The sequence below is a fragment of the Symphalangus syndactylus genome, chromosome 23 (genome assembly GCF_028878055.3).
Source record: "Symphalangus syndactylus isolate Jambi chromosome 23, NHGRI_mSymSyn1-v2.1_pri, whole genome shotgun sequence".
Lineage (NCBI taxonomy): Eukaryota > Metazoa > Chordata > Mammalia > Primates > Hylobatidae > Symphalangus > Symphalangus syndactylus.
In genome coordinates, this window is record NC_072445.2 from 42137551 (window position 1) to 42195409 (window position 57859).

At 43.6% G+C, this 57859-nt stretch overlaps 1 protein-coding gene, 1 long non-coding RNA gene, 3 other non-coding genes and 1 pseudogene across 29 annotated transcripts; 3 read left to right on the top strand and 3 right to left on the bottom strand.

Moving 5' to 3' along the window:
* The first annotated feature begins 13403 nt into the window (after positions 1-13403).
* On the top strand, positions 13404-29832 carry ZNF311 (zinc finger protein 311). 25 transcript variants are annotated; one of them, XM_063633245.1, is made up of 8 exons: positions 13404-13423; positions 19450-19700; positions 20394-20738; positions 21015-21096; positions 24564-24655; positions 24974-25124; positions 25774-25878; positions 28031-29832. In XM_063633245.1, exons 3-8 carry the CDS (start codon positions 20655-20657, stop codon positions 29614-29616), a joined length of 2100 nt encoding a protein of 699 aa, XP_063489315.1. In that variant the 5' UTR covers positions 13404-13423; positions 19450-19700; positions 20394-20654; the 3' UTR covers positions 29617-29832. The 25 variants fall into 25 exon arrangements, with proteins under 25 accessions (XP_063489315.1, XP_055118802.1, XP_063489318.1 ...); XM_055262827.2 differs by lacking the exon at positions 13404-13423 and adding an exon at positions 19029-19121 and having other exon boundaries at positions 20544-20663; positions 24998-25124; XM_063633248.1 differs by lacking the exon at positions 13404-13423 and adding an exon at positions 19030-19121 and having other exon boundaries at positions 20544-20738; positions 24998-25124.
* LOC129472878 (uncharacterized) lies at positions 22335-37254 on the bottom strand. The gene is made up of 3 exons (XR_010119278.1): positions 37123-37254; positions 35143-36563; positions 22335-22370 (listed from the first exon to the last, which is right to left on the bottom strand). It is a non-coding gene; the product is annotated as an uncharacterized lncRNA (long non-coding RNA).
* On the bottom strand, positions 35796-35877 carry TRNAL-AAG (transfer RNA leucine (anticodon AAG)). The gene has a single exon. It is a non-coding gene; the product is annotated as a tRNA-Leu (tRNA).
* Positions 37255-41819: 4565 nt separating the features above from the next.
* On the bottom strand, positions 41820-41891 carry TRNAE-CUC (transfer RNA glutamic acid (anticodon CUC)). The gene has a single exon. It is a non-coding gene; the product is annotated as a tRNA-Glu (tRNA).
* Positions 41892-42358: 467 nt separating this feature from the next.
* Positions 42359-42431, top strand: TRNAF-GAA (transfer RNA phenylalanine (anticodon GAA)). The gene has a single exon. It is a non-coding gene; the product is annotated as a tRNA-Phe (tRNA).
* Positions 42432-47891: 5460 nt separating this feature from the next.
* On the top strand, positions 47892-57148 carry LOC129473158 (keratin, type I cytoskeletal 18-like; annotated as a pseudogene).
* The last annotated feature ends 711 nt before the right edge of the window (positions 57149-57859 follow it).

Consider the following 57859-nt stretch of genomic DNA (forward strand, 5'->3'; position numbering starts at 1 on the left):
TTATTCATGTAACTAAACACCACCTGTCCCTCCAAAACCCTATTGAAATAAAAAATTAAAATTAAAATAAAATGGTCAGAAAACTAAAAGCTTTCCTTTTTTTCTTTGAGACAGGGTCTCACTATGTTGCCCAAGCTGGTCTCAAACTCCTGGCCTCAAGCAGTTCTCTCAAGTAGCTGGTATTACTGGCCAGAGCTACCATGCCCAGGTAGAAAACTAAAAGTTTTCATAACTCTGTTGGCAACAAAACCTGACCTGAACTGAGGTAGGACTATTTCTATCTATTCTTTACTTTCAGTTTTATTAAACAAGAGAAATTGTATATTAAAAGAGTTCCTTTTAAGAAAAAATAATATGAGCTATTTGTCACTTGTCAGAAATGACACATATTTTTTAAAGAGGACACTCACTGTTATCACTAATTTATAAAACCATAGTTTCTTTAGACTTGAAGATTCAAGAGCAATTAGAACATGTCTGTTTTAAAATATGGTAGTCACTAGTTGTAGCATCAAAAGAAAAACTACCAAAGAATAATACAACTTTAAACTATTCTTTTTAAGTGGATGTGTATTTTAAACTATTTTTATCTAAGATATTCAGTTAACATTTAAAGTTGGCCACATGAAAAGACAGGTCACATTTTATGTTGTGAGTCAACTGAAATACTGAAGAAAAAAAAGTTTGTTTCCTTGCTAGTCATTGTACCTTGCTGGTTAGAAATGTTCCATGGAATGTGTGAGTTTGGTTCCAAAATGGCTGCATAGAAGGAGGCTGGCTTTACTTTTCCTCCACAGAAAACCTAAAACAAATACACTATGCTGAGATTATCACCAGAAATATCCAGAACTCAAATATGAGGATGGAACAGTGCCTGTGGCAACAGAGAAGTAAAAAACTTCAAGCAGACGCTGTAAGAATTAGACTTCCAAATCCGTGACATCCTTCTCCCAAATCTGCCTAGCACCAAGCATGTGGAAAACTTACCCCACCTCACCCCCAGTTTCTACACTGGAAAAAGTGAGATTGAAGTGGATAACCAGTTTCCCCACCATCTTGGGTTCTCTGGCAAGAGATCTGTCCCTAAGTACCTAAAGGGAGAAATATTCCCAAAGACAACCAGAGAAAAAGTGGGGAGGTGGGACATCCTTCCCCAAACCTAGAAACACTCTTCTTCAACTCAGCCAAAGGAGACGCCAAATTAGCGAAGCTGGTCAGCAGCACCACACCATAAGAGTTATTTTCCACAGGTTCCCTGAGCACAAAATTCTAGCCAGACTTCCCACCCTATTGGGATATCCCCTGTAAGACCTTCTACATTTGGGTCGGGCAGTGCTCCAATCATTTACTAGGGCCAAGGAAAACCTGTACTTCAGACTCCATGTGATGTCAAAAAGAAGGCAAGACCAAGACGGAAAAAAAAAGCAGATGCTGTCATGCTTTCTGTACAGCCTGTAGAACCATGAGCTAAGTAAACCTCTTTACGAATTACCCAGTCTCATGTGTTTCTGTATAGCAGTGTGAGAACAGACTAATATACATGACTTCCACAAACAGACAATGCAAGGAACCAGTTACTTACCCTAGCAAGACAGTGGTATGTGAGCTCTCTCACCAAGAATTCAAAACAGCAGTTTTAAAGAAACTCATTGAACTCAAGGTAACACACAAAAGCAATTCAAAAATTTATCATAGAAATTTAACAGATTCAAACAATTTTTTAAAATCAAACAAAAATCTTGGAACTGAGAAATATACTTGTCAAACTGAAAAATTTATTAGACTCTCAACAGCAGAATGGATCAGACGGAAGGAATTAGTAAACTCAAAGACAGGCTATTTGAAAATACAGTTAGAGGAGAAAAAAGGGAAAAGAATACAAAGGAATGAAGATCACCTAAATAATACAGAAAAGTACCTCAAAAGGACAAATCTAAGAATGACTGGTGCTCAAGAGGGAATTCGGCAAGAGCAAAAGTCAGAAAGCTTATCCAAAGAAATAACTCAAAACTTTCCAAACTTAACAAATATAGAAGTATCTAGGTACAAGATCAGAGAACATGAAACAGATTCAACCCAAATAAGACCACCCGAAGACATACAGTAATCGAATTCTCAAAGGTCAAGGACAGAAAGGATTACAAAAGTTGGCTGGGCACCATGGCTCATGCCTGTAATCCCAGCACTTTGGGAGGCCAAGGCAGGTGGATCACCTGAGGTCAGGAGTTTGAGATCAGCCTGGCCAATATGGTGAAACCCTGTCTCCACTAAAAATAGAATAATTAGTGGGTCATGGTAGTGGGTGCCTGTAATCCCAGCTACTCAGGAGGCTGAGGCAGGAGAATCGCTTGAACCCAGGAGGTGGAGGTTGCAGTGAGCCGAGATAGCACCATTGCATGCCAGACACTTTTACAAGAGTAAAACTGTCTCAAAAAAATAAAATAAAACAAAAAATAAAAGCAGCAAGAGAAAAGAAGTAAATAACATACAAAGAGCTCCAATTATTCTGGCAACAGACTCCTCAATGGAAACTATACAGGCCAGGTAGATGTGGGATGACATTTTCAAAGTGCTAAAAGAAATAAAACTGCCATCCAAGATTAATGTACCAGAAAAGTTATTCTTCAAATATGAAGGAGAGATAAAGTCTTTCCCTGACAAACAAAAGCTGAGAATTCACTACCACCAGGCCCATCTTAAAATAAATGGCAAATGAAGTCCTTCAATCTAAGTGAAAAAGACGCTAACATGCATAAAGAAAATATATGAAGGAAAAAAACCACTGGTAAAATTAAGTACAAGACATACCCAGGATACTCTAATTGTGGTGTGCAATCCATTTATAACTGTAATATGAAATCTAAGACAAGCCTATCAAAAACAATAATTGCTACAGTGACCTGTTGAGATAGTGTAAAAATATGTAAACTGAGACAACAAAAAGTCAACATGTAGGGGTATAGAGTTAAAGGGCAGGGTTTTGTGGGGGTTTTTAAAGTTTTTTGTTTGTTTCTAGTCTTTTCTTTGTGATCAAAGTTGTCATCTTTGTAAAATATGAGCTGGGCGCCATGGCTCACGCCTGTAATCCCAGCACTTTGGGAGGTCAAGGCTAGCTAATCACTTGAGCTCAGGAGTTCAAAACCAGTCTTGGCAACACGGCAAAACCTCATCTCTACAAAAAATACAAAACTTAGCTGCTATGATGGCATGTGTTATTGTATCAGCTACTCAGGAGGCTGAGGTAGAAGGATTGAGTTCAGTAAGGTAGAGGCTGCAGTAAGCCGAGATCTCGCCACTGCACTCCAGCCTGGGTGACAGAGAGACCCTATCTCAGAATAATAAGTAATAATAAAACAAAATAGCTATAAGATGTGTTTTTTAAGCCTCATGCTAACCCCAATGCAAAAATCTATAATACATTAAAAATAAAAGGCAATGAAAGCATTCTACCAAAGAAAATAACCACAAAGGAATACACAGTAGGAAAAGAAGAGACGTTACAAAACCAGAAAACAAGCAACAAAATGGCAGTTATAAGTCCTTACTTATCAATAATAACACTGAATATAAATGGACTAAATTCTCCAATTAAAACATGTATAGTAATTAAATGGGTAGAGACGAGACCCAACTACGTGGTGCTATGAGAAACCCACCTTGCCTATAGGGACATACATAAGCTGAAAGTGAATTTATGGAAAAAGATATTCCATGCAAGTGGAAATCAAAGACAACAGGATTAGGTATACTTTTATCAGATAAAAGACTACAAGTCAAAGAATGTAAAAAGTGACAAAAGGTCACTATAATGATGAAGGGGCAATTCATCAAAAGGATATTAAAAATTATAAATATCTGTGCACCCAACACCAGAGCATCCAAATATGTAAGACAAACATTAATAAATCTCAAGGAAGAGATAGGCTCCAATATAATAGTAGGGACTTCAACACCTCACTTTCAGTAACAGACAAGATTATCGAGGGAGAAAATCAATAAAGAAACATTGGAATTAAGCTACACACTAGACATTTATAGAACATTTCACCCAGCTGCTACAGAGTACATTCTTTACACTTGCACATGGCATTCTCCAGAATAGACCATGTCTTAAGTCACAAGTCTCAGCAAATTCAAAAAAGTAAAAATTATATCAAGTATCTTTTCTGATCACAATGGAATAAAACCAGAAATCAACAAGAGGAACCTTGGAAACTATAGAAACACATGGAAATTAATCAACATGCTCCTAAACAACCAATGGGTCAATGAATAAGCTAAGAAAATTTTAAAAATTTCATGAAAGTGAAAATAGAAATACAACATACCAAAGCCTACAGAATACAGCATAACAATACCTTTATAGCAATAAACACCTACATCAAAAAAAGGAAAACACTTCAAATAATCAGCCTAAGAATGCATCTCAAGGAACTCAAAAAAGCAAGGATAAACCAAACCCAAAATTAGTAGAAGGAAAGAAATAATATCAAAGCAGAAATAAATGAAATTGAAACTAAAAAATAAATACATCTAGTCAATGAAATGTAAAGTGGATTTTTTGAAGACAAAATTAACAAACCTTTTCCTACACTAAAAAAGAAACAACCCAAATAAATCAATCAGAAAGAAAGAGATAAATAACTGAGACCACAAAAATACAAAGGATCATTAGACTATGAACTATACACCAACAAATTGGAAAACAGAAAAAATGGATAAATTATTAAACATATACAACGTACTAAGATTGAACTATGAATAGAAACCAACAAACCAATAATGAGTAATGAAATTGAAGCCTTAATAAAGTCTCTCATCAAAGAAAAGCCCAGGACATTATGGCCTCACTTAATTCTAGCAAATATTTAGAGAACTAATACCAATTCTATTCAAACTCTTTAAAAAAAAATTTGAAGAGAAGGGTATTCCTCTAAACTCATTCTACAAGGCCAGCATTGCCCTGATGCGAAAACCAGACAAGGATACAGCAAAATCTGTGTCCGAAATCAAATCAAAAAGAAAACTACGGGCCAAAATCCCTGACGAACATAGATGCAAAAATTCTCAACAAAATAACTAGCAACCCCAATTAAACAACCCACTAAAAAGATCGCTCATCATTAGTGGGATTCATGAATACTGCATGTTCTCACTCCTACGTGGGAGATAAAACATAAGATCTCATGAAGCTAGGTAGTACAATGGTGGTTATCAGAGCCTGGAAAGGAGAGGGAAGAGGTGGGGTAAAGAGAGGTTGGTTAAACGGTCTAAGTATACAATTAGGTAGAAGGAAGACAACCAGAGTTCAATAGATCACTAGAGTGACTATAATCTATTAGACATTTCTGGCTGGGCACGATGGCTCACGCCTGTAATCCCAGCCCTTCGGGAGGCAGAGGCGGCCGATCACGAGGTCAGGCGTTCAAGACCAGCCTGACCAACATGGTGAAACCCCGCCTCTGCTAAAAATATAAACACTGGCCCGGTGTGGTGGCGTGTGCCTGTAATCCCAGCTACTTGGGAGGCTGAGGAAGGAGAATCGCTTGAACCTAGGAGGCAGCGGTTGCAGTGAGTCGAGATCACGCCATTGCACTCCAGCCTGGGTGACAGCGCTAGACTCTGTCTCAAAATAATTTTAGACATTTCAAAATACCTAAAAGATTGCTTGATATAGACATATTCAGATATAGCTAGAAAAGAATTTGAACGTTCCAAGCAAAAAGGACATTTAAGTTTATATATTCACACATATATACAAATTATCCTTATCTTTGATCTTTATACATTATATGAATGTATCAATATTACATGTACCCTCAAAATACATACATTAAAAAAATGAGAAATAGAAAAATAAAAAAAAAAAGTTCCATGAATTCTGAACACAAATGTGGCCCATTGCTTGTCTATTTATCATCCACCACTTGCAGTATTAAAATGTCAATGTTTCCATTTAGGGATCCCCTTCTACCTGAATAATCCCCAAATCTGATTCAAAAAATGAGTTACCAGTCAGCACACTCAAGAAAACACCTGAGCCTAAGTCCACTAAGGCCATTTTGTCACTGCCACAAGGTGACGCTACTGAGAAATGGTCCACATTATTTAGCACTCACCGTCTCCATTGTAATGAAAACAAACTTCGGATCTCCGCACAGGCCACAGTGGTCCTTCTAACGAGGTAGACATACCTCTCACCCTGCACCCACTTCTCCATGGCAGTTGCATCTCAGTGAGCCTTGAGTTCGTTCGGGAGTGGCTGATCTTTGTTTTCACGTAAGTCTGAAAGCACCCATCCCCATCAGAGGGCCTGCCGCTCAGTAACCCCGGCCGAATTTGTTCGGGTGAGGTTTAAGGCCCTAATCGCTGTTCTCTTACTTCTCGGGCATCTCCATCTCCGAAGCGTCAGTTTTTCTTTCATGGATCCGCAACATAAAAAAATGTAACTGACACTCCTTGCCCAGAAGACGGCGCTCCCAGCCTGCACACGCTCGGTGCCTCCGGCGAGCCTGGACTCCAGGGCCACTTAGAGCCTCAGCGTTCGTTTTAGCTCTTAACAGCGAACAAGACGACTTCCTCCTCTGCGACAGCGTGGGCAAGGGAGAACAAGGATAACCCAAGTTTGGCCAGGAAAACCTCCCCCTCCATGTAGCTTGTGAGGAGCCTCCGAGCAAGCAAGTGCAGTGTGCCCGAGTCTCCGTTCCCTGACACGCGGGATCCCAGGCGGGAGGGCCCATGGCTCCCACTTGCCTCCACTCCTCTTGGCATACCCTGGAGTCTTCCTTTCTGGTGTCTCTAACCTTAGTAACTTAAAGGTGTCTCTCATAGATGAGGATGCAGCCCTGGATGTGGTTCTGATCACCTCAAGCACCATCCCGACCCTTCCTTGTATGTCTGTCTGGCAACCTCCTGTGGAAAAGCAATGTGTCAGAAATCTGTGGGTTCTTGGTATGACTTCAAGAATGAAGCTGCAAACCCTCAGGGTGGGTGTTAGTTCTTAAAAATGCTGTGTCCAGAGTTTGCTCCTTATGATAGTCGGAGGTGTTTGGAGTTTCTTCCTTCTGGTGGGTTGCTGGTCTATCCTGGTTTCAGGAGTGAAACTGCAAGCCTTTACAGTGAGTGTTACAGCTCTTAAAACAGCGTGTCCAGAGTCCTTCATTCTTCCAGGTGGGATCGTGGCCTCGCTGGCTTCAGGAGTGGAAAACTACAGACCCTCACTGTGTTACATCTCATAGAAAAAACTGCAGACCCAAGCGGTAAACAATAAAGAATAAAGCCACTACACTGTTAAATAAGATGGAACAAATTACAGCCGCTGGCCAGGCAGCGTACTTTTATTCCCTTATCTGGCCCCACCCACATCCTGCTGATTGGTCCATTTTGCAAAGAGCTGATTGGTCCGTTTGGATAGGGTGCTGATTCGTGCGTTTACAATCCCTGAGCTAGACGCAAAAGTTCTCCAAGTCCCCACTAGATGAGCTAGACACAGTGCACTGATTGGTGCATTTACAAACCTTGAGCTAGACACAGAGTGCTGATTGGTGTATTTACAATCCCTTAGCTAGACACAAAGGTTCTCCAAGTCGCCACCAAATTAGCTAGATACAGAGTGCTGATTGGTTTGTTTACAAACCTTGAGCTAGACACAGAGTGCTGATTGCTGTATTTACAATCCCTTAGCTAGACATAAAGGTTCTCCAAGTCCCCACCAGATTAGCTAAATACAGACTGTTGACTGGTGTATTTATAATCCCTTAGGGAAACATAAAGGTTCTCCAAATCCCCACCAGATTAGCCAGATACAGAGTGCTGATTGGTGTATTTACGATCCTTTAGCTAGACACAAAGTTTCTCCAAGTCGCCACTAGACTCAGGAGCCCAGCTAGCTTCACCTGGTGGATCCTGCACCGGGGCTGCAGGCGGAGCTGCCTGCCAGTCCCGCCCCGTGCGCCTGCACTTCTCAGCCCTTGGGCGGTGTATGGGACTGCGCGCCGCGAAGCAGGGGGCGGCACTCGTCGGGGAGGCTCGGGCGGCGCAGGAGTCCCTCGCGGGTTTTTCGGCATGGCGGGCTGCAGGTCCCAAGCCTTGCACCGCAGGGAGGCGGCTGAGGACCGCGAGAATTTGAGCGTGGCGCGGGTGTGCCGGCAGTAGTGGGGGACCCAGCGCCCCCTCCGCAGCTGCTGGCCCGGGTGCTAAGCCCCTCACGGCCCGGGGCCGGTGGCGCCCGCCGGCCGCCCCGAGTGTGGGGGCCCCCGAACCCGCGCCCACCCGGAACTCGCGCTGACCCGCGAGAGAGGGGCTCCCACAGCGCAGCGGGGTGCTGAAGGGCTGCTCGAGCGCGGCCAGAGTGGGCGCCGAGGCCGAGGAGGCGCGGAGAGCGAGCGAGGGCTCCCACCACGCTACCTCTCAGCAAGGCGAGATTCCGCGCGGAGTAAAGAAGAGGCGTGCAGTCCGGGAACGGGAGGCTGGCGGCAACCGCTACAAGGTCGTAACAAAGCAGGTCCCCAGGGGGACTGAGTGGAATTGAGTCCTTTAGTTCTCCAGAGCTCTCTAAGCTCCTTGAAGGGCCAGAGGCTGAGCCCACTCTGGGACATAATTAGAAAGCCTGACTCAGTGAGATGGCCCTGCCAAAAGAAAATGTTCTCTGAAGGAACAACCTTCTCGCGCATTCTGATGCCTAAGGAGGTGCAGCCTGAATGTGAGAGACTGAATTAGGACAGAACTGAAGGCCCCTTGAACCACACTGGTATTGGGAGGGTATAAGGGACTGCAGGAAAAAGGGATGTAAAGAATCCCATCTACAAAAGCATTACCATATAGGCAGGGTTTAGCTTTGGGTAATGAATGACTCAGTTCTGTGGCTGGAAAAATACACAAAGAGGATTATTAGAAAAGTTTCTGATTATTTGGTTCATCAAAAGGACATTTCTGCCTACTTCCTGGTTATAGCTTATGAAATTTAGGATCATAAAAGAAACTAAAAGTCCTATTAGGGAACAGACACAAGGGCTGACAGTTCTTTGTGACACCTCAGAAACTGTGATTCCAAAATCCTATTTGCAATCAGTTGGATTACAGCCTCCTGAGATTCACCCTCCTGATTCTGGCCCTGAACTAGGTTTGTCCAGAGATTAATAAGTTTCTGATCCATCTGTCCTTCAGCTTTGGTTTAACTGGAATAATAAGTGAGATGAGGAAATGACTAATAGAGCTCATTTTGAGTGTATGTTTTTTTAAAAAAGCCATTCTTCCAGTGGGCTGGAAGGGGTAGTGCGAAACATTCAACAACATCTGGCCACACCAGGCCTGCCTCAACTTAATCCTTTCTCAGCCCATCATTAATCTGATTGGTCATGTTCTAGGACATCAACAAGATCTTGATATCTGGTGGAAAATTTAAGACTTTGTCTTGCTTTTCATTTCCTCTGGGCCCAAAGAGCATGAGACAGCTAAGCTTGGATCTTCTCTGTAGACCCAGCCATGTTGCTTCCTGCCTTTTCTCAACTTATTTCCTCCATGTAGCTGGCCAGCAGTTGACACAAGCCTAAGACTTAGGAGAAAGTTAAAGGCACCACTGGAGGTTAAATCTAGGCTACATGCTCCAACAGAGATCTGGACTTCTGCAAGAGATTTGAACTTCTCCATGGGTGATTTTTTGATTATCTGAGCACTCACTTAGCTCTTTATAAATTAGTAGTTCCATTTAGTTTAACAAAGTTTTTGAGATCATAGGCTCAGGAACCAGATGACTTGATTTCAAATCCTACCACCTACCTGCTATGTGACTTTTTCTGTGTCTCATATTCCTCATCTTAAAGATAGAAATAGTAATTTCTAAGTCGTAAATTTTCTGCAAGGATGTGGTACAATGGGCCTTGCAATAAATTCTACAACATCACATAGTATGAACTAAGGAAAGGGAATAAGATTTACTGGGGAAACTTAGAACGCAAGAGTCAGGCACAAGAGGCATAGAGTTCTCAATCCTCTCATAATCCCATGGAGAGGTGAACCAGGGGCAAGAACAAGCCATTTGACATGCAGTAGGTTGGGGCTCTGGTCCTGACCCAATTATTCTACCTTGTCAAGGATAAACTTGAACACCACTTTTCAGTAAGACAACAAGCAGACTACTTGATTGCCAGGCAGTCTGGGTTTAGATGCTAGCAGAGCTGAGGAAGCATCTGAGGAAGACCAGATGCCCAACACCTGGAAATCATGCATCCTGTGAACAGTTGCAGCCCCTTCCTGTTAGGGAGTGTAAGCAGCTGGTCTCATGCAAAGCTATACGTAGGTGCAACCCCTCTTTCCAAGAGGAATGGGAAACTCCAGTTCTAGCTAGCTCATTTCCTGGGCAATCTAGAGTGAGATCCCAGGATCATTTCTGAATAGTTATGCTTATTGCTCCATAGAAGATTAAGTAAAATGTAGCACACAGTATGTTTAGTACAGTATTAGTAAGTGCTCAATAAATATTAGCTATTATAGTTAGTCCAATTTGGCTATTGCTCCTTGTGTTCAACTTCCTTAGGAACATGATATGGGTAGTGTCAGAAGGGATTGACAGGGATACATTTAGTCATTTCTGGATTCTTTAGCAAAAATAATAGTCTAAAACCACCTCAAATCTCACCCTAAACTCTTAACAGAGACTTATAATCACATCAACATCTACATTAGCCCACAGCTTTAAAACTCATGTGTATCTTTGTTTCCAAACAGCTTTCTAACTGGTCTCCCCACTTCCAGTTTCTCTACCATCTAGTTTGAATTTCACGGTTGTCAGTGTTTTCTTCCTGAAATATATTATCATATAATTAAAAAGTTTTGCTAATTATTATGTTGGCAACGCTGGGGAAAAACAGGCTGCCATTTCTGTGTAATATAGAATAAGGTAGGACCAGTAGATCCCATGATCATGTGCCCTTTGTAACACATCCTTCACAGTAAAGTGAGTCCCTTGGTCTGAGATGTAAGACAAGGTTCCATGTCAGTACATCAGACATTGTGAGTCCTTGGGTAGTACTGAGGTGACAGCGTGCTGGCAGTCCTCACGGCCCTTGCTCGCTTTCGGCACCTCCTCTGCCTGGGCTCCCACTTTGGCGGCACTTGAGGAGCCCTTCAGCCCTCCGCCGCACTGTAGTAGCCCCTTTCTGGGCTGGCCAAGGCCCGAGCTGGCTCCCTCAGCTTGCAGGGAGGTGTGGAGGGAGAGGTGCGAGCGGGAACCGGGGCTGCGCGCGGCGCTTGCGGGCCAGCGAGAATTCTGGGTGGGCGTGGGCTTAGCGGGCCCGGCACTCGGAGCAGCCGGCCGGCCCTGCCGGCCTTGGGCAATAAGGGGCTTAGCACACGGGCCAGCGGCTGCACAGAGTGTACTGGGTCCCCCAGCAGTGCCAGCCCACCGGCGCTGCGCTCAATTTCTCACCGGGCCTTAGCTGCCTTCCCGCCGGCAGGGCTCGGGACCTGCAGCCCGCCATGCCTGAGCCTCCCATCCCCTCCATGGGCTCCTGTGCGGCCCGAGCCTCCCCAACTAGCGCCACCCCTGCTCCACGGCGCCCAGTCCCATCGACCACCCAAGGGCTGAGGAGTGCGGATGCACAGCGCGGGACTGGCAGGCAGCTCCACCTGCAGCCCCGGTGCGGGATCCACTGGGTGAAGCCAGCTGGGCTCCTGAGGCCGGTGGAGACGTGGAGAACCTTTATGTCTAGCTCAGGGATGGTAAATACACCAATCAGCACCCTGTGTCTAGCTCAGGGTTTGTGAGTACACCAGTCGACACTGTATCTAGCTGCTCTGGTGGGGCCTTGGAGAACCTTTATGTCTAGCTCAGGGATTGTAAATACACCAATCAGCACTCTTTATCTAGCTCAAGGTTTGTAAACACACCAATCAGCACCCTGTGTCTAGCTCAGGGTTTGTGAATGCACCAGTTGACGCTCTGTATCTGGCTACTCTGGTGGGGCCTTGGAGAACCTTTGTGTCGACACTCTGTATCTAGTTAATCTAGTGGGGAGGTGGAGAACCTCTGTGTCTAGCTCAGGGATTGTAGAGGCACCAATCAGCGCCCTGTCAAAACAGACCACTCGGCTCTACCAATCAGCAGAATGTGGGTGGGGCCAGATAAGAGAATAAAAGCAGGCTTCTGGCGCTAGCAGTAGCAACCTGCTGGGGTCTTCTTCCACAGTGTATGAAGCTTTGCTACTACTCAGTCTTTGGATCTATGCTGCTTTTATGAGCTGTAGCATACATTGCTAAGGTCTGTTGCTTCAGTCTTGAAGCTCGTGTAGATGACGAGTCTACTGGGAGGAACAAGCAACTCCACACGCGTTGCTTTAAGAGCTGTAACACCGTGAGGGTCTGCAGCTTTATTCTTTAAGTCAGTGAGACCAAGAACCCACCAATTCTGGACCCAGTATTAGGGGCATTGGAGAGAAGGAAGGCAAAGTTATACCTGGAATACATGTAAATCTCTGTAATGATAAGTTGGCCCACTGCAAGGTATTAACAGAAAAGGTTCATAAGTGTTCAATCTGCCATCAAATGGCTGCTTAATCTTCTCAGGAGATCATACCGTGTTGAGGGTTCGACGTCAGTGTTAACTGCTTTTCTGTCTAATACAGTGATAAAGGATCCCAATCCTTAGAGAACATAAGAAAATGTGTCAGGCCGGGGTTTCCCACCCTCAACTGTGACACTGTTGGCAAGTTTATTTTCTTCAGGCCTATCTAAAAATTGGAATAATGATAATACCTACCCCATTGGATTCTTTGAGAATTAAATGAGTTAGTACATAAAGCATTTAAAACGACACCTGACCCAGAATAATTGCGCTCTATTCAAATGTTTGCCAAATACATTTTTTAATGTTTAATATTAAAGGATGGCTTAAAGGAGGAGGAGCAAATGGACGAGAGAAAAGCAGCCGAGAAGAGGTTAAAAATAAAATGCCTCTGCTGGCGGGACTCTCTCTACCCACCTCCCCGCCCCACCCCGCCTCAGAGTTCCCGCAAAGGGGCTTTCCCGCCCGGACTCCGACGCCGCCACGCGGACCTGCCCTGCGGTCTCAGCTTCCCGGCTGTGTGGCCGAAGTATAGCCCGAAGCCCTCCGGCCCCTTTCTCCCCAGGCGAGGTCGAAGGAACCACGACCCCATTCACGGCTAGGAAACAAGAAACCGAACGCTTTTCCATTCCGCAGTCTCCCTGGTAACGCGTGCTTCGCTCTTCTAGCACCCGCGGAAGACTCTTCTCTTTGGTCCAGCCCTGCAGATCCCGGGAAGCTGTGCTGTCTGAATCAGCTTGGCCAGTGTTGGACTGTTACCATTTGGGGGGAACAGATTAGCTTGAATATGAAATTTATCCTCTTCAGTATAGAAAGAGAAAACCAAAGAAAATGAAAGCACGAGTCAATTAGAATTACTTGAATGTAAGCTCCACGGGGCAGAGATCTTTAGCCGTTTTGTACATTCATGTTATTCCAAGCTCTTAGTACAGTTGCTTTTAGAAATATTTGTTGAAGAATGACTTGAAATGAGTCTGAAAAGAATGGACGCAAAGCAGCTTTGACTGATATATCACCATTTGGCTGGTCTCAGTAGCTTTATTTTAAAAAGAACCATGAGTCACATACATTTAAATGTGCTATAACTTTTAGGATCATGAGGGCCAACAAGCATACGTTATAAGTAATGTATCCCGTATTTTCAAAAATATATTTACAATATATGGTATTTTTCTATAATATATTTTTATCATGTTATGTTTCAGTATAATGATTATGAGCAGAACCTTGAACAGAAAATTATTCCATATATGTAAGTAATAAGGTTAAATAAAAAAGATATATTTAAAAGTTTGGGGAAGTAATAAACACTTTTTTTTACTAGATTTTATCTTTTAGAGCAGTTTTAGGTTCACAGCAAAATTGAGCTGAAAGTACAGAGATGTCCCATACTCCTTGCCCCCACACATGTGTAGCTCTCTCACTCTCAGCATCCCCAACCAGAGGAGTGAACCTACATTGACAACCACCTGGAGTCCGGACAAATGTATAGTGACATGTATCCACCATTACATAATCATATGTAGTATTTTCACTGCCCTAAAAATCTCCTTTATGCTCAGCCTGGTCATCCTTCTCCCCTTCCAACCCCTGACAACCACTGATGTTTTTTTCCTTGTTTAAGATGCTACATATATGATCTTTTTACTGTCTCCATAATTTTGCCTTTTCCAGAATGTCATATAGTTGAAATCATACAGAATGTAGGCTTTTCAAATTGGCTTCTTTCACTTAATAATATGCATTTAAGTTTTATTTGTGTACTGTAGTAAATACTTTTTAGATTCTTCTTTCCCACATTAGAATATAAACTTTCTACCAAAAATTACGGGAAATTATGCTTTTAGAAGGGAAAATTCCAAGAAAACAATTATTTCAAAAAGATTGCCAATATTTCTTAAATGAAATATCAAAGACAAAAAAATACTTGCTAGCAAGTTCTGAGTTGAACTGAAAAACAATCAAGTTAATTAAAAAGATTATTGGAAGGAAAATGGAAAGACCTGTCTATGGCAGTTACAATGGATGAGCAAGAGCCACACTTTTCATGAAGGATAAATCTCAAAACTGTAAAGTTGAGTACAAATTACATAGTAACCCCTATAATGTATTCTTGCCAAAAATACTGAACCAAAATGAAATCAAGTATTTAGAGCTCAAAGGATATGTACAAAGTGAAACTATTCGTATAAAATTTGTAAAACATATAAATTACACTATACAATATTTGTGGCTGCCCACATATGTACTAAAAATATGTGAACATGCATGGGAGTAATGACATCAAAATCAAAATACTAGTTAACCTGGGAAGGAAGGGGGAAGGAATTGCTGAGGAGTAGACACGGTGATTTAATTGTGTATATAATCTTTTATGTCTTAAGCTAGATGTTGAGTGTTCTTTATATTACTCTTTAGTATGCCTGAAATATTTGCTATTTTTTTCAAAAGCCCCAGGAAATGAATTTTGTAATTTCGACAGATGGCAGAAGGGCCATAGAATTACTTAACATTATCAGGCTTTCATATCTCCATCAAGTGTCATGACTTTCAAGTTGAGAATGATAGGACAAACATTTACGTAAGGAAGGTAGTAAATGAGTAACTACAAGTTTTCATGCCCAGCTTAAAGCATCCTAAAGTTCAGGAGGATTGGCCACAGGACCCCTGAAGTCCATTTTTGAGTAGTGCAACAAATGCCCAAGTCTGACTAATATCCAAATTTTCAAAAAGTAAGGAGGTGAACTGTGGAATTAACAGGGTGAAAAATTTGACATGGATCCCTGGTAAAATTCCAGTATTAATTATTTTAGGAGATGTTTTATGAGCGATTGTGGTTAGCCTAGAACAAATAATGTAAATAAATGTCTCTCAATCCAACTAGATTATTAAAGTATAAGCTAACAGTCTACTGTGGAAGTATCTTTATAACAGCAAATGGTATAGCAGTCTTTCATGAATGTATCGCACAAAAATATGTGAACTGGACATTATTACTGTTAAGTAGATTAATATTGGGAAGAAAGACTGTACCCAGTCAGCCTGGAAGGTAGATGACCATGCATAGCATCTCTTCTGTAGCTCCTTGCACAGTGCCTTTGCACAGTATTCACTGAAGTCCTTTACAAAATTATAGACTTAGTATCCTTAGGGATCATTCTACTTAAAATGCCAATTTCCATTAGATGAGAATAAAATTTTATAAAATTGGGGGATTGAAGAAATTATTTTTCTATAATGATTTTTATTCAGCAAGTAATATGGCCAGGCATTTTCATATACAATATGTGCATATTAACCCTCTCACAATGAACTTGTGCATAAGGGATTTGTTTTCACTATTTTACAGATGCAGCAATTAAGACACAGAGAAATTAAGTAACTTGCTCACAGTATCATAGCTAACAAGTTGCAGAATTAGGAACAAGATCTTCTCAATATAAAGTTTCTGCACTTCCCATAATACCACTTTATTGCTACTGTGCCAAGTATTTTCTTACCTCCTTTGTCTTTGAATAAATAGAAGACCCAACTGGGCTGGAAAAGCTGCATTTATATCGAAAGTAGTCTAGGTATGAGATCCAAGAGTCTGAAATCATTAGATTCTCTTCTAATTTTATCTTCCTTTGTATGTTCAAACAAGTTTTTAATCTCTTGGGCCTCAATTTTCTCAAGTGTAAAATGAAGATAGTATACCTCGTTACCATTATAGTATCTTCCAGGTTTGCAATTATTCTGATCATGAAATTTGATGCCAGGCAATGTGTTAAGTGATTTCCACGTATTAACTAATTTATCCTTATAACAGCTCTGAAATTTAGGTATTTACATTGGACCCATTTTGCAGATAGACAAACTAGGGTGTGTCTAAGGTATGATACACACACATTGTGAGTGGGGTAGCCTGGATTTAATCTCATAATTAAGCAAATTTTCATTTTGATACATTTTTAAAGCAGCTAACCATGACTATTCACAAAGGTATGCAACCCTTGCCCCCACTGAAAGCACCAGATCACCTTGGAAAAATGGCTGATTCCAGGTCTGAGGCAGGAAATGCATGACATGTGTCTGAAACATTTATCTTGCCATAAAGGAAAAAAGCAAAGACGCTTAGAGTTGGATGAAAAGGACACAGGAGATAAAATAAAGGGACTCCCACTGACCAAAGATGAAATAATTTGAACATTAAAAAGAATAACAACTGCAATTGATTGAGACTCATTGAATGTATTTTTTAAATCCATGTGTTTATACTGATATGCAAAAAGAGAAAACAAAACTTTGCATTAGTTACCAACTGATGCAGAACACTTGATGTTGTGCACAAAAAGAGAAAACAAAATTTTGCATTAGTTGCACAAAAAGATTTTACATTAGTGCACATTAGATGCGCAAAAAGAGAAAACAAAATTTTGCGTTAGTTATAAAACTTAGAACCAAACATCTGTTGCAGTTTCCGCCCTCAAAGCCATTCCCCAGCTTCTGAAGACCAGAAATCTGGGAGCAGCTGGGCTGGTGCTCCTGCATATATCATAAGGTTGCACCCAAGACATCAACCAGGGCTGCAGTCATCTGAAAGCTTGACTAACGTAGAAAGATCCACTTCCAAACTCACTCATGTGTCTGCTGGCAGGAGGCTTCAGTTCCTCACCACATGGGCCTCTTCTTACAACATGGCATTTGGCTTTCCCAAGGGTGTGTGATCTAAGAAAGAAAAAGAGACCAAAACAGAAGCCGTAGATTATTTTATAACCTAATATTAGAGATAATGTAGCATCGGCCAGGTGCATTGGCTCATGGCTGTAATCCCAGCACTTTGGGAGGCCAAGGCGGGCAGATCACTTGAGGCCAGGAGTTTAAGACCAGTCTGGCCAACATGGTGAAACTCTATCTCTACTAATATATAAAAATTAGCTGGGCATGCTGGTGCATGCCTGTAGTCCCAGCTACTTGGGAAACCGAGGCAGGAGACTCACTTGAACCCAGGAGGTGGAGATTTCAGTGAGCCAAGATCGTGCCACTACACTCCAGCCTGGGCAACAGAGCAAGACTCAGTCTCAAAAAACAAAACAAACAAACAAACAAACAAAACATAGCATCACTTTTACCAGATCACTCAGTCACACAAACCAACCCTGGTACAATGTGGAAGGGGGCTACACAAGGATGTGAATGCTGGACAGTAGGGCCTAGCCAGCCATTTTATAGGATGGCTATCACATTTTGTAAGATGGTTACCATTGGTGGCACCTAAGGCACAACTGCTTTTTCTGAAAATTGGCAATTATGTTGAAAATTAAACAGTCTGTCTTTCCTGTACAAACTACATTTCAGGATAACCAAATAGCCCTAAATTGCTAAATTGATGAAGGAAACTTTTTCTTTATAGAGGAATTCTAATAAATGTGAAAAAATTATTGAATTAGAAAAATTACAATTTTACAATCTCTAATGAAATGGGGTGGCTGAATCTATCATTAAAGGCCAGTGGGAAAGTTTACATGGAAGGATTCAGCTATCAAGTATTAAACCCACTGGTCAATCTTAGCATCAAAAACAATATATGCTTCCTGATGTGTGGCAAAAAATACATAGCACCACCTAAGGATTCTTACTAACAAGGTTAAACCTAACTCTAATCAAACCTTTAGAGGTAACATCAAGTTTTACAGGAAATATAAGGCTAGAGAAACTAATAAAATGGGGACACAAATAGACAAAGCCAGCATGTAGAACATTCAGGACAAATGTCCCAATTTGTTCAATTAGTTGACTATATGAGGGGCAGAGGAAGACGAGGATGGAAGGAGGAACTAGTTCAGATGTGAATTTTAAAAGAATTAAGACGCATGCCCAAATTAAATACAGGGACTTTAGATCTTGAATGAAATAGAAAACAAATGTAAGAAGCATATGTATATATTTAGGGAAATATAATATGGACTTGGTATTAGATGATAACCAGGAACTATTTTGTTAAATGGGATAAGGGTATTGTGGTTCTGTAGGAAAATATCCTTTTTAAAATAAATGCATAATGAAGTTGCAAGTAAGATATTTGGGGTTTGCTTTAAAACGTTGCAGCAAGAAAAAATGGAGATGGGTGAAACAAGTGTGGCAGAATTTTATGTATTTTTAAATGTAAATGATGGGTATATGTGGGTTAACTATACTCCTTTCGACTTCTGCATAGGCTTAGAATAGTCTTTACTTTTGAAAAGACATTCAATTATTTGTCTTCTTAGTTAATATTTAAAAGTAACTTTTTCACATATTTGTCACAAAACTTCTGCCCATTCCTATCTAGAGGTTCCTCTACGTGGGAAAAAAAGGAGCAAAAGGGTAACATTTCTGCAACCCCTTTGCACCGGCCATAAACGCACGCAAACTCCTGGAAGGCTGAGCCGCGAGGAGGAGGGCGGAGAGTTTGAGGGAACGCCTAGACCAGAGAGTTGACGCCTTTCCTAGAAAATCACCGGAAATGATAATTGGCGGACTAGGAAGTGGAGCTTCTGTATATTTCTGTTTCTCATTTCTTGGGGAGAGTAACGGCGGGAAGGTCTGTGCCTCGGGCCGGCGTGAGTCGGGATTTGCAGCTGAGAGGAGAGGAGTCCGGTGCCGCCGCCGCCGCCCCACTCACCTAAATACCCGGGCCCCTGGGGTTGCAGGCGGGGGCGGGGCTTTGGGGCCAGATTTGAGGAGGAGGTCTGCTGCGGTTTCCTCCTTCGAAGCCATTCCCCAAAATGAGCTTTTCCCGCCCATTTGCCCTACTTCCTCTCCTCCTCTTGTTCCCAGGGGCCCGTGACCCATTTTTTTTTTTTTTTTTTTTGAGACCGGAGTCTTGATCTTGTCGCCCCCTGACCCATTCTTTTTATTCTTCTCTACAGCATCCTTTCATATATTCATTCAGTCAGCTAATTTTTAATCCAGCACATACTATTGCAAGCGCTATTTTAGGCGTTGAGAATACAACAGTGAACAAGACGACAAAAATTCCTGCCCTCACGGAGCCTAAGAGCCTACATTTTAGCGAGGGTAGAACGACCGTAAACAATGTATATGTTAATAAGTAACTTATGCACCATACTGGAAAGTGATAAAGTGCTATAGAGGAAAAGAAGAAATCATGTAAAGCAAGGTAAGGCACATCAGGATTGGAAGGAGGGGATAGGTTGCAATTTTAAATAAGGCACTTAGAGTAGACCTCCTTGGGAAGATAACATAAGAAAACACTTGAAGGAGGCAAGATTATTAGCCATGGAGATCGCTTGAGGTGAAGGGAGCAGCCAATGGAAAGGCCCTAAGATGGAAGAGAAGGAAGGTCGGTGTGGCTGAAGATTGAGGGAGTGGGAGAGGAGTAGAAGGTGTTGAGAATGACACATCCTGTAGACTTGTATGCCACTCTTAAGACTTCAGCTCTTATTTTGAGTGAGCAGGAGAGGAAGTTAGAAGTCATGGGCACATTCAATAGGGCCTTGTATACCTCGGTAAGGACTTCAGGTTTTATTTTAAGTAAGGTTGAGCCACTGGAGAGTTTTCAGCAGAGAGATGAAATGATCCAACTCAAGTTGTAAACTGACTACTCAGACTGCCCTATTAAGAAAGACAGGAGGAAGGCAAGGATTGAAGAAAGGAGAACAGTTAGAAGGCTACCGCAGTAATGGAAAGGAGGGGAGATAGCAGCTGATGGTGGCTCAGACAAGGGTGGTAGCAGTAGAGATTGTATTCTGGATATGCTCACATTTTCAGTTTGTCTTCCTGCCTCAGGTTCTCAGTGACTCCCTATTTTTTCTGTGGTCACATTCCTCTTTTCCCTTCACCAAATATGCAGGGAAACAAGATGTGAGATCACAGCTGGTTTAGTGTTGCTAATGAACCCCAAATCCAGGGCAATGTTTGACACATTAAGCCAAACAGCAGTTGCACTGTGGGTCAAGAAGGGCCCTTTGGCTGGCACCACCAAAACATGTGTTCTCCAAAGGAGGCTAGCATCAACTGGAGCCACTTCACAGCTTGTTTGAGAACTGGATCTGACCAGTAGGAAGAAACCAGGACAGCAGTGGAAGACTGTTAAAGAAACCTGAGTAAAAAGATGCAGGAGGTAAGAAGAGGAGGGTCTGTGATACATCACAAGGAGGAAGAAGGAGAAGTGAGTCCAAGAAAGAAGGAAAGCAGTGTGAGTGGTGGTGTGTCTGGCTCTAGATACTGTTGGAGGTGTCTCCTCCTAGATACTGTTTTTCCTGCTTGACCTGGTGATCATTAAAGCTTTGTAGTTGTAGATGCCATTTCTAGTTTTCATAAGGTATTAGGAACGGAGTCCATTATTTTCTCCCCTCTTTTGGTATTTCTGGGAGACAGTTTCCATGGATAGACCTGTATGGTTGCTTGCATCTTCCTATGTATTTTTCTCACCTTCATAACTTCCCTGAATTCATTCTGTGCCTTGCAATAGGTTGTGCTGTTGGATGAGAGTTCAGGACCACCAAGCCAGCTGCTTCGGACCCCCCAGGATACCCAGCTCCCTCAGGAAAGAGGTGAGGTACACAGGAGATTGTGGCAGGAGTCATGGCAGCTGAGAATGTAGTAAGGACACAGAGTGGGTGGAAAATGCCACACTGGGGCCCAAAAATCTGTTTATTAATAAGCATTTATAGAATGTCTTATTTTGTTTCTACACTAGGCTTGGATCAATATCTAGAGGAACTAAATATTCAGTTTTTGTCAGTATCTTAAATTTTGAAAAAAAATCAATTTATGAAAGATTCTACAAAGCATTTTATCAGAAAGAATCAATGCAGTCAGACATTTACTATTTGTATAACTTGAGATTCATGGTAAATAGCATACATAGTTGCACATATTTTACACTTACAAAACTTGTGGTATAATTCAGTAATTCCTACCCAAACATAATTTTGCCAACATGTAAAATTTGAATATATACAATTTTACTTCTGCAGACCTTTTTGGAGCCCTGATACTTTTAAATGATGTATAGATATCTCCAAAATATAAAATAAAGCAGTGACAAAAGAAGAAGCAAAAGTTTTCCCATTGAAGCCTTGTGCTCTTTGGTGGCGTATGTGAGGAGGAAAAGTGGTTAAGATTTGTGTAAAAGCTGATGGTGGGCCGGGTGCAGTGACTCATGCCTGTAATCCTAGCACTTTGGGAGGCCTAGGTGGGTGGATCACTTGAGGTCAGGAGTTCATGACCAGCCTGGCCAATATGGTGAAACCCCATCTCTACTAAAAATACAAAAATTAGCCAGGCGTGGTGTAATGCACCTGTAACCCCAGTTACTCAGGAGGCTGAGGCAGAAGAATCGCTTGAACCCAGGAGGTGGAGGTTGCAGTGAGCTGAGATCATGCCACTGCACTCCAGCCTGGGCAACAGAGTGAGACTCTGTCTAAAAAAAAAAAAAAAATGCTGTTGGAGGTGCAACCTAGGAGATGGTATATAGCAATTCAGGAGTCATAAAATCAGACCCAGAAAGGCAAAGACTTTTGGACAGAGGAGTAGGCACATTCAAAAGTAAGCTTTTTAGTATATGCTACCTGCAAAAAATAAAAATAAAATGTGTTTCTAGATATAGTGTTGAAACATCCAGAGGAGGAATCCTGAGATGTCGGCTGTACAGGGGATCATAAATGAGAATTAATAATATAGAACATAAATTTTTTATAGATTTAGAAATAAAAAATAATAGCTGTTGCTAAATTCAGATGCACGAGTCTCCCAGTCTTCTTTTTCTCAAATGGTCTTGAAATCTGCCGTGGTGGATTTTCAGGGTCAGAAATTCTATAGCCACCTATCATATAATACAATAGAAATGTATTAATCTTATCCCACAAGATATCTGTATACTGCTTTAACAAAAAGTTTTATGTTGTTTTTTCATGTAGCCTGTTTCCTAAATTCATTTTTAACTTAAGAGGAATAACCTTTCAATTACTAAAGCTAAAGCTAAAAAATAAAGCTTATGAATCACTATGAGTGACAGACTTTCCCAGTTGTGAAGAAGATATGGTAAAAACCAGTAGGGAATGAGTTACATAGGGGTATGCTTTTGTCAAAGTTTCTCTAAGGGTACATTTAAGACATATGCATTTCATTATATGTAAATTTTACCTCAAAAAAGAAGGTAAACAAATGTTGAACTTCCAGTTAATGATATACATGTTAAAGTGTTTAGGGGTGAGGTGTACTGATGCTTTCAACTTAGTTTGAAATGATTCAAAAAATAAAATACATTAATGAACAGATGGAGGAATAGATAAATGGATAAGTATGTGACAAAGCAAATATTGCAGAACGTAAATTGTGGAATGTAAGTGATTTATATATGGATATTTACTATATAATTTTTTCAACTTTTCTATATACTTGAAAATATTCATAATAAAATAATGGTTGAAAACATCCAATTGAGAGCTTTAAGTATGTTAATGTTATAAGGAAAAGAACTGTTATGTAACATTAACAAGGCACAAACGTGAGTTGTGTGCCATCCAGGTGAGTTTAGACTTTTTGAGACAGTTATAAAGGAACTCGGAGCTTTTAGAGTGAGACAGTGGAAAAACTGTATGGAACACCATGATTGAGATGCAGCCTTGGTCTTGGTCAAAAGCTATAAGTAGCTGAAACTAAAGAAGAGTCTTCTTGGGCAATTTCAGTGAAAAGAAATCAGCTTGGTTCTAAATCGGGTTTTGGTAAAAATGGAATGATAGTCTTGGAGGTCTAAAGCCAAAGGGTGATTCTAAAATCTTACCGATAGATTACTTTGACCCTGCTGGTGTCTTAATAGCAGAAAGCAATTATTCAGATTTGGACTTGGGGATGTGTTGATAAACTATCAAGAAAAATAAGGCACCTTAAACATTGAACCTACAGAAAGATTGAGCTGGCCTGCAAGGAATAAAGTCAGGCCCTATTAATTAGTAATATGAACTACTTCTCAGCCGGGCATGGTGGCTAACACCTGTAATCCCAGCACTTTTGGAGGCTGAGGCGGGCGGATCACGAGGTCAGGAGATCGAGACCATCCTGGCTAACATGGTGAAACCCCATCTCTACCAAAAATACAAAAAATTAGCCAGGCGTGGTGGTGAGTGCCTGTAGTCCCAGCTACTTGGGAGGCTGAGGCAGGAGAACAGCGTGAACCCAGGAGGTAGAGCTTGCAGTGAGGCGAGATCACGCCACTGCACTCCAGCCTGGGAGACAGAGCGAGACTCTTAAGTCTCAAAAAAAAAAAAGAAACTACTTCTCACCCAATCATATGGATTATACCTGAACACTTGGACACTCTTAATAAAGTTTATTTTGCATTTTAAAATGCTGTGTGTGCTATACTATATTGATGTAGGGAGGATAACTCAGTACTAGGGAATTAGTAGGAAAAAGGTGCAAAATCGGGAAGAATGATTCTTCTCTAAGAGGAGTAAGGAAAAAAATCTGTAACTAACTGGAGGTAGAACAGCCATTAAGTTACCTGAAACAATAAGCTTTGGTCCTATCTCTGGATGCTTCTGTTCAACACATATGCGCACACACACACACACACACACACACACACATGCATGCACACACACTCTTTTTCACCCTCCTTCTACCCCAAGTATTTTGGAAGAAATGACTTCAGTATTCAAATACAGGAAGAAGGTCTATTCAAAACCAGGGAGTAAGTGATTTGGGCCTTTTTACCAGATCTGTTTGGGGAGGGGGAAAGTTTATTCCAGGACAAAGACCACAGGAAAACATAGTCGGTGAGAGAGGAGAAGAGTGCATTTCCAAGAACTGTCTTGGCTGCTGTGCCAGGGCCTGATGCCCAACACTGGAAGTTGAGACTAGAAAAATAATGAAGAGGAAGGATACTGTAAGGTAGTAGCCTAAAGCCCTAGGTTAGAGCTGCAGAAGCTTCTACATTTGACGAAGAGAAGACAAATGCAGGAGATTTCATTAATACTGTGCTATATTGACTCTTGGCTTACTTATCTTCCCTCAGCTCTATTACCTGCTCCATATCCTGCCTTCACTAAAGATGGAAGCCAAGGAAACCTGCCGCAAGCAGATATCACACTAATGAGCCAGGCCCAAGTGAGCTGAGGCCCCTTTCCTCCTCCTTGAAAATACATCACTACCTCTAAAATATGGCCTTGTTTTCACTGCGTTCTCTGGCTGTGCAACTCCTAAATCAATGTTCTCACTCTCATAAGGAACATTTTGTTGCATGATAAACCACTTGTGGGTTGTTTTCTCTTTCATTATTTTTTGCTACCAAAACCCCATGCTCCCTTTCATCTCATTTGTAAATATCCACCAAAAGGGAAGAGCCTTTCACTTCTATAAACCTCCTCCTTGCAAATTCCTTTCTTCTGCCTCTGTTTCCTGAGGAAACTGTGGCGTTTTCTCCAGGATAGCAGGAGCATATTATTTCAGGAGTCAGTGACATTTGAGGATGTAGCTGTGAACTTCACTAACAGGGAGTGGCAGTGTCTGACCTACGCTCAAAGGCATCTCTATAAGGATGTGATGTTGGAAAATTATAGGAACATGGTATCACTTGGTAAGGACCTTCCCTACACTTGACTTAATGCTTTCTACCTTCTTTTTTTATTATTTAATTTATTTATTTATTGATGTATATGAGGTCTGATATTGAAAGAGTCCTTATTCTTTATCATCAGGATCTTGCCCAAGTATTAAGAGTTTTGAGTTGCCTCTGTTACATAGCAAGATAATTTTTTGGCTAACCTAGTTGCTGTTTTCTGATTTGGAATGAGACTCTGCCTGAGTTAAAAGGAGACACTTAGCTTCTGTTTTCCCTGGGTTCTTGCTTCCTCAAGCCTCTCATTTTTTTATGGGGTGTTCTATATTCTGCTCCTAGTCATGAACTGCCTTCTATGTGCCTGAAACTGATAGTCTTCCTATACCAGACTCCCATTCTCCTATAGAAAAACAAAATAAAAAAAAAAAAAAAAAAACAGGAGAGCACACCCAAATGACTGTTTCCCAGAACCTTCTCTTTCCTTCTGAGTGTGACTTTTCTGAGAAAGTCCCCAAACATGTTCTTTTACATGTTACTAGACCCCTGAAAAACCCTTTTCTCTATCTAAATTAACATTTCTTTCCTGTTTCCATATGCAAACAGAAGGATCAGGGCTAAGCATTAAGTTATATGTTACTCTACACACTTATTTCTTCTCTGCAACCAGGATTTCCATTTCCTAAACCTCCTTTAATCTCTCATCTGGAGCGAGAAGTAGACCCCTGTGTGCAGGATCCACAGGACAGGGAGTCCCTAAGCTGCTTCTACCCAGGTGAGTAATAGAGAAACTTTCAGTTCCCTCTGATCTTCCATGTGGCATAATGGTTATGGAACATTCTCAGTGGTGGATCATCCAGCCGAAGGGCCCAGAAAGGAAACCCATTTAGGAAACTTAAGGAAAAGAAAATTGAAACAATGACAAACTATTTGGGCAGTTATTCTGTTATTATCTAATTGGTTCTTTGCAACCTATCTAATAGATTTTTGCAATTTGGCCCTCAAAAAAAGCTCAGAGGCTGGGCACGGTAGCTCACGCCTGTAATCCCAGCACTTTGGGAGGCCGAGATGGGCAGATCACCTGAGGTCAGGAGTTTGAGACCAGCCTGGCCAATATGGTGAAACCCCATCTCTACTAAAAATACAAAAATTAGCTGGGTGTGGTGGTGCATGCTGGGTGTAATCCCAGCTACTTGGGAGGTCTGAGGCAGGAGAATCATTTGAACCCACGAGACAGAGGTTGCAGTGAGCTGAGATCGCACCACTGCACTCCAACCCGAGGGACACAGTGAGACTCCACCTCAAAAAAAAAAAAAATCTCAGAATATTTATTACCCTTCTGTATATCAGTTACTCCAGTGTTCACAAATTGAGACAGGTGAGAGGCACTCTAGGCAGAAGGAATAACGTGAGAAAGCATTGAGGAATAAAAGAATATGAACTATGAATTGTTCAGTGTGAGTAGAGCAAGGGACTTAGAATAGCTTTGGGGAGGTTCATAAGTAGTAGAAAGGGGCAAGATCATGATATGACGTCTGTTTTTTGGGAGTTTTCTTAAGGAATTTAAACTACAAAACTTGAACTTACACTAACAGTTAATATTGATTAAAGTACTTCAGTGTGGCATATGCTTTACATACATTAACTCATTTAATTATAGGTAGTCTAGAGCTCATTTTATAGATAAAGCAACTGAGGCAAAGGAGAAGTGAAGTCATCCTCCCAAGTTCACACAGGTATTAAGAGTTATTAAGTGCCATACTAGGATTTGAACCCAGGCAGTCTCACTCTAGACCAAGGACTCTTGACCGTATGCTTTACTTTCTTCCTGTCTGGTTAACTATGGAGGGCCATTGAAGTATTTTAAGCTAAAAAGTGACATGATTAGACTTGATTTTCAGAGAGAATAATCTGGAAGCAGTGTAGAGGATGGATTGGAAGGGATTCAGGCTAAAAGATGTTTGAGGGATATAGCAATTGGTGAGTGAGAATGCACTGGCAGTGGAAGAGACAGAGTTCAGAGATAATATTAATAAGATGTATTTGGAGTCTTTGGTTGACAGCAATAGAAATTAACCCAAGCTAGCTTAAGCAGAAAAACATGAATTTATTTATTATTTAGGGTGTGTCATGGGACCTAAGGGCAGCTATGTGTCAGGCCCTAGAAGAGACTCAAAACCATCAGGGCCCTCTCTCCAACTGTATTCCCTGCTTCTTTGTGAGTCAGCTTCATTCTTCTTTCTAGGCAAATTGACCTTCTCTGCTTCTTGGACCAGATGGCAGAACATTCCCTCCTCTGTACCAAATACTATCCCACCACCACTAGTTCTCAAATTTAAGTGCTAAAGACTGAGCTACTCTTAAAGCTGGCCTTACCTGCCGTCAGATTACAATTCTAAAGTCCAGGATTAGAGAATCTGACCTGGTTTGGGTCAGGTATTGCACAGATCTAATCTGCCCCAACCAGATGGGCTGAGTCACATAACAGAAATATGGCTCTCCAGGGCCCACCCTTGGGAGCAAAGCAGACAGTTCCTTGAAAAGGGACTACATCAGCATTTCAGCACCTCCTCTGTAACTCTCTTCACAGGTAGAATTTCTAAAATGTTAGCTGGGTAAATGCAAGGGAGATAGAGTTGAAGATTATGTTGTTTTGTGTCTTAGATGACTAGGTGTATAGAGTTTACACTCACTAAACTAGGAGACTATAGACGAGGAGTAGGTTTTTAAGGATTTTTTATAAATTGTGCTGAGTGTAAAATATCTCAATACTTTTCATTCTTTCAGCCTGTTCTGACTTTTGGCCCCAACATTGGTAATTTTTCCAGCATGGAAAAGTTATTTACTCTTCAGACAACTTAACATTGCTTCACTCCTCCCATCTCACTTATTTCCTTTCCTCTGACATTTGTATTTTCTTGTTTAAGTGTCAGCTGACAAGATGTGGCCTGAGAATGAAAAGGCAAGTTCACAACAAGAGATTTTTGAAAATGGAGAAGCCTACTGGATGAAATTTAACAGTCTCCTAAAAGTTGATTCCCGGGATTCTGAGGTTAGAGAAGTTTGTGTTCAGGATGTCAAATTAGAGAATCAATGGGAAACACCTATAAGGGAGAAACTGAGAGAAGAGAAAGAAGGCTCTGAGGAAGTGACCTGCAAAAAAGGAAAGAACCAGAAAGTGCTTAGTAAAAACTTGAATCCAAACTCAAAACATAGTCAATGTAATAAAGTTCTTACAGCACAGAAACTCCATGAATGTGCCAGGTGTGGCAGAAACTTCAGGTGGCACTCAGATCTAATTCTCCATGAGCAAATTCATTCTGGTGAGAAACCCCATGTGTGTGATGAGTGTGGGAAAGCATTCAAGACCAGAAATCAGCTTTCTATGCACCAGATAATCCACACAGGGGAGAAACCTTTTAACTGCACCCAGTGTGGGAAGGCTTTCAACAGTAGATCAGCTCTTTGCCGACATAAAAAAACCCACAGTGGGGAGAAGCCTCATGAGTGCAGGGACTGTGGGAAGGCCTTCAAGACCAGGAACCGTCTCTGTATGCATCAGCTCATCCACACTGGGGAGAAGCCTTACGAATGTAACTGCTGTGGGAAGGCCTTCCAGTTTAAGCATTCCCTTACCATCCATGGCAGAATCCACACTGGGGAGAAGCCATATGAATGTGAGGAGTGTGGGAAGGCCTTCAGTGGGAGTTCAGACCTCACCAAACACATAAGAATCCACACTGGGGAACGACCTTATGAGTGCAGCAAGTGTGGAAGGGCCTTCAGTCAGAGCTCAGACCTAAGCAAACACAAACGAATCCATACTCGGGAGAAACACTATGGGTGCCCCCAGTGTGGAAAAGACTTCAGCATCAAGGCAGAACTCACCAAACACAGAAGGATCCACACTGAAGAGAAACGTTACAGGTGTGAGGAGTGTGGGAAAGCCTTTCGTCATAACTGTAAGCGCAGGGCTCATGAACGAGAGCACACAGGGGAGAAGCCCTATCAATGCAGGGATTGTGGGAAAACCTTCCAAGATCAGCACTGCCTTACCATCCATCAGAGAATCCACACTGGAGAGAAACCTTACAAATGTTTAGAGTGTGGGAAAGCTTTCAGTGGGAAGTCAAACTTGACCAATCATCAAAGAATTCACACTGGAGAGAAGCCTCACAAATGTGAGGTATGTGGAATGGCCTTCCATCATAGTTCAGTCCTGAGGCAGCACAAAAGAATCCACACTGGTGAGAAGCCATACACCTGCAGTGAGTGTGGCATGTCCTTCCGTCAGGGCTCAGCTCTGATTGGACATAAGCGAGTTCATACTGGGGAGAAACCTTATGAATGTGAGGAGTGTGGAAAAGCTTTTAGAGTGAGCTCAAATCTTACTGGACATAAGAAAAGAAAACATCAAGTATGGAGAACCCATGAACTTCATGGGAGTAGGAAATCCCTCTCTCCAGTGACTGTTTCTCAGACCTCAGTAGTCAGTATTTTGACCAGTGCCTGAGTATAACAATTCTGTTGTTACTTTCTGTTTTTCCTACGTCTTAGGCTGGTCTTTCTGTCACTTATATTAGTTATTCTTGATTTCCTGACCCTTAATTGTGAGATTCCCCAAAGACATTGTCCTTTACCTTCTTATTCAGTATTTTTTCAGTGAGCACATTTACTTCCAAGAGTTTATCAATCACTTCGTAGTAATAATAAACACTTATTAGTGCTTGCTGTGTGCATTTAAACTTTTAAAATCCATACAACATCCCTGTGAGATCAGGAATTTGAGGCACAGAAAGATTAACAAACTTGCCCAGGATCACATAACTAGTAAATTCTGTGCTCAGGCTTTCCTAGGCAATTCCCGTATGCGTGCACCACATCCTTCCGACATGAAGTTATACCTCAGTTCAGCAAAAAACAGTTTGTAATTTATAAACACCAATCATTTTTAGCAATTTTTTTTAACATAAAGTTAGAATGGTACTTCTCCATATTGTATGAGGATTGCTAAGATTCAAAGTGAAAAGGGAGGCAGGGAGAGAACAGGTTTAGAAATCACAGATAAGAGCCAGGCATGGTGGTTCACGCCTGTAATCCCAGCACTTTGGGAGGCTGAGGAGGGAGGATCACGAGGTCAGGAGTTCGAGACCAGCATGGCCAATACGATGAAACCCTGTCTCTACTAAAAATACAAAAATTAGCCAGGCATGGTGGTGCACACCTGTAGTCCCAGCTACTCGGGAGGCAGAGGTTGCAGTGAGCCAAGATCGTGTCACTGCACTCCAGCCTGGGCAACAGAGCAAGACTCCATCTCAAAAAAAAAAAAAAAAGGAAATTACTAGTCTGACCTCCAGAAGTCTTTTGATGTTTCCTAAACACATAAAATGAACATTTTGAGAGCGTTATTTGAATAAATTTTAGATTTTTACCTGGTGAAAAAGATATGTCTTGAAAATTTTGAAGGACTACTTTATGAACAGTGGGTTAATCTTGTTCTGCAACTATCCCAGAATAGAATTGCAATCCACAAGTAGAAGCTACAGGACATCTGTACATTTAGGAGATACTCAACTGGAACAGATTCTGCCATAAGGTAGTAAGTTTGGTAAGAATAATGCTGAAGGAATTCGAAGGTCAGGTGCATAGTTGAATGATAAAACATGTTGCTTGAAACCCTAAGATATCTGTAGTTCTAATTCTGAAGAGTTACCAAACAAGAGTTAGTCTAAGTTATAATTTACATACAAAAATCACCAGGTAAAACTCACTTTTTAAATCGAATTACATTCTACATGCAAACACAAAATTTTTACCAGAACACTGATATGAGACTATTTTTACTTTACCTTCACAAAAGAAATGGAGAATGCCAATTTCATTTAAGTTTAAGAAAGATGATAAGATACTTCTTGGTAGGATTGTAGCTTGACTACGTGTATCGGGTATTGCTCCCCCTCATAACTACACTAATGCTACAGTAAAACCATTCATAATCAGGAAGAATGGCAAAAGAGACAACTACAAAATTTTGGAAACTGAAAAATGGATAAGTAATAATGACATTGAATTTGAGAAAGCCAAATTTTAGCCTGAAGGGGGCAAGTAAAGGACAAATCTGACCAGGCATGGTGGTTCACACGTGTAATCCCAGCACTTTGGGTGACCGAGATGGGCAGATCACTTGGGATCAGCAATTTGAGACCAGCCTGGCCAACATGGTGAAACCCTGTCTCTCTATTAAAAATACAAAAATTAGCTGGGCTTGGTGGTGTGTGCCTGTAGTCCCAGCTACTGGGGAGGGGGAGAGGGAGGTGGCAGTTAGCCAAGATTGCACCACTGCACTCTAGTCTGGGCAACAGAGGGAGACCCCTTCTAAAAAAAAAAAAAAAAAAGGCCGGGCGCGGTGGCTCACGCTTGTAATCCCAGCACTTTGGGAGGCCGAGGCGGGCGGATCACGAGGTCAGGAGATCGAGACCACGGTGAAACCCCGTCTCTACTAAAAATACAAAAAATTAGCCGGGCGTGGTGGCGGGCGCCTGTAGTCCCAGCTACTCAGAGAGGCTGAGGCAGGAGAATGGCGTGAACCCGGGAGGCGGAGCTTGCAGTGAGCCGAGATCGCGCCACTGCACTCCAGCCTGGGTTACAGAGCGAGACTCTGTCTCAAAAAAAAAAAAAAAAAAAAAAAAAAAAAAAGACATCTATTTTGCATCATAGAATCTTTAAGCGACTCAAGAATTGGTGGCACCAAGTACCCCTGGAAATGAGGATGAGTAGACTAAAACGAGGAGAGTCTGTCAAAGGCTGTTTAGGAAGCAAGCAGAGTCCTAGGTCCTCAAGCCCAAAGAAGACTGGAGGTTTGTTTTCTGAAGAAGGTTAAACAAAGGATGTGTGGGCTAGACACATGGAGGACAGGAATTCCATTTTGAAAAAGGAGCATACAGAATGCCAACACCTCCAGCCTATTTTCCTTATCTCCCAGAAAGATGAGGGTCTGGCTTTCACCTCCCAGACAAAAGAGGCAGTTTTCAGTCAGAAATCCAACCAGAATAGACTTGAAGATACATCAGGAGTTTCTCAGCAAGTGGCCTAGCCAAATAACCTGTAGTGAACATCCGCAAGTCCTAGTTGTGCCGTCAGAGCTTCCCATAGGTTTTACAGTCCTCCTCTATTAAAAAAAATAAAATGTATTGGCCGGGCACAGTGGCTTACGCCTGTAATCCCAACACTTTGGGAGGCCGAGGTGGGCAGATCATCTGAGATCGGGAGTTCAAGACCAGCCTGACCAATATGGAGAAATCCTGTCTCTACTAAAAATGCAAAAATTAGTCAGGCATGGTGGCGCTTGCCTGTAATCCCAGCTACTCAGAGACTGAGGCAAGAGAATCGCCTGAACCTGGGAGGCAGAGATTGTGGTGAGCCTAGATTGTGCCATTGCACTCCAGCCTGGGCAACAAGAGCGAAACTCCATCTCAAAAAAATAAATAAATAAAAAATAAAGTTTATTATAGAACATTTCAAATCCATGCAAGAGTAAAGGCAATAGAAAAATGAACTCCATGTACACATCATTCAGCTTCAACAGTTATTACATCAGGGTTAATCTTGTTTCATCTGTATCCCCACCCATTCCCTCTGCTTAAGATTATTTTCAAGCAAATGACAGAAATTGTGTTTCATCCATAAGTATTTAGTTGTCTATAGGAGATAATGACTGTTTAAAAAAACAAATAATATGGGCCGGGCATGGTGGCTCACACCTGTAATCTCAGCAGTTTTGGGAGGCCGAGGTGGACAGATTGCCTGAGGTCAGGAGTTCGAGACCAGCCTGGCCAACATGGTGAAACCCTGCCTCTACTAAAAATACAAAAATTAGCCAGGCGTGGTGGCAGGCGTCTGTAATCCCAGCTACTCAGGAGGGTGAGGCAGGAGAATTGCTTGAACCTGGGAGGCAGAGGTTGCAGTGAGTCAAGATCATGCCACTGCACTCCAGCCTGGGTGACAGAGTGCGACTCAGTCTCAAAATAAATAAATAAATAAACTAACTAACTAATAATAGAGCCAGGGGCACAACGGCCTAGGCTGTAGTCCCAGCTAATTAAGAGGCTGAAGTGGGAGGACTCTTTGAGCCCTAAAGTTTGAGGTTAGCCTGGGCAATATTGAAAGACCCCATCTCTAAAAAACAAACCAAAAATATAAGTAAACTAACACTAGTACAGTTATCACACCTAAACAAAATTATCTATTTGGCAACATCATCAAAGATTCATTCGCTGTTCAAATTTGTCTCTAATGCCATTTTTTTCTTAACATAAAAAAAAAAAAAAAAAAACAGGCCAGGCACCATGGCTCACACCTGTAATCCCAGTACTTTGGGAGGCCAAGGCAAGAGGATCACTTGGGCTCAGTTCAAGACCAGCGTGGGCAACATAGCAAGACCCTGTCTCTACAAAAAATCAAAAATTAGCCAGGCATGGTGGTGCATAACTGTGGTCCCAGCTACTCAGGAGACAAGCTTGGGAGGTCAAAGCTGCAGTGAGCTGTGATCGTGCCACCACGATCCAGCCTGGGTGACAGAGTGAGACCCTGTCTCAGAAGAAAAAAAAAAAAAATAAGTATTCAAATAAGGTCAATACATTGTGATTAGTTGGTATGTATCTTAAGTATTTTAATATATAAGTTCTCCCCATACCTCTTTTTTCTTGAAATTTATTTAGTGATTAACTAGGTTGCTGGTGCTGTGGAGTTTCACAGTTTGGATTTTAATTATTGCACACCTTTGGTAGTATTTAACACGTTCCTCTGCCCCTGTATGTCCTAAAAATTAATAGTTAGATCTAGGGGCTTTATCAAATTCCATATTTAGATCTGATTTGGCTTAAGACTACTTCATAGGCGTCAGCACAAGCCTTTTTTGTTTAACATGACTAAAGTAGTCTTCAGTAGCCTCCTTGCTTTCTGGTGAAAAGATTTTCCAGGTTCATCTAGTATATTTCCTTAGGAAGACTCTTCTTCCTAAAACTAGTACAGGAAAAAATATAAGATCTGAATAGTCTGATACCAATTATTTAAATAGAAGCTATAATATATATTCCCAGAAAGAAAACTCCAGGCTCAGATGGTTTCAGCAGTTAATTCTACTAAACATGCAAGGAAAAATAATCCCAATGTTAAACTCATTTTATGAGGCCTGTATAACCTTAACACCAAACCATTAGGGAACGATGAGGAAAAACAAACAACACAAGGAAATTTTTTTAAAAAATTACAGGCTATTATCATTCATGAATGTAGTGAGAAAAATCTTGAGAGAGTAACAAACAGAATCCAGGAATATACATTTTTTAAAAGATGACATGTCTTGAACAAGTTAAGATTATTCTAGCGTGGAGAAGTTGGATTAGCATTCAAAAATCAATAAAGGTGGCCAGGCTTGGTGGCTCACGCCTGTAATCCCAGCACTTTGGGAGTCCCAGGCGGGAGGATCACTTGAGGTCAGGAGTTTGAGACCAGCCTGGTCAACATGGCAAAACGCCCCTCTCTACTAAAAATACAAAAATTAGCCGGACCTAGTGGCCCGCACCTGTAATCCCAGTTGGGAACAATTCTGTGACAGTCCTTCTTTCTAACATACAATTCATATTATTTTCTTTTTATTCTCTTAAATCTGGAACATCATTCAAAATCTACACATAGAAAGCTATCTCCTTTTTAGTAGAGTTTGCCCCATATTAGGGCAATAACTTATCTAATCCTTGTGAACCGCCATGAGAACCCCGCTAAACTCTTGAGTTCCGTGGGGCAAGGACGTTCTGTGCTGTTCCCTTCCTATCCTCTCCATACCCTCCCAAACTTTATGAAGCTGGAAGGAGGAAGAGAAGGAGATTAGGGAAGGCTTCCAGGGAGAAACAACTTCCAAGCTGAGGTCTAGAGAATGGGAGACAGACCGGAAGTATGCAAAGAACTGCTCTGAGGAGAGACAGGGCTCCCCCGGAAACCACAGAGATACGGGGTACTGAGAAGCCCACAGAGAAGTTACCTGGCTGGGTGTGTCTGGCAGTTGTAAGGCAAGGCACTGGCACTTTCCCTAGAGTTGTTTCTTCTCTAGTCCATATAACTATGGTTCCAAGTGTGAAGTGAGCACACTACAGAGAGGCTGGAGGAAGAACAGCAGCTGATTCCAAACATAAATTAATCCCTCGGGCTGCGCGCGGTGGCCCACGCCTGTAATCCCAGCACTTTGGGAGGCGGAGGAGGGAGGATCACTTGAGGCCAGGAGTTCGAGACCAGCCTGACCAACATGGCCAAACCCTGTCTCTACTAAAAATACAAAAATTAGCCAGGGCGTGGTGGCGCGCGCCTGTAATCCCAGCCACTCGGGAGACTGAGGCAGGAGAATCGCTTGAACTGGGGAGGCAGAGGTTACAGTGAGCCGAGATGGTGCCACTGCACTAAGTATGTGCTATTAAAGTTTTTTTTTGCTTGTGTCACTCATTGCTGTATCTGAGGCGCCTGGGGTACACTGTCCTCCAAATAATGGGAGAACATTGTTCTGGGGATGGTTATCTCTGGTTCCATGGTAAACAGAAGTCAAAGAGGAGAAGAATGGGATTAATACGTAAGAACCATTCATATTGAACATTTGGAAAGGGATTCTCCTAAAAACAGTCCCTAGTGAGGATGAAAAGTCCTTGGCAGCGGTGGGATTCGAACCCACGCCCCCGAAGAGACTGGAGCCTTAATTCAGCGCCTTAGACCGCTTGGCCACGCTACCATGGGTTCTAAGTATGTTCTTACGCATTTTCCCTAGTAGAGAATGTCGCCCCCTACGGCGTTTAAGCTGTCTTTTTTCCCATTAGGGAATGTCGCCCCCTACGGCGTTTTAAGGTGTGTGTTCTCCCCATGACCTTTTCTCTGGAGCTCCCTCCAGCGCCATCAGAGAACTTCAGGCAGCTGTTCAGCCGCCACACACCCCGACCCCCCAACACGTTGCTTTCGCACTGATGGGAGCAGTGAGGAAGGAAACCGGCGGATCCTAGATGCCCTTGCCTTGTGTCACCGATGTATGAGGAAGCGGCCACGCGGACCGAAAGCCCCAGGGGACGCTGTGGGTCGCAGGTTCGCCGTGGAAGGTGACGCCCGGCTGGAGCCCCGACGCCGCTGAGCGAGTTTCAAGTGGTTTTGGCCGAGGGAACGCTACGAAAAAACGGGGCGCCGTGCGAGAGAGCGCAGTCGTTGCTGTTTATGAAGGTAAAAATTCAGAAGGTGACCCGCGGTCTTCGCAGAAATGCCCGCCGGGCAGGACGGTTCAGTTTGAAACTCCAAGATTCGAATCATTTAAAAGTATAGTTGCTGCTATAGTATATAGTAATGCAATGCATTGATAAAGTTGTTCGTTGCGTTTCTCTTAGTGCAGGCGACAGCGCGTCTGTCTCCTTGGCCCAAAATTTTGACTGAGTCCTAAAATAAAAACGCATTGTGCAAAAAATTATGACAGAAATAAGATCATAATAAAGAAAGTTAACTAGCGCTGGAGTTTCTTATTGTTTTGTCATTCATCTTCATTAAAATCAATGCTGACAGAAGTTTTTATCCAATATGCCAATGGAAACTAGGCTGTCTTACAAATTCTTTTTTTTTTTTTTTTTGGAGACGGAGTTTCGCTCTTGTTGCCCAGGCTGGAGTCCAATATCGCGATCTCGGCTCACCGCAACCTCCGCCTCCCAGGTTCAAGCAATTCTCCTGCCTCAGCCTCCCGAGTAGCTGGGATCACAGGCGTGCGCAAGCAAGCCCGGCTAATTTTGTATTTTTAGTAGAGATGGGGGTTTCTCCATGTTGGTCAGGCTGGTCTGGAACTCCCGACCTCAGGTGATCCGCCCGCCTCGGCCTCCCAAAGTGCTGGGATTACAGGCATAAGCCACGGCGCCCGGCCTGCTCACCCGCCCCCCTGCTCTTTCTCCTGGTCTCACTTTCCTCTGTCCCTCCGTATTCCTCAAGGTAGGCGCGCCTGTTTTCTCACCTGCTGTGTCAATCTGGGCTCTCTGCCTGGTTCTCTGAGTCCTTCACAACAGCAATAGTCTCCTCTCCACTATCAAGGCTATATTTTCCTACCAGTTCTAGATCTCTGAGAGCAAGATGGCCGAACTTGAGGGAGACCACTTTTTGACAGCTTTAACCTTCAAGGACACAGAGCAAGGGTGCCCTCCTGCTGGATGCTAATTGGTTCAATGCTTCATCAGCTGCATCTTGGTCCATCAAAGGCATCAATCTAGGGACTGATTTTCTCTCTGGTGTTTGCATTCCTGCACGGTAAACTAGGAGGGTGAAAATAAAATAGAAAAATGGCAGAAATTATTTGAAAGTGACGATATCAACCAGTGAACATCAGGAATCCATTAACCCGTTCAACAAGTATTGACTGAATGCCTACTCTGTGCCTGGGCACTGAGTATTCAGGACGAACGCTGACACCGGCGGTCCTCACCCTCACAGCTAGGAGGAAAGGCAAACTGATTAAGCAATTGCAAGTCATCATCGTGACTGAATTGGTGCTGGGTCACACAGCTCGGGATTGGAACTTAGTGTCGATCTGGAAAGGCCTGCTTGGAGAAATGTACGAATGCACTGAGGAATGAGGTGGGGGTAGGAGTTTGGAGCGAGACAAGACTGGCGAGAAGTCTGAAAAGAGAAAGACAATTTGGGTTGTAGGGGGGCCGTGGCCAGGATTGAACCTGCAACAGAACCACCCCCACAACACTTCTCTCCATAGAATCCCTACCTCCTGGAGGGAAGACTGAGAATCCTGAAGGGGTCAGGAATGAGAAGGACAAAGGAGAAAGAAAGAGTAGGAGGGCTTCTCTCACACTCCCCGCGGATCAGTCGCGTAGGTGGTGATGGTCCCTGACAGCTGCAGCTGCCTGATCACTGATGGATCTGTGATTCTAAAATTCTGAGCAGTAACGAGCCCAAGCGTGCACCTGAGGAAAGGGTAAGGGCACACAGTCAGAACAAATCATGTATGTATTTGAGCCAGGGCCTCGCTCTGCCACGATCAGAGCTCATTGCGGCCTCGAACATCTGGGCTCAAGAGATCCTCCCGCCTCAGCCTCAGGGCACCTGGAACTACACGTACACGTGACCGTGCCTAGCATTTCTTTGTTTTCTTGCTCTTTCTTTTCCTTTCTCTCTCTCTCTCCCCCCCCCCATCCCCCCTCTTTCTTTTTGGTAGAAACGGGGGTCTCGCTTTTTTGTCCTGGCTGATCTCGAAATCCGAGGCTTCAAGCGACCCTCCCGCCTCCGCCAGAGGAAGAATGTAAACGGGACAGGAACGTGTCCTTGTTCCCGGGCCCTGGCGGGGCACTTCCTAGTATCCTCTATCCAACTGCCGGCTGAACGTGTTCTCTCTAGGAAGCGAGGAGGACTGCCTTTCTCTCTGGTTCTATTTCAGTCCCGATCCCACAGCTTCCGTCCAACCGGTTTGCTTTGTTTGATAGGCTGGGCATGAGAGTGAGATTTGGAGCTGTCCTCACAGATTCCTGGAAGTTGAACAGAGATCTCTGATGAGAACTCTCTTTAGAACTAAACTGATTCCCCAGGACCTACCAACTTGAGGAATTTTCTGGGAAGCACTTACGTACCTGTACGGACTTGTCAGCAACTGCCATGCATGAGGAACTCTAATTCCAGCTTTACTGTGCATGACCAGAAAGCTTGAAATTGAAATCTTGATGCCATCCCATAGAGAAAATCCCTGAGATTTTCCAGGTTTATATATAGTTCAGAATTCAAAGTTCTGAACAATCTAAGAGCTTTCACAACTCTGCGCTTTTCTTCTCCTGATCGCTTGTCCTGGAATGCTGGTTTCCATTTTGTTCCCTGATAAAAATCTTGTTCATTCTTCAAAGCCCACTTCAAATAGGGTCTTCTCCACCCCACCTCCAAATCTCCCTCTCTCTCACACACACATACCCCATTGTATTTTTCCACACTTCATTTTAGCAGGTGACTCTTTCTGCCCAATAGAAAGCTTATTATTCACTTGGTGGGGCGCGGTGGCTCACGCCTGTAATCCCAGCACCTTTGGAGGCCGAGGCGGGCGGATCACCAGGTCAGGAGATCGAGACCATCCTGGCTAACACGGTGAAACCCCGTCTCTACTAAAAATACAAAAACTTAGCCGGGCGTGGTGGCGGGCGCCAGTAGGCCCAGCTACCGGGAGGCTGAAACAGGAAAATGGCGTGAACCCAGGAGGCGGAGCTTGCTGTGAGCCGAGATGGCGCCACTGCACTCCAGCCTGGGCGACAGAGAGAGACTCTGTCTCCAAAAAAAGAAAAGAAAACTTACTCACAGTATCTGTCTCCTTCATTCCCCAAGTACGGTGAGAAGAATGATGATGATGATAACATTAATAACATGGATTTGGGTAATTGGCTGACTGCTTTTGTGTATTATGTTATTGACTCATCGCAACTTTATATAGTAAATACTATAATACTTTTATTCCCATTTTATAGTTGAGAAAATTAGGATTGGGAGGTGTTAAGAGGTGAGACTTCTGTCTTGGTCGTTTTTCATTTTCCATAGTGACTAGTGTAGTACAAGCCTACTGGCTCTCCATATTTACAGATTGATTCCTTGACCCTGGCTGTTGACTTTTTTTTTTTTTTTTAGCAGTCATTCACATTCTCTTTCCTCCTCTTGTCTTGATGCATATTCTGGTTTTGTTATATTTTTTCGACTTTCTCTCTGAGCTGACGAGTAAACAGTAGCAAGTCTGGTGAATAAACAACCTACTTTGCCAAAATTAGGGAATGTTTTTTCCTATGGACAATGAATAATAGTTCATATGAGAAGGAAAGAAAATGGTAACATTCGAAGAAGAGTTCCTCATCTCTAATCCAATTAGCTTTATGTGGAAAACGAAAGAAAAGAAAAAAAAAAGAGGCATTATTCAAGATAAGTCAACCCAGACAGTTCCTTTCACAGGGGTCCCAACCAGACTGTTTTCTGAGAGCAGAGGCATAAAAACTAATGAAGCAAGAGATTCTTGCTGCACAGAGAGGAGACAACGTGTGGTATCATGAGAAGAGGGTGCTTTTCAAGAACTGATCACCACCAGGCCTAGAGGGTTGAATTCCTACGAAACATTAGATTAAAAGGCTTCCGTATATACAGGAATTTTACAAACCATATTACTTTTATGTCTATGTGAAAATAAAATTTCTTAGTCAAATTGATCTTATGTATGTGTCAAAGTTTATTAATTCAAGGACAGAACTGACAAGATGACAAAAAAGTGTCCCATCTCAAGGAAGTTTTGGAAACTGTGAATATATGGAGCAAGGGTAGAGAAGAGAAAGTGCAATTAATTAGAAAAAGTCCTGCTTCATTTAACTTGATCATAAAAACATCACATCCTGGCTGGAAGCGGTGGCTCACGCTTGTAATCCCAGCACTTTGGGTGGCTGAATCGGGTGGGTCACTTGAGGTCAGGAGTTCCAGACCAGCTTGGACAACATGGTGAAACCCCCGTCTCTACTAAAAATACAAAAATTAGCCGGGAGTGGTGGCACGTGCCTTTAATCCCAGCTACTCGGGAGGCCGAGACAGGAGAATTGCTTGAACCCGGGAAACAGAGGTTGCTGTGAGCTGAGATCGGGCCGCTGCACTCCAGCCTGGGCGACAGAGAGAGACTCCATTTCAAAAAACAAACAAAAGAATCACCTATTCCATTTGTTGGTGAAATAAGATCAGGAGCACCATGATCTTTGGAAACTTGAAGAGAAGTAATAACGTGCCCCAAACTCTTATCAGATATAAGAAAGAAATAATAAGCAATAGCTGCTCTTTAGACAGACCAAGAAACAAAAATTCATGCCTCAATACTGTCAGACAGGAACCAGTTAGCAGAGTCACCAAACCTTGTCAGGAGAGAAACAAAAAGTCTGCTTTTTCTCCAGCAGCTATCGGTAAATTTATCAAATGTGCATTCAGAGATGATGCTGAATGCATTGTTTGCCTGTTTCTCAGTTTTGTGACAGCAGGTTTTAATTTCATGTTTATGACCTTCTCGTATCCTCTCTTAGGAAAAAACCAATTTGTACCTTCATAGGGGAAGAAAGGTTGAAGGGCTGGAGAGATGAAGCAGTCCTGAAACTGCTTTGGCCCAGAATATTAAATTACTGTGTAGGTATTTCTAGGGCTATCCCCTAGCGCCCAATTGGAGCAGCGTGGAACTTACAGAAAAATCCGAGGAAGATAGAGTGGGTGTCTAAACCACCGAGGCTCTAGCAGCTTCAGAAGCTTGAACACAGCGATCAAATTTCCCAGAAATGACTTCCCCATTTCTTCTCTGTCATCTTCATAACTCTTTTCAAAAGGTTATGCTAATCTCAACTAACTCTTAATCGATTGTCTCCGGAATTTCCCACTTACTGAATCACCCAATTGAATGAGTTAAAAATGTTAAAGCGCTTACTTAGAACAATGCCAGACACTCGGTCTACGCTAGATTAAGTATTCATTAACAAATGTTTTAAAATAATTGAAAATTACATCGCTTGTCATATTGGACCTGGAATACTCAAAAGGGAACAGGGTTTCTATGCAGAAAACGCCTCATATGAAAATTGAAATTTAACTTATCCACAATTTGCTGTTTACTCAGAGATTTCGTTCCCGGACGAAAGAATTTAGAGGTGGAAACAAAACAACTTGTTCCCTGACCGGGAATCGAACCCGGGCCGCGGCGGTGAGAGCGCCGAATCCTAACCACTAGACCACCAGGGAAGCTAGTATTATGTTACTAAAATATGTTTATGAAGCGAGAACTCAACACACAGACACAGTTGACTTCTAGTTTTCCAACGAGTTAGTGCAAGGTCATGTCATAGTATTCACCGAGGTCCTGTTTTGCACCAACCAGTGAAATCTGGATGGCAGAGGGCGTGGCAATGCCGTAAGAGTAATTTGGGAGGTTCGTAACTGGATGATGGAACGTGCTCTATTTCGATGTGTGCATTCAACCGTGAATAAATTGTAGCATTAATTTGTAATTGTCTTCTTGCTTTTCTTTGCATAAAGTGGTGAGCCATTTGAAGAACAAAGTAACTTTTTAATTTGTCTTTGGTTCCTTCAGAGTACTTGTCATTATGGGGTTTTTTTGTTTTTTGTTTTATTAAAATAAATACCTAATAGTAAATAAAAAACACAAGTAATAAATTCATTAATATTTATTTTTAAGCAATGTGGGTGGAGCCGAAATAGCTCAGTTGGGAGAGCGTTAGACTGAAGATCTGAAGGTCCCTGGTTCGATCCCGGGTTTCGGCATAAGAGAACCTCCTTTTTGAGCCCACGGCAATACAAATACTGAATTTTCCTTCTACAATATAGAAACACACCCTAGAACCTAAACTGGGGGCACGTTTTTCTCAAATTCATAAAGGAAATCGCAAGAACACTGTGGGATACATTTATTTCTGTAGCAGAACTCTAGGTATGGGTTTCAACATCTCACTAGATAAAAGAGGAAAAGGCAAACGTGCTGAAAGAAGTTTAAGCTTGAGCAATACCAATTACATTTTATTTTCGACCTATGTGCCCTCAATAAATATTTATTAAGTGAATTGTTAGTGTTATGCGCGCGTCTAACTGAAGAGACAATCTGAACAGTCTAAGTGTGAGCAACAAGGCTGTTTACTCACTTGGGTCCGAGCGAGCTGAGTCCGAAAAGGGCGTCAGCGGAGGGTGGTGGGATTGGAGCTAGTTTTATAGGTTAGGGGTAAGCAGTGGAAAGTTACAGTTAGGGCCCGTTTATTGCGGGCAGGGGAAGAATGTCACGAAGTACATTATCACAAGGTGGGAGGGGTTACAGAGCACAGTGTCACGAAGTTGATTGATCGGTTAGGGTAGAGCATGTTACAATGGTAGAAGGTCACAAGGTTGGTTAATCAGCTAAGACAGGAACTGTTTTTCTTCTTTTCTACTTTTCCTGTTGTCCCAGACTTTCTGGCTCCAGGAGACCTTCTGGATGTGTACGTGTGGGTCACAGGGGTCACAATGGCTTGACCACAGAACAGCCTGCTTCGAAGAAAAGGATCCAGAGAGGCACGGCCGGTGAACTGAACGAATTTCCTGGAAGAAGGAGCCGCCTGAGCTGTTGAAAAAGTGGCTCCTTGCTAGAGGTGGGGGAGGGGCGGGGTGGCTGCTGAGCTGTGAAAGGAAGAGCGCCAGCATATTCCCTCAGCCACCTTTTTCCTAACCTCCTAATTTGCTAGCTCTTCGCATATTCAACCTGTCTTCCCTAGTCGGAGGAATAATCTCTCATTTCCAAGTCTACCTAATATTCTATCTGAGCTTTTGAACCCTCTACCCATTCCATTTTGCTCTATGCTTGTGTCTTTCATCTCTCTCCTCCTTATGTGCCTCTCTTCAAACTACAGAATGTCTAAATCTCCATCTTTGGACAACAAAAATGTGGCTCACGCCTGTAATCCCAGCACTTTCGGAGGCCGAGGCAGGCGGATCACGAGGTCAGAAGATCGAGACCATCTTGGCTAACACGGTGAAACCCCGTCCCTACTAAAAATACAAAAAATTAGCTGGGCGAGGTGGCAGGCGCCTGTAGTCCCAGCTACTCGAGAGGCTGAGGCAGGAGAATGGCGTGAACCCCGGGGGGCGGAGCCTGCAGTGAGCCGAAATCGCGCCACTGCACTCCAGCCTGGGCGACAGCGAGATTCCGTCTCAAAAAACAAACAAACAAACAAAAAAAGGAACACATGACACATGACCTTATGCATTATCCTCAGACTCCTTCCTTCCACTCAGCACCAAACCTGTTGAAAGAAGAATGCTTACCTCATTATTTGCTCATCAGCGGAGGACGTCTGCCTTCCAATCCCAGGAAACCATTACCATCAACTTTCCAGCTTTGAAATGTCTTGGCTCTTTTTGGTCCTATACTTAATTTTGCACAGTATACCAACCTATAGACAATCCTTCCCTTATGAAGCAGCCCTCCTTCGGACTTTGGGATTTTGAAGCAGCCTCGTTGTCTCGGGTGACACCCAAGGTTCGTCGTCTCACAGCCACAGAGATCAAGGACATGGACACACACAGAGTGAGGTTAAGAGTGGAAATTTAATAAGCGAAAGAAAGAAAATATCTCTCTGCTACAGAGAGGAGTCCCGGAAAAATGGGTTGCCGAAATGTGGTGAAATGCAGGGGGTTTTACAGATGAGCTAGTGGGGAGATGGTGTCTGATCTACATAGGGCACGAAAAACCCAGTTAGGACCAGGTGTGCCAACTGCATAGGGTGGCAGCCCTCACCCCAATCTGTTATTATGCAGGTGGGTTCTCTGCCTGAACTTCTCCATGTTGCCCATTTCTTTCTTACTGTACACTTGCTAACAAAAAAGGGAAGGTGGAGCCTCATGGTGGACATGCCTCGCCCCCGGTAGACCTTTTCTATCCGTGCAGCTGCCAGCCTTCTCCCATGCAAGCTTCCAGCTTCCTTATCTATGTCTGCAGCTCCATCTTTCAGGCTGCTCTTTGCTAGAAAAGGAATAATTTCTAGGGCTGCTTTTTGTTAGAAGAGAAGTTCTGCCGAGGACTCTTTTGCCCTATCTACCTAAGCAATTTCTTTGTATCTCCTGTATCAACTTGACTCTCCGTTATTTTTCTCTATACTCTCTTGCTGTTCCCTTTCAGCTCCCTATCCCTCCAGTTTTAATGACTTTGGTCTTTTTTTAAATTAAACGTTTAATTTTTAGGTAGTCGTAGATTCACATGCAGTTATAAGAAATAATACGGAGAGATCCCATGTCCCCTTTACCTGCTTGCCCCCAATGGTAACATTGAGAGGTGACAGTATGTGGGCAGCCCTCACAGCCCTCGCTCGCTCTCGGCGCCTCCTCCACCTGGGCTCCCACTTTGGCGGCACTTGAGGAGCCCTTCAGCCCACCGCTGCACTGTGGGAGACCCTTCCTGGGCTGGCCGAGGCCGCAGCCGGCTCCCTCAGCTTGCGGGGAGGTGTGGAGGGAGAGGCGCGGGCGGGAACCGGGGCTGCGCGCGGTGCTTGCGGGCCAGCGCGAGTTCCGGGTGGGTGTGGGCTCGGCAGGCCCCGCACTCGGAGCGGCCAGCCGACCCTGCCAGCCCGCGGAATGAGGGGTTTAGCACCCGGGTCAGCAGCCGTGGAGGGTGTGCTGGGTCCCCCAGCAGTGCCCGCCCACCGGCGCTGCGCTAGGATTTCTCACCGGGCCGTAGCTGCCTCCCCTCGAGGCAGGGCTCGGGACTTGCAGCCGGCTATGCCTGAGCCTCCCCCACCCCTCTGTGGACTCCCGTGCGGCCCGGGACTCCCGGAAGAGTACCACCCCCCGCGGCGCCCAGTCCCATCACCACCCGGGAGCTGAGGAGTGGGGGCGCACCGCACGGGACTGGCAGATAGCTCCACCTGCAGCCCCGGTGCGGGATCCACTGGGTAAAGCCAGCTGGGCTCCTAATTGGTGGGGACTTGGAGAACCTTTATGTCTAGCCAGGGGATTGTAAATACACCAATCGGCACTCTGTATCTAGCCCAAGGGTAAACACACCAATCAGCACCCTTTTCTAGCTCAGGGTTTGTGAATGCACCAATCGACACTGTATCTAGCTATTCTGGTAGGGACTTGGAGAACGTTTGTGTCGACACTCTGTATCTAGCTAATCTAGTGGGGACATGGAAAACCTTTGTGTCTAGCTCAGGGATTGTAAACGCACCAATCAGCACCCTGTCAAAACAGACCACTCGGCTCGCTGTAAAATGGACCAATCAGCAGGATGTGGGTGGGGCCAGATAAGAATAAAAGCAGGCTGCTCGAGCCAGCTGTGGTAATCCGTTCGGGTCTGTTTTTGCTTTGTGGAAACTTTATTTTTTCACTTTTTGCAATAAATATTACTGCTGCTCACTTTTTGGGTCCACATTGCCTTTGTGAGCTGTAACACTCACTGTGAAGGTCTGCAGCTTCACTCCTGAGCCAGCTGAAACCACGAACCCACCAAAAGGAAGAAACTCCATACACGCTGCTTTTAAGGACTGTAGCACTCACCGCGAGGGTCCTTGGCTTTGTTTTTGAAGTCAGTGAGACCAAGAGCCCACCAATTCCAGGCACAACATCTTGTGAAACTATAGTACAAAATCACAATCAGGATATTGATGCTGATAAAGTCAGCATGCATAAACGTTTCCATCACTACAACGATTCCTTTTTTGCCCTTTTACAGCCACACCCACTTCTCTACTGTCCCTGCTTCAACCTCTGGCAACTACTAATCTGTTTATTCACTGTTATGATTTTTTCAAATCATACATTAACCTATTAGGATTGGCTTTTTGCACTCTAATTCTCTAGAGATTCATCTAGGTTGTTCAGCGTCAATAGTTCATTCTTTTTTCTTGCTCAGTAGTCTGTGGTATGAATTTACCAGTTTGAACGTTCACCTGCTGAAGGACATTTGAGTGATTTTCAGGTTTTTACTTTTGCAAGTAAAGCTACCATAAACATTTGCATAGTGGTTTTAGTGTTAATATAAGTTTTGTTTATCCACGATAAATGTCCAGGAGTGCAGCTGCTGGGTGGTATGGTACTTGCACATTTAATTTTTTAAGAAACTGCCAACTGTTTTCCAGAACAGCTACATTTCACATTCCCACCCACATGTATACAGCCTCATCAGCATTTAGCTGTTGCCACTATTTTTATTTTAGTCATTCTGATGGATATGTAGTGATATCTCATTGTGACTGTAATTTGTATTTCCCTAATGCTAAGGATGTTGAAAACATTTTTATGTGCTCATTTGCCATCTGTATATGTTCTTCGGTGAAATTTCTCTTTAGGTGTTTTATCCAATCCGGTAAGAATAGTTGTGTACAGGTTTTTATGTGAGAAGTTCCTGAAAAAGCTGGACGTTCAAACCTTTTCAAATCTCTGTCTTAGATTATGAAGTTGTCATGCCATGCAATTTGTTTTTTAAAAAAATTATTTAGTGATACTTCTTAAAGCAATGTAAGGAAGACTATTCAGGACCATCGGGATAGGCATAGGGACCACTGCAAAGAGGTCTTGCAGTGAGGGAAAGAAATCGGCCTCAATTCTGAATATAGCATGGGCAAGTGGGAATTTATAGCCAAGGAGCAGTGTGTGGTGGTCAGTTGACAGGAAATTACCAAGATAAAACCTCAGAGGTAAGGGGAAACAAACCTAACAGGATTCTTCTGAAGACAGGCCAAGATAATCAGACATCAGTCATCTGGGGGATGGTGGAGAATGAGGAGCCTGATCAGAAATGGAGGTTAATTAAACATAGATAATATGGGGGTTCTTGCTAAACTGACTCGGCAGGGTTCTTTGCTAAAACTGGACGTTACAAGAAAGTGCACAGATGGGCCTAGCAGAAGATTCAGAAGCCTGACTAAAGTTTGGCCAGGCGAATAATCTTTGTTAAATTCTTATGCAACTGCATTTGCAAAGTGCAATACAGACTGCCGGCTTGTTGTTTGAGGAAAGGAAGAGCGCAACATGGAGAAATTTCCAAGATAATCAGTCACTAACGAGTTTCTTCCGGCTCCCACTGACTGAATGAATCATCATTCCCTGAGGGGAGGGGGAAGGGAAGGAAGATCGAGCAAAGGGTAGCATGTACCAGTCCCACCAGTGAACTCACGTGGTCTTCTGTATGCAAAAATAATGCTGTTGATTGTTAAAAAGAAATCCCGAAAAGGGAAGTTAAAAGAGACCGGGTCTCGTCGGATGTCCCGGGCGGAACCGCAGGCGTTGCTCGCAGGCGCGGTCCCACCGCCGCCCAACACGGGGAGTTTGACCTGCTCCGTGTCCGGCCTGGGCCTGGTCCCCCCCTCCTTAGACAACCTGGTACCCCCGGGCTCCCCCGGGAGTCCCATGTTGGTGCCAGGCCCGGTGCGGACGCCCGCTCCACACAGCGCCGTAGCCCCGAACCCCCGAGCACCCACGATCCGCCGACCTCAGCCTCCCGGGGAGCTGGGATTACAGGCGCGCGCCACCGCGTCCGGCGCTTGGTTTGGTGGCACCGCGGTCTTGGAGGCTGCAACTGCCGACTGCGTGTGCTGGGAGGCGGGATCCCTGCAGCGGTTTCCTCGTCGCCCAGCCGGCTGCCGCTCCAGTTTCCCAAAAGTGCCTGATAGAACTAGCTGAAGAGACCACAGAAAGCACTGTCAGAGAGATGAATGAGCATCCCTGACTATGTTGTCCTCGGAACCTTTACAAAAAGGTCAATTAAACAAATAGCTCTAAATTTAATAAGGGAAGGAGAGAAGGACTGTGTTGAGTGGGTTTCACAGACTTAAATATATATATGAAATCACTTGGGGAGCTGGCTAAAATGCGGAGTTCTAACGCTGTAGGTCTAGGATGGGGTCTAGATATTCTGCATTTGTGAGAAACTCCCAGGTTAGGCCAGTGTTGCTGATCAGCAGCCCATGCTGCAAGTGACCAGATTGTTGATGCTTTTGGACCTGATGGTTCTACAAGTTCTTGTCACATCATTATAATATTAGAACAGAAAGAAAGAAAGAGAGAGAGGAGAAAGAAAAGAAGAAAGGAAGGAAAGAAGGAAGGAAGGAAGGAAGGAAAGAAAGAAGGAAAGGAACAAAGGGAAAACCATAGTTCCAGCCTCACAAGTGACTGTGGACATTTTCTTTCTTCTTTTTTAGCTCTTGTCCTCACGCATACATAATTTTTTAAGAAAGAGAAAGAAAGAGAGAAAGAAAGAAAGAAAGAGAAAGAAGGAAGGAAAGGAAAGGAAAGAAAGGAAGAAAGGAAAGAAAAAGAAAGAAAGAAAGAAAGAAAGAAAGAAAGAAAGAAAGAAAGAAAAAGAAAGAACCACAGTTCCAGCCTCACAAGTGATTATGGACATTTTCTTTCTTCTTTTTTAGCTCTTGTCCTCATGCGTACATAATCTTTTCATGTTGGGTGCATTTCCACCTTGTTTAAGTGGTAAATATATGCAGACAATTGTTCAATCACTCCTTCTGTCGGCCAACATTAACTGAGACCCTTTTTTGTGCCATATACAGTAGGTCTACCTGGGGAATCTGAGAGTGCAAAATGCACTCCTCTAAGAAGCTTATGGCCTGTTAAAGAATAGAGACAAGGGCCGGGCGCGGTGGCTCACGCCTGTAATCCCAGCACTTTGGGAGGCTGAGGCGGGCGGATCACGAGGTCAGGAGATGGAGACCATCCTGGCTAACATGGTGAAACCCTGTCTCTACTAAAAATACAAAAAATTAGCCGGGCATGGTGGTGGGCGCCTGTAGTCCCAGCTACTCGGGAGGCTGAAGCAGGAGAATGGCGGGAACCCGGGAAGTGGAGCTTCCAGTGAGCCAAGATCGCACCACTGCACTCCAGCCTGGGCGACAGAGTGAGACTGTCTCAAAAAAAGTAAATAAATAAATAAATAAATTTTTAAAAAGAATAGAGACAAGTAAATCAGTGAGAGTTAAGATTTACTCATAAGTTCTTCCATAGGTGTAAGGGCAGGGTACTGTGTACAGGATCACCAATACAGGCACCTAATCTGAACAAGAATGGCTTACTGGATGAGGTGCTATCTGAAATATGTCTTAAAGATAAGCTATAATTAGGCACATAAAGAAGGGCATGGAAAAATTTTTACTATCAAGTCCTGGCAGAAGCAAAGCTAAAAAGCTATGAATGCCTGGGAAAATTACTAGTTCCTAGTTCATGTAGACCTGAGCAGAAAATCAAAGGTTCATGGACCAAAGTAAAAAGATGAAGCAGTGGCTGAGGCCTGTAATCCCAGCACTTTGGGAGGCCAAAGCAGGAGGATTACCTGAGGTCAGGAGTTAGAGACCAGCCTGGGCAACATGGTGAGACCCCCCCCCACCCCCACACACACACGCACACTAAAAATACAAAAAAAATTAGCCAGGCATGGTGGCACACACCTATAATCCCAGCTACTTGAGAGGCTGAGGCATGAGAATCGCGTGAACCCTGGAGGCAGAGGTTGCAGTGAGCTGAGATTGTGCCACTGCACTCCAGCTTGGGTGACAGAGTGAGACTCCATCTGAAAAAAACAAAAAAAAAAGGATAAAGATGAGGCTACAAAGGAAAAAATCGTTACTTTGTGTAGTATACAGTCTCCAAACCTGACCTCAACGCAGCATATTTTTCAGTAGTTACACCCTTTTGTAGTCCATTCCCACAGTGAATCTTGGCTGACCTATCAAAATTATTTCATTGAGGTGATACTGTGCCAGTTCCAGGGCTAAGCCATATGAAATCTCACACCTTCTGACTTGGTTTTTTGGAATGCTAAATCTTGGGATGCTCCCTTTCAGAATCCAGTCACCATGCCGTGAGAAACCCAAGCCACATGAAAAGGCCATGGCTAGGCACTGTGGGTCACAGTCTCAACTGACTGAGCTCCTAGCAACATCAACTGCCACTGCCAGTTATGTGAGTGAGCCATCTTGAACATCCCCAGCTCAATCAAGCCTTCAGAGGAATGGAGTCCTTGCTGATATCACAGGGAGCAGAATCACCCAGATAAGCCCAGTCTATTCACAGAATTGTAAGAAATAGTAAAATGGCTGGCATTTCAAGACGTGTTAGTTTTCTATTGCTGTCATAACACATTACCACAAATTTAGTGGTTCTAAAAAACATAAATTTATTATTTTAGAGGTTTTTAAGACAGAAGTCTGATATGGTCTCACTGTGCTAAAATCAAGGTGTTGGCAGGCTGCATTCCTTTCTGTTGGCCCCAAGGGAGAATCTGTTTTCTGCTCATTCAGATTATTGTCAAAATTTTTTGCAGTTGTTGGATCAAAGTCTCTGTTTTATTGCTGTCTGTAAGCTAATGGCCACTCCCAGCTTCTAAAGGCTACTGTGTTCCTGGGCTCTTTAAAACCAGCAACGGTGGATGGCGTCCTCAGATCAAACCTCCCTGAACTACTCTTCTGCTTCCTCTTTCCACTTTTAAGACTCTAGTGAGGCTGGGTGCGGTGGCTCACGCTTGTAATCCCAGCACTTTGGGAGGCCGAGGCGGGCGGATCACGAGGTCAGGAGATCGAGACCACGGTGAAACCCCGTCTCTACTAAAAATACAAAAAATTAGCCGGGCGTGGTGGCGGGCGCCTGTAGTCCCAGCTACTCGGAGAGGCTGAGGCAGGAGAATGGCGTGAACTCGGCAGGCGGAGCTTGCAGTGAGCCGAGGTCGTGCCTTTTGAGACGGAGTCTTGCTCTGTCCAGCCTGGGCGACAGAGCGAGACTCCGTCTCAAAAAAAAAAAAAAGACTCTAGTGATTAGGATCATCTCTCCATCACAAGTTCCTTAACTTTAATCACATCTCAAAGTTCCTTTGCCATGTAAGTTAACATATTTACAGTTTCCAAGGATTAGAAGGGGCATATTTTTGGGTGGAAATAGCATTATTCTGTCTATCACTCCATTTGGAATGGTCTCTTGTATATTGGTAGGAAGTAAGAATAAACTGTGAGCCGTATCTTGACAATTCTAAATACTTTGAGCTTTCCCTAAAAGGCTATGGAGAGACAGAAATGTGTTCTGAACAGAGAGGTCAGTATGACTGGTATTTTTGCAAGCTTTCTTGCCAGTCTGTGGAAGTAGAGCCACAGCTAGCACACAGAGTTCCTTTGGGCAAATAATGCAACAGTAAGGCTGGGCGCAGTGGCTCAGGCCTCTAATCCCAGCAGTTTGGGAGGCCGAGGTGGGTGGATTACCCGAGGTCGGAAGTTCGAGACCAGCCTGGCAAACATGGTGAAACCCCGTCTCTACTAAAAATACAAAAATTAGCCACGCATGGTGGCGCATGCCTGTAATCCCAGCTACTCGGGATGCTGAGGCAGGAGAATGGCTTGAACCCAGGAGGCAAGAGACATCAGTGAGCCAAGATCCCACCACTGCACTCCAGCCTGGGCAACATAGTGAGATCTGTCTCAAAAAAATAAAATAAAATAAAAAGTAATGCCACTATAAGCCATTTTGCTGGAGGAATTACAGAAAGACAACCCTCAGGGCTGATGAAGCACAGAAAAGGGAAGATGTCAAAAGTCCTCTCTCCAGGTCTCTTGACTTAGCTCTCAGTGCTCAGGTCATATTTCAGCCCCCATTCACCTTCTCTGGAAATCTTCTTTTGTAGGGCACCAGTGGGACACCCTGTGTAGAGAAACAATGCGAGACAAGCAGGGCTAGAAGCAAATAAACCAAAATGGAGGGTGTTGGCAGTAATCCAGGAAAGATACAGAGGGAGGAGAAGGAAGAAGAGGGAAAAAGTCTCATGTAAAACGGTGGTTATAATCTGGTATTAGAATAAAGGAAACAGACTCAGAAGAACTGAAGGCATAGAATTCATAAGATGTGGGAAGTAGGGGGCCGGGCGCGGCGCCTCACGCCTGTATGTAATCCCAGCACTTTGGGAGGCTGAGGTGGGCAGGTCACAAGGTCGGGAGATTGAGACCACCCTGGCCAACATGGTGAAACCCCATCCCTAATAAAAATACAAAACTTAGCTGAGCATGGTGGTGCACACCTGTAATCCCGGCTACTCAGGAGACTGAGATAGAAGAATCGCTTGAACCCGGGAGGCGGAGCTTGCAGTGAGCCGAGATCACGCCACTGAACTCCAGCCTGGGCAACAGAGGGAGAGACTCTGTCTCAAAAAACAAAACAAAACAAAACAAAACAAAAAAACAAAAAAACAACTCAGAACTAGACAAAATTACACTCCCTTAGGCCGAGTGCGGTGGCTCACGCCTGTAATCCCAGCACTTTGGGAGGCCGAGGCAGTGGATCACGAGGTCAGGAGATTGAGACCATCTTGGCTAATATGGTGAAACTCTGTCTCTACTAAAAATACAAAAAGTTAGCCAGGCGTGGTGGCAGGCGCCTGTAGTCCCAGCTACTCGGGAGGCTAAGGCAGGAGAATGGCGTGAACCCGGGAAGCAGAGCTTGCAGTGAGCCGAGATCGCGCCACTGCACTCTAGCCTGGGCGACAGAGCGAGAGACTCCATCTCAAAAAAAAAAAAAAAAAAGTCATAAGAGAGGAAAAGACTGAAAAGGATGCAGATGTGATGATGCCAGTCGCCTGCCATCAGAAGCAGCAAGTCTTCTCCAAGATGATACTTTTCTTCTGAAGAAGTGAGATTTGAAAAAATAAGAAAACAAAAGAATAACGAACTTTGAATCTGATGCCTTAACACAGTTTTTCATTCAGATGAAGAAATGCTATTGCATGCTAAAATGTTTTGAAGTTCCCAGAGTCAGCAAGATTGAATTTGGAGCCCAGTGAAAAGAAGGCTACAAAGCTGATGGGGGTGCTTGATAGGAATCCTCTCCTTAACATGGTCAAAAAGAATTGACTCTGTATTTAGAAATCTCACAAATTGAGGAGGAAAGAGGAAGGAGAATGGGGAGAAAAGGGAAGATTTTAAAAAGGATAAGAAAATAATAACACAAATATATATATACACACTTATATGTGTATATATACATATGTGTGTGTGTGTATATATGTATATATATATATATATATTTTTTTTTTTTTTTTAGACAGAGTCTTGCTCTGTTGCCCAGGCTGGAGTGCAGTGGGGCGATCTTGGCTCACTTAAACTTCCACCACCTAATTTTTGTATTTTCGGTAGAGACGGAGTCGGGGGTGGGAGGAGGGTCTCACCATGTTGGCCAGGCTGGTCTTGAACGCCTGATCTCAAGTGATCTGACTGCCTCAGCCTCCCAAAGTGCTGGGATTACACGTGTCAGCCACTGTGCCCAGCCTAATTTTTTGTATTTTTAGTAGAGATGGATTTTCACCACGTTGGCCACTCTGGTCTGGAACTCCTAACCCCAGGTAATCCACCCATCTCAGCCTCCTAAAGTGCTGAGATTAGAGGCATGAGCCGTCATGCTCAACCACGAGTATATTTCAAGATAAAATCTAAGATAGCCTTTTTGTAGAAAGAAATATGATCACTTTCCTTAATTTAAGAACTATGATTTCTTCCTGCTTTAAAAATCATAGTTTCAGTAAATGTGCTTGCATTATTCTGTCAAAAGTCAGCTTCTATGACTTCTCACCTTTTCCAGGTATATATGAAACTTGTGAGAAAAAAATCTTACTCATGGTGTCTTCCTTCCCTTTCTGTGTAGTGGATACACCAAAGAACTTCCCAAACCTTGTCTAGTAAATGGGTTTCAGGTGTGCAGGGAGACATGAATTCCCTCAGCCATTAGTCTCCCCCAGATCCTTGACTTTTTCATTTCTAAATATCCCATTCTGTTTTTCAAACTTTTTTAGTGGAACCCATAATAAGAAATACAAGTATAGGTTACAACACAACTCTTATTTATTTGCAAGGCACTGGGACATTTTGCATTCCATTCTCTTTCACTAAAATCAAAATTCTAGTCATGATCCACTCAATTAACTTCATGTGCCACAAGGGTGTCACAATATATATTTTGAAAAACACACTACCCTTGACCTTGACATTAACCTAAACTGCAGGCACCAAGCCCAAGACGTAAATTTCAATCATCTCTTATACTAATTATCACCTTCTGTTTTTTCAGCTTATTTTCTTTTGCCCAGTGGAAAATTATTTAATGCGTCTCCTTTCTCCTTACATCTTTACTTCCCTCTTTACACAACTTAAATTTCATGATTAATTATCAGCATTAGTAGCTTACAAAACCTTTGTCTCACTCACAATCATTGGTCATGTAATCACCAGACAGGTTCTTCCTGCACCTCCTGCACAGACAAAACCATTTCACTGAGACTGTGGTATTGCATTTAAGAGCTTAATTGGTCGTCGGCAAAGCCTGAGTCCTGTCCTCTCGCTCTCCTCCCAGGACAGCAAGAGCTTCACCACTTGCTCCACCTTCTCCACCAACTACCGGTCCCTGGGCTCTGTCCAGGCGCCCAGCTACCGCGCCCGGCCAGCCTGCAGCGCGGCCAGCGTCTATGCAGGCGCCAGGGGCTCTGATTCACGGATCTCCGCGTCCCCCTCCACCAGCTTCCGGGGTGACATGGGGTCTGGAGGCCTGGCCGCGGGGATGGCTGGGGTTCTAGCAGGAATGGGAGGCATCCAGAATGAGAAGGAGACCATGCAAAGCCTGAACGACCGCCTGGCCTCATACCTGGACAGAGTGAGAAGCATGGAGACCAAGAACCGGAAGCTGGAGAGCAAAAGCTGGGAGCACCTGGAGAAGAAGGGACGTCAGGTCAGAGACTGGACAAATTACTTCAAGACCATCGAGGACCTGGGGGCTCAGATCAAATACTGTGGACAATGCCCGCATCGTTCTGCAGATTGACAATGCCCGACTTGCTGCTGATGACTTCAGAGTCGAGTATGAGACAGAGCTGGCCATGCGCCAGTCTGTGGAGAGCGACATCCATGGGCTCTGCAAGGTCATTAATGATACCAATGTCACTCGGCTGCAGCTGGAGACAGAGATCGAGGCTGTCAAGGAGGAGCTGCTCTTCCTGAAGAAGAACCACGAAGAGGAATAAAAGGCCTACAAGCCCAGATTGCCAGCTCTAGGTTGACCGTGGAGGTAGATGTCCCCAAATCTCAGGACCTCGCCAAGATCATGGCAGCCATCCGGGCCCAATAAGACGAGCTCTCTCGGAAGAACCGAGAGGAGCTAGACAAGTACTGGTCTCAGCATACTGAGAGTGCACCACAGTGGTCACCACGCAGTCCATCGATGTTGGAGCTGCTGAGATGACGCTCACGGAGCAGAGACATACAGTCCAGTCCTTGGAGATCGACCTGGACTCCATGAGAAATCTGAAGGCCAGCTTGGAGAACAGCTTGAGGGAGGTGGAGGCCCGCTATGTCCTGCAGATGGAGCAGCTCAACGGAATCCTGCTGCACCTGGAGTCAGAGCTGACACAGACCCGGGCAGAGGGATAGCGCCAGGCCCAGGAGTGCGAGGCCCTGCTGAACATCAAGGTAAAGCTGGAGGCTGAGATCGCCACCTACCGCCACCTGCTGGAAGATGGTGAGGACTTCAGTCTTCGTGATGCCCTGGACAGCAGCAACTCCATGCAAACCATCCAAAAGACCACCACCCGCCTGATAGTGAGTGGATGGCAAAGTGGTGTCTGAGACCAAGGACACCAAAGTTCTGAGGCATCAAGTTGGCAAAAGCAGGGTACCCTTTGGGGCGCAGGAGGCCAATGGGAAGTTCAGAGGTAAAAAAAAAAAAAAAAAACAAAACAGTTTAACACAAGGCCGGCCATGTGGAAGATGGAGTTATTGCTTAAATCAGTTTTCCCGAAGGTTTAGAAGTTAGGGTTTTTCAAGGATAGTTTGGTGGGCAGGGAACAAAGGAATGAGTGCTGCTGATTGGTTGGGGATGCAATCACAGGGGTGTGGAAAACGGTCCTCATGTGCTGAGTTCACCTCTGGTGGGGGTTGGAGGGAGGTATAGGATCAGTTGAGTTATGAGTCCCGAATCCAGGTGGGGTCAGTTGGTTGGTAGAATACGAAAGTCTGAAAAACATCTTAAAAGACCAATCTTAGGATCTATATAGTGATGCTATCTATAGGAACAATTGGAGAAGTCACAGATCATGTGACCTCTGACCATATGACTCCTGAGCAGTAAGGGATTATAGAAAGTATACCTACATTTTAGCAGAATTCAGGCCCCTCTCAGAATCCTAATTTTATGGTCTTTCATTTGTCTTACAAAGGCAGTTTTAGCACCCCAAACAAGGAGGGGATTAGTTTTAGGGAGGGATATTATCATCTTTGCTTCCAACTTAAATTATAAACTAAATTCCTCCAACGGTTAGCTTGACCTACACCTAAGAATGAGTGAGGATGGTCAGCCTGTGAAGGTAGAAGCAAGATGGAGTGAGCCATGTTAGATTTCTCTCACTGTGATAATCTTTGCAAAGGCGTATCTGAAGATGAATAGGTGAATGAATAGAGAATACTCCTAACTGTGCTCCTTTCTTTGTCACAGTGTAAGCCAAGGTTTTCTCCCCTCCATTCCACTGAAACTTCCTTGTCAAGTCCCAGCAACCTCCATCTTGCTGGATCCAATGGTTAGTTTTCTTTTTTATAATTAACTAATTTGTTTATTTATTTATTTTCCATAAGTTATTGGGGAACAGGTGGCGTTTGGTTACATGAGTAAGTTCTTTAGTGGTGATTTGTCAGATGTTGGTGCACCCATCACCCGAGCAGTATACACTGCACCCTATTTGTAGTATTTCATTCCTCACTCTCCTCCCACCCTTCCCCCAAAGTCCATTGTATCATTCTTATGCCTTTGCATCCTCATAGCTTATTGGTGAGAACATACCATGTTTGGTTTCCCATTCCTAAATTACTTCGCTTAAAACAATAGTCTCCAAGGCCAGGCACGGTGGCTCACACCTGTAATCCCAGCACTTTGGGAGACCGAGGTAGGCAGATCACCTGAGGTCAGCAGTTGAAACCCAGCTTGGCCAACGTGGTGAAACGCTGTATCTACTAAAATACAAAAATCAGCCATTCATGGTGTTAGGCGCCTGTAATTCCAGCTTCTTGGGAGGCTGAGGCAGGAGAATCACTTGAACCCAGGAGGCAGAGGTTGCAGCAAGCTGAGATCATGCCACTGCACTTGAGCCTGGAGACAGAGACAGACTCCGTCTCAAAAAAAAAAAAATTAATAATAATAATAGTCTCCGGGCCGGG

What these genes read in the sequence shown, in the direction of transcription:
- ZNF311 (XM_063633245.1), top strand. Translation starts at nt 20,655, where the DNA reads ATGCAGGAGGTAAGAAGAGGAGGGTCTGTGATACATCACAAGGAGGAA. An exon ending in CAAGAAAGAAGGAAAGCAGT is followed by an intron (nt 20,739 to 21,014) that starts GTGAGTGGTGGT and finishes GCCTTGCAATAG; the next exon opens with GTTGTGCTGTTGGATGAGAG. An exon ending in TAGGAACATGGTATCACTTG is followed by an intron (nt 25,125 to 25,773) that starts GTAAGGACCTTC and finishes CTCTGCAACCAG; the next exon opens with GATTTCCATTTCCTAAACCT.